General features: G+C 37.8%; 3 protein-coding genes across 4 annotated transcripts; 1 reads left to right on the plus strand and 2 right to left on the minus strand.

The window, feature by feature from the left end:
• Nucleotides 1-35,178: 35,178 nt before the first annotated feature.
• Nucleotides 35,179-39,050, minus strand: LOC131601639 (pentatricopeptide repeat-containing protein At2g06000-like). 2 transcript variants are annotated; one of them, XM_058873505.1, is made up of 2 exons: nt 36,926-39,050; nt 35,179-36,831 (listed from the first exon to the last, which is right to left on the minus strand). In XM_058873505.1, exon 1 carries the CDS (start codon nt 38,917-38,919, stop codon nt 37,354-37,356), a length of 1,566 nt encoding a protein of 521 aa, XP_058729488.1. In that variant the 5' UTR covers nt 38,920-39,050; the 3' UTR covers nt 35,179-36,831; nt 36,926-37,353. The 2 variants fall into 2 exon arrangements, with proteins under 2 accessions (XP_058729488.1, XP_058729489.1); XM_058873506.1 differs by having other exon boundaries at nt 35,180-36,831; nt 37,194-39,050.
• An 876-nt stretch (nt 39,051-39,926) lies between these two features.
• Nucleotides 39,927-43,070, plus strand: LOC131604628 (receptor-like protein EIX2). Its single transcript, XM_058877058.1, has one exon. It carries the CDS (start codon nt 39,927-39,929, stop codon nt 43,068-43,070), a length of 3,144 nt encoding a protein of 1,047 aa, XP_058733041.1.
• A 1,957-nt stretch (nt 43,071-45,027) lies between these two features.
• Nucleotides 45,028-48,330, minus strand: LOC131601640 (uncharacterized). Its single transcript, XM_058873507.1, has 3 exons — nt 47,783-48,330; nt 45,779-45,985; nt 45,028-45,302 (listed from the first exon to the last, which is right to left on the minus strand). Exons 1-3 carry the CDS (start codon nt 48,200-48,202, stop codon nt 45,159-45,161), a joined length of 771 nt encoding a protein of 256 aa, XP_058729490.1. The 5' UTR covers nt 48,203-48,330; the 3' UTR covers nt 45,028-45,158.
• Between the last annotated feature and the right edge of the window lie 23,759 nt (nt 48,331-72,089).

The raw sequence follows: 72,089 nt of genomic DNA on the forward strand, positions 1-72,089 counted from the left end.
AAAAAGAAGTATGAGAGTGAGTTTTTGTTATGGGAGTTGTTATGATATGGACTTTCAAAAGAAGAGGGAGATGAAGTGAAGTTATTGTGAGGAGAGAGGGAACCGGGGAGAGTATGCGAGAGGAGAGAAAGTCAATTGAGAGGATGGAGAGTGTGAAGATCCCTTCTATTACCGTATGAAAAATCCTTTTGTTGTTTTCGCTGCAGCGTGATGTTATGGTTGTTGGAGAAAAAGAGTGATGATTGAGAGTGTCTTTGAGAGAGAAAGAAATCATTATGCTATCTTGAAAAAAAATGGAAAAGTGTAGCCGTCCTTTTTTCAAAGAGAGGTTCTAATATTGTATTGCAAGAGAGAGGAGTTAAATGTGTCTCAAGATGGACTCATGAAATTGATGTTCTGTTGCTGCAGCGTACGTGGAAACAGAAAATGCACATAACTTCATTCTCTTTCTTTTTTCTCATGTGCCCGCAGAGAGAGAAGCAACCATATGCAACATAAAGGAGACTTGGAAAAAGTATGAACTATTTCCTTCTTTTCGTGGAGAGAGCAAGAGAAAGTTTCTGGCATGGCTTTTGTAGTAAAGCATTTTTTAATTGTGCATGGTAGTAAGGAGTTGGTGTGGCTATAATAGGCAACACGTGTCGGTCATGCACATGGTGTAGTTTAATTTCTTGTTGCAACTTTGTATCAATCAAAATAGAAAACAAAATGCACCATGTGATTGTCCATTACCCATGATAATATATTCCTTTAATGGCAACATAGCCTAATCCATTATATGATTTTATTTTGAAATAAAGGCTTCAAGTTTATTGGAAACTTTGCATCCCTCACCAAATACTTAATTCTTTTTATCAAAAGAAGCAAGCAAATAATATAGAGAAAGTTATGGTCCTTGAAAGGTTAGCACATGGACATGACTGTAAGAAAGTCAACATTCCAACTTACATCACTTTCTTGACTTTTCTTGATTCATCATGACATCTCTGGATCAAATCTCATCAAATATTGGGATTATACGTGACAACACCAATTTTGACCAAATTTCTGAAAAATCAACTGTTGACTTTATTGTCCCATATGGGCTCTTTGAACAATAAACCTCAATCTTGACTTTAACCACCGAACAACCAATGAAAACAATGAATTGCATATGATAAACCCCATGACACCTCGTAACATCTCCAAGCTCTTGAGTATAAATCTTCATCAAAAAGTCAACTCATTTAACTTTGATCAAGAAAACCCTAATTTAGGGACCAGATGAATTACAAGTTTGCAACTTCAAATCAGGAACTGTGAGGGTTATGATTGTGAAACCCTAATCCATGGAGAAGCATGGTGAGGGTATTGTGACCCAGTGAGACCTCAGCCTCTTTCTTTCAATCAAGTATCCTCACAAGAACAACTCCTTTCTTGTCAACTTCTTAAGTAACTATGTAATGGATGCATGCATTGAGTTATGACCTATTGGGATATGCATATGAGTATGACTTCAAACCTCTTCTAAGTTAAAAAATGGGAGGGCAAATTTTCGGGTGCAACAGGTGCATCCGGAGATGCATCGTCGGAACCTGGAAGCATTAATGTATTTTTATTCGATGCATTAGAGAAGTGTATGGTGCATTAAGAAGTTCCAGTTATTTTAATAGTTAGATAGTTGATTGGATGTCAATCCAATTTGAAACAGCTCAAATTCCTAGAGAATTTTAATTGTCACCCCCAAACTATACCTGGCACCCCCCTATTTTTCATTATTCAAAAAATACCCTCGGTGAAGTGGTATACCATAAATTTCAAATTTACCACTGAATACCGGAAATTTAGTGGTATATCATAAATTTTTTAATGATCAAGATTTTGCCGACATATTTGGAGGGTTCTGATTGCACCGAAAAATTTGTGTGGTCTAGAATGAACCGCCATTTGTATAAATAGGGGCATATGTTATAGAAAAATACATCTCAAAAAATGTCTCTTCCTCAATTTTTGATTAAGGCAGAAGTGTATTTCAACAGAAACAACCCTCCGATTGAATTCAAGCTTCCAGATGGCGTCACATCTCTTGCCAATTTGACAGACAAGTTGAATGAATTACTACATGATACTGATAATAAAAGGGTGAGGAAGACCGAGTTTCGTGAAAATTTGATTGATAGTAATGGAAGAGTGAAATACAACTTGAGTGAGTTGAAGACTGACGAAGATGTCAAGGCCATGTAGAAATCATTTCACCGTAGAATAACTAAAGGTCTGATCGAGTTGGATGCGCAGATAACAAGATTCTTCGACGACATAATGAAGATGTTGAAACATCCAGAATCATCGAGTAGTACCTAGGTTTTCATGTTTAGTGTTTTTTCTGTTGTACTCTTTTATGTTGCGTTCATCTTTGAATCATGTAATCCCCAAAATATTATGCAATAAATAAGTACGGTGATAAGAAGTTTGTGTCACAAAATATAAATTTACACATGCAAAATATAATACAAGAAAAATTATAATACACCTACATAGGCCTCTCGCGGGCCATGTCGGCTATCCTAGATAAACTGTTAAAACCTCACCATTCAGTTTACCAAATCCATGAGGTTATCTGCAAGAACATCAATCAAATGAAGGCGGCTATCCTGATCCCCTGCGGAAGGTGGTGGTGGTGGTGGCGGTACATCGTCAGCCCGTACCTCAGCATCAGAAACCCTAACACCAGAAGACCCCGGAACATCATAAGACCCTGTAATCGGTGGTATGAGGCGAGGGTGTGATATACTGTTATACCACTCCAAGTAACCATCCTCGTACTATGAAGAATGTTGTACCGAAACGGTGCTAGCTCTAACCTCACGGGTAGAGTTGATGATGTGGCTCTGAAGCCATTTGTCAATTCCACCAACTGGAACCTCAGGTACTGGACGAGAGATGCCCTGGACAAAACCAAATTGTCCTAGACACACTATACCAAATTTGTCTTTTAGCAGCACCCCTACGAAAGCGCTTTTAGGAAAAAGCGCTGGTATAGGCTTCGCTAAAAACAAAATTAAAAAACACGCTAAAAAAGCGCTCTTATAGGGGGGGGGGGGTATGAAAGCGCTTTTAAAAAGCGCTCTGGTAGGGGGTGGTATGAGAGCGCTTTTCAAAAGCGCTCTGGTAGGGGGGGTACGAAAGCGCTTTTCAAAAGCGCTCTGGTAGGGGGGAGGAACGAAAGCGCTTTTCAAAAGCGCTCTGGTATGGGGGTTTAATGAGAGCGCTTTTTAGTCAAAAGCGCTGGTATAGACCAGGCTATGAGAGCGCTTTCCAGAAGCGCTTTAGTAGCCTTTATTAATAAAATTAAAACCAAAAACACGCTTCTACTGTTTCTCACTTTCTCTCTTTCGTTTTCTCTGCACGCGAAACAGAAACCCTCACCGTCTTCTTCATCATCCTCCATCGCCCCTCCGTCCACCACCTTCGGTCCTCCGTCCACCACCATCGGTGCCGTCCACCACCATCGGTCCTCCGTCCACAACCATCGGTGCCGTCCACCACCGCGAATGATGTATATATATAATTTTGGATATTATAATGGTATTATATTAGTATATATATATATATATATATATTGTCTTACTGATGGCTGAAATAATATCGTGGAAAATAAATTACAGGTCGAAAATATTACAGGTTGAAAACATATTACAGGTCGAAAATATTACAGGTCGACTGGGAGGATTAAATTACAGGCTGCACATTAAAATACCTCATTTAGCAACGAAAGCGCTTTTGAAAAGCGCTCTTAAAGGCCCACCTACTAAAGCGCTTCTTTGTAAAAGCGCTGCCAAAGATTAATAAAAAAGCAAAAAAAATAAAAAAAAAAAAGCAACATACTAAAGCGCTTTTGGAAAAGCGCTCTTATAGGGGGGGCTATCAGAGCGCTTTTTCCAGAAAAAGCGCTCTTAAAGCCCACCCTATAAGAGCGCTTTTCCAAAAGCGCTTTAGTATGTTGCGTTTTTTTTTATTTTTTACTCTCACAGGGGGGCCTATCACAGCGCTTTTCTGGAAAAAGCGCACTTAAAGGGGGGCCTACCAGAGCGCTTTTTCCAGAAAAGCGCTCTTAAAGGGGGGCCTACAAGAGCGCTTTTTCCAGAAAAGCGCTCTTATAGGGGGGGCCTACCAGAGCGCTTTCAGAAGCGCTTTTGTTAGCTACGCCAGCGCCACCTTTCACAGCGCTTTTAAGCGCTTTTAAAGGCTATAAAAAGCGCTTTTAAAGCCCTTCCTCGTTGTAGTGACACCTCTCAGGCAGGTGTCTAGCCATGTGGTTCTTCCACCTCATATGCCCTAAATACAATAATGTGTCGTTAAATGGGACGATGCGCCGAGTATGGTGTCCAAACGACATCATCTACTATCAAAAAATCAAGCCTCCTCATGTACTCCATAACACCACCACAAATAGCCTGTCTGCCCTTTCATCTCCTCGTCAGTGGAGTACTCGATGGGACACGATGCAGTCTCATATCATAGATGCGGGAGAAATGCTCATATATCTAATACTGAAGAAATAAAAAATAATTATTGACATCCAACAAATAACTAATAGTCTCAAATAACAAAGTAAAAATTAAAAAAAAATGTTAGTATACTTGTCATAGGCTTAACTAATCGCCTAGCTATCTGGTTTAAGACTGGTAAGCAACTCCAAATGTCGTGTATAAGATAGTCAACGCCCCCACTCCCCATGCCCAATTTGGAGTGTCTAGACTACTGAACAACCAAAGGTAGCTAACATATATATAAAAACCAAACTTGTCTGCAAAGAGGTACATGACATTAGATGTAGGATGTACGTCCTAGTGGCAAGCTCATACCTCTCTGCCGCCACAAGCTCATCGTACATCTCCCTCAGCCAAGACATCTGAAGGTGCAAGCCTATGTTAAAGGCAAACTCCTTAAGCACCACACCCTCATCAAACTTCAGATCTTCTACAACTTGTGACAGCGTCGACCCCTGGTTAATATGAGGACCGATGAAGAATGTACCAGCGATGGGAATATGAAAAAACAATGAGAAATAATCCAATGTGATAATCATCTCCCCAAATGAAAGATGAAAGGATGATGTCTCATAGTGCCATCGCTCAACAAAAGCTGACAGGAGGGGGGCGTCGAGCATGGTAAGTAAGCATTCAGCAAACTCTAGCAGGCTAAAGTCGGTAATAATACGCCTAACCTACTCAGACATCTCCCCCTCTAGGAAGTTCTTCAACTTCGAGCCATGGGATGCGACCTTCGGCGTTCAATGCTTCTGTAAGAAACAAAAATAAAAAATAATCAACAAAATTTCAGATAGTCAATCAAGCCATAATGAATAATTTGCAATAAAAAAATAAACATATATACCTCGCCCTGTCATATACGGAATGTGACATGGTCAACATATGTTGTGAGTACGGACCTGTCAGTAGGTCCTCTTAGAAAGGCTCCATCAATGTGAACTGATGGCTCTATAGAGGCACGTGTTGTGGTGTTTATATTAATAGGAGACACCTCATCAGTCCCCCCAGGAGCCTCCTTAATAACCACCTCCACCGCGGGAACCTGCTCCTCCACATCAGATACATACTCCTCCACAACCTGTACCTTTACAACTGCCTCCTTCCCAGCGGGTACAACCACAACTATCCTCCACAGGTACTTGCCACAGCTGACTTCTCTACAGGTACCTACTCAGCCAAAGACACAGGTACTTGCCACAGCTGACTTCTCCACAGGTACCTACTCAGCCAAAGACACAGGTACAGGTGCCTCTTCCGTAGTAGCAACTCTAGCAGTTCGGCGTCGGGGTGAAAGAAACTGCGCATGCTCAACCAATTGTCAACCTAGTTCAAGAACAAAGTTCCATAAGGACTGGGTCCAACTCAAGGATTGATAGCACCTAACAGAATTTGAACTCAGAACCTTGAGAAAACACACTCTCAAGACCCAAGCCTTCACCACTAGGTGATGTTGTGTAACTCAAAAGAAAGTATTTTTATCGTATCCACAGAGACTGGAGTGATATTACTATTAATCTGAGTATTGAAAATCCTTTAGAAGTTTAAGATTGCAAAAACTTGGTTTAATTTAGTAAGATTCTTCTTTGTAATAGACTATAATTAAGATGCAAATTTTGTAACAGAAGTTATAGAATCTTTATAAAGCTTGCAGGGATTGGTTTCCTCTACTGTTAGTATATATTTTTAACTGATATATCTTTTATACTCATGCTATCATTCATATCTCCATATACTTTTCAAAAGAGACGTGTATGTCTACACAAAGTTTTCTTGTTCCTTCAGTTTATTCAATTGATGATCTCTCACTCGAATTGAATACACTGACGGTGATTTAAGTACGAATATTCACTATGGATCTCAAATATAATTCTATGTCTAGCAATTAATATTTGAGTAATTAAATATCTTTTGTTCAAAGAATTGGAAGCAATTGTCATTAATCAATCCAATTCATGAAATATGGAAATTAAGATCAAGATATAATTGATAATCATAATAGCATGCTTGTATTAAACTGATAATCAGAAGATATACATACTTTTTCAGTAGAGTAATCCAATCCCTGGCAAGATAGAGGGTTAGTTATCCATTGACATGATAACTTGTACAAAAGGGAAGAATTTGGGATGGATGAACATCAATGATGATTCCTCAATCGTTGATGTGAATCCAGATCGATTCTCCAATTCTCTTCTTCCTAAGTAATCTTATAACTTATCAAAAACTATCCTTAGAACAAAAATCTCAGATCCCCCTTCTGCTTCATACTTCTGCTCTTTTTATACCAGTTCCAGCCGCCTGATTTCGCTACGTGAAATAATGTTCGCTACAGCGAATGGTTGCTTAAGGTTTAAGAATTCAAATCTGACCGCCTTCAGTTAACCGCCACATTTCGCTATAGCGAGCTGTTATTTCGCTAGAGCGAACTGTCTTCGCTGCTCCTCGCTACGAGCGAACTGGGAGAGGTTGCTTCTGTTTCCATTCGCTACAGCGAATCGGGGTTTCGCTGTAGCGAATATCCTTTTCGCTTTCCTTCGCTGCAAGCGAACTATGAGAGTTTGTTTCTGTTTGTGTCTGTGTTCTTTCGCTGCAGCGAATCGGGGCTTCGCTGTAGCGAACTCTGCTTGATTGCCCTGCTTCACTGATGTTCGCTATAGCGAATATTCTTTTTCTTCTTTTCTTTGTTTCTGGGTGAATTCGCTACAGCGAATCGAGGCTTCGCGTAGCGAACTATCTTTTGCTGGTGTTTATCAGAGCCTTCTAGATTTTGACTCTTTTTGTCCCTTTCTTTCTCAACCTGCACAAATGTAATAAAAGTCAATGTATTTCTTTTCTTACTTAATTTGTGCTTTTAACTACAGATAATTGAGTTGTTAGTGTCACAATGGTGTTTTTTGTGGATATTATTTTAACAATTTGTGGCTTGTTAACAAATTCTCCCCAACTTGATTTCTTGTTTGTCCTCAAACAAGATCACAGAGGTCTCCTTTTGTATGCCATCATTTGCTTGAGTTATCAAGGTTCAAATGAACTTATGCCCCATGCAATTTGGTCTTCTTGTTTTTGCCGCTTCAATAGAACTCAAGCATGATTATGTCACCATGTGATTGTCTTTCGAGAATCAATTTCTAAGCTTCAATATTTGACAAAATCATGTTTCTTTTTCTTTTGAATCATCCTATCACTCTTCTTCATAATATTGATGAAGATTTCTTTTCAAGAATTTTTGTAATGGTAAATTTCACTCTCAAAACAACTTTGTTAACGTCTTGATCGATTCATATTTCCATCTTTCCAAACCTTCCACGAATTTCTTCATGATCACGCAAGTTTAAAGGTTTTGAGTGTGGTTTTCCTTCTAAGACTCTTTTTTCTTCATTGTGATGAGCCTTTCCCTTTTTTGGTTTTATAACTTTTTGGAGGGACTATGTGTCTTTTTTCTTCTTTTTGATTGGCAGAATCTCTCCCCAACTTGTTTCTTTTTTCTTTTTTGTTTTCTTTCTTTCTCTTTTTATCTTCAACATTTGTCTCTCTCATTTTGATCACAACAACTCTTCTGGTTTTCTTTCTTGTTTTTTTTTTCTTTCATATTTCTTATGTCATCACGAAATGGTTTGGTTTTGTTCTGATAAAACAACCTTTTGGTCACAACAACTCTTCTGGTTTTGGTTTGGTAACATAGCCTTTTCTTGAGTGTCAAAAAGTATTCGCAGGATTTGTAAGATTTCACATGAATCGATCGAGTTTCAATCAAAGTTGTTTTTGTAACTTTTCTCTTTGTGCACAATGGAAGGCTTCTCACTTTTCTAGTGTATTGGCTATATGATTCAGGATAAGATAACATGTGTTTGTAAATTTGAAGCATGAAATTGATTTCAATAAAGAAAATCACAAATTTCAAGATCATGCTATCATTCTACAAAGCTTTAAAAACATGTACCTTTGCTTTGTGCATTTTGTCCAAACTTTTATCATTACCTTCCAATTCTCAAGCTCTTGATGAGAAGAAATTTTTGAAAACCCTTTGATCTTGATGAGGTAACAAGACTTTGCTACACATTTTCATATAAAGTACAGAATTTTGACAACATTACGTACGAGTTCTACGGCATTCATACCGTCAAAAGGTTAACAAAATTTGAGTTTTTTAAACATGAAGACAGAAAATGCAATATTCAAATTAAAGTACAGAACAGAAAATTAAACTATGCTGAAATTAAACTATGCTGAAAGCTTTTAAAGTTTCACTCAGTTTTAGTGTGAGCTTTGCAGCATTCAGCGTTTGTTCTTCTTCCATTCTCACTCTCCTCCTATGTCTTCATCCACATCGTCGCCAGGATTTGCTTCTTCAGCTGCGTTGTCTTCTGCGTTGTCCTCTCCAGCAGTGACAGCTCCTCCCATTTGTTATGGCCTTTCCCCAGGCCACGCGATGTGTGCGGAGAATTCCTCGGGTGTCATGTACTGCTGTCCTGCAGTTGGCTGCCCAGCAATTCCTGCAATGTGCATCCTGTAAAAAGAGTCATGTAAGGCCACCACAGCTCTATGGTTAGAATCATTTTGATCCCAAGTATAAGAAAAAGCTTGCTGAAGACGTGGATCCCAATCGGAAAAGTTTGTAGAGTGTGAGGATTGGCCTTCTTGTTCTTCTTTCTTTTTCTTGTTCTTCTTCTCCTGGCAGTACCTACGGAAATAAGTATCATCCACTTTGGTCTTGATTTAAATAGTGCACAGTACTTGGAATTCGTATGCGTGCTGCCATAAGCAGTCCCATGATCAGCCCCGGAAAGACAAGTGGATGTGCAGCTCGGACTCCTTCGCCGTACTCTTTTCCACTTTCAGCCACTGCTCCCATTTTGTTTGAAATGATGCGTGCGATATCAATTCGTTTCCCTTCGATCATTAAGTAAAGCAGCTATGCGGTATCCATGGTGAAGGTGGATGTGTGGCTTCTTGGACGAACGTTATGCAAGATAAATAGCAACAGAATCTGAGCTTCCGGAAGACAATCTTCTCGGTTGTATCTTAATGCTACTCCACTAGGATTTCTTACAACTTCTCGACCTGGTTTGAGAATTGTGGCAGAAATCTTTTCATCATCCGGTATTGCATTGATGGATTCCTGAAATCTGCATCTTTGGCCTTCCCTTAGTACAAGAGGGTGTCCAAGGAATTCACTGATTGCGTCACGACTGAAGTCAATACTTCGTCCTCCGACTTTGGTTTTGAATGAATATCTCTCCCCCTCTATCGGAAGGGCATTTGCATAGAATTCACGCAGGGCTTCAGTGTTGATCTTTCGGTGTGGATCCAAAAGTTTTTCCCATTTACGGTCGGTCCATACTTGATCCGCTGTCGCACGCAGATCAAAAACGAGTTATTTTGAATAAAACTGTAGATAGCGACAAGTGACTCGAATATCGTCTCACAAGGATTCTTAGTTGTTACTAACCGAATGGAATTCGAATTAAGGGGGGGTTGTTTCGTGTTCAATTATAAAAATGCAGAAAATAAGTTATTATAAAAAAGTGATTATCTGAATAAGCTGAAACGAATCAACCCACTGTATCAACTTCCGACTTATCATTGATCCCTATAAAATTCCAATTCCCTAAACGGGTCTGATCCTATTCGACTACAAAAACTACTGACAAGCGCAATAGCAATTATACGAAGTCTGTCCCTGAATTCCGGATAAAGCAAACGGATTATAAGCTATTGTGAATTAAGCAAACACAATATGATCGAACGCGACAATGCAAAAGCTACACTAATCACGAAATTGATTCAAGAACAGACAACAATCAAATTAAAGAATTCTATCATATAAAAACAATTAAATTAAGCAAGCAATTGTAATTATAGATTGAATTCAAAGGAACAGATTAATGGAAAATTATAAAAGAACCTCAAAGCGGCATCTGATTACAGTGAATTGATCCTCGAGGTTTAGTTCTCCATTACCGTACAGAGCAAAAGAGTGGAAACAAAATTGTGAATAGTAAAACGTGATAAACAGTAACACGGCTGCTAGACCTATTAGGAATCAGCCAAAAAACGTTTATGACCCAACTGGGTCAAATGACAAAACCAGGCCCACTACTAAACGATCCAAAAACTGAAAATTAAATAGTGCTGCAGCTTTAAACGCAATTCTGGGAAATATAGGTTCCGATTCTGACTTTGACTCCAACATAAAAGTTGTAGCTCTTTCTCTTAGCTTTCCGGCGATTATTAGAACGCCTCAATCGGACTCCTGGAACTCCAGATATGATCGTTTCCGTGCAGACTGTTAAAGCTGAAAATTAAATACGAAAATCAAATAACAATAAAAATAAACTAAAATATAAAAACATTATAAAATACAAAAATAAGACAAGCAAACCATGGAAATGTATAAGTACAACCGTAGAGGAATGTGCATCAAAATGCACTGATCAAATTCCCCACACTTGAACTTTTGCACTCCGAGCAAAATGAAAAACAAAACAAAGAAAGCACAAATACATCAACAGTTACTCATCCTAGGCTACCAATCTTCTTCCGGTAAGTTTGCATCGACAGGTACTAATCTTGCACACTAAGGACATCGTAAGAACACTAACCACAGATATGCAGACATAAGCCTCCTAAATACACAAACCAATTCAAATCATATTATTATACCATAGCCTAACTTACTCATCCTTTTTGCTCTTTTTCATTCAGACGCAATCACATTAAGCCCGTTATCTCCACACACTTATAGCAGGACGACCGGTTAGTGACTCTGATCCTTTTGCACGGGGTTCCGGTACTTGCGTGGCATAACCCTTTGCTTACTCAGATGTAGTTGCGGGGGATCGGACCGTAATCCTCCCTACCAAGTTCAGCACCAGAAACCGTTGAACCAACTAACAAAGAGTTTTGAAAACTTTTTTTTTGAAGATTACACAACCGTTGGGTTAAGTGACCGGGTGAGGATCACCAAACTTAGAAGGTGTATTACCTTTTTTTTCTTTTTTTCTTTTCTTTTCGGAACATTCACTTATATTCATCGGCTTCCTGCGTAAAGTGTGTGAGAGATGGTGCCGACTGCTGAAATAAACTACTCAAGAGCTGTCAGAGAATGAGAATTTAAGGCTAAAACATAATAAAAAAATTCAAATCGATTTCCATATGCAGGAGACTTACGGTGTTAGAACGATACCAATCTTGTGAATTTTTCCCACGTCTCCGCAAACTCGACTCAAATCAGACTATAGCCTAAAACTTTCAAGAAGATGCATTTTTTATTGGTTGAAATTAAAACAAAAACAAAAAAAAATTGAAAGAAAACAAAACAAATAAATGATTCTCTCCCCCACACTTAAGACATACATTGTCCTTAATGAAAGAACATTAATATAAAATAAGAGTGAGAGAAAGGAAAGAACACACCCGAGTAGTCAAGGGGGATAAGTGATCACATAAGCTGCCTTTCCCAAAGAGAGGTCTTCTATATTCTCTTCTTCCAAAGTGGAGCTCTCATGGAGTAGCTTTCGGTAATGCTCATCGTCCTTAAAAAGTGGTTTAGCTCCTTCTCCTTTTATTCCAGGATCAAAGAATGTTCTTCTAAAAGTAAAAGTGTCAAATGGGCACGTGAAGGTGCTCTCATCTTTCACAACATCAAGGAACCAAAGGTTATGGGGCTGCCTCACTACTTTTGCTGCATCTTCAAGTGAGATCCTATGCACACACATGGACGAACTAATATCATAAATGTCATCCAAGGTCCATCCAATTCCTTTGGTATGCTTCTTCAAAACCTGCAAAAACTTACTTTCTTGATCAAAATAAAGTTTAGAAGAAATTATAACCGGAAGTTTTTCATTCATCTCTAAATAAGCATATTTAAGATTGTGAGGAATTGGTTTCAGCTCCCGGGAAGGTGGTTGTTCAATGGATGGTTTGATCCGGGCAGCTGGGGTGTCGAGAGCTTCATCTACATGAACAACTTCATTTGCAACCTCATCTGTAGTAAGAATATCAACTTGCAAGGCAACCTCAATTTCAGTACAAACAGAGCAAATTTTAGTGTCAGTACAAACATCACAAGAGTAAACATCATCAAAACCAGACAATGATGGAAAATCATCTGCAAACAAATCAGTACAAGTATCAACAACATTTTCAGAAAGAAACTCTATTTGAAAAACAGAATGCTCTTCCAAGCGTTGTTGGTTTGATCCTTGAGCTTGCTGCATGGCATTCATCAAAGTGGCAAGCTGTCCAATCTGTGTTTGCAAAGTCTGGAGAGTAGAATCTACTTGCTGTTGATACTGAAGATTATTTGCAGCCATTTGTTTGACAATATCCTCTAGTGAAGGTTCGGAAGGTGCAGAGCACACAACCTGAAATTCCTTCAGATGCTTATGCGGATCCTCACCTGCAAAATCATTAAACCTAGGCAACAAATGTGTTAAACCATATTCCAATTCAAAAGATGCATCACCCGCAGGATAGTCAATACATAAACCATTATAGTTCACATTAGGGACAGCCAACTGCGTTAGTGTTCTTTGTTCAGCCATGGGTTCAACAAACACCGAAATACCGATTATGTCCCATACATGCAGAAACGAATAGAAAGAATAAAAACGATTAAACTAAATTCAGAAAAATATAAAAACACAAAATTTAATCTAATTAAGACAAATAAGAATTTTGGGAATTTTTTTGGATTTTTTTGACTCTATGAAAACAGTAAAAAATTCATTAAAAATAGAAAAACGATGAATTTGGATATTTGGGGTCGAATTCCCTTACTCTTCTAGAGTAAGGGAGTATTGATCGCACGATTTTTCTCCTCCCAGTAGGCAAAAACAGATTATCGATCAGACTCAATTTCCAAAAAAAAAACACTTTTTCGATTCAAAATGGCGTTATGGCCGAAACCGCGAGGAACCTATGGCCTAAACGCATAAACACTAAACCTATGACTCTAAAATTAGTTAATAACGATAAGAGTCCCCGGCAACGGCGCCAATTTGATCCGCTGTCGCACGCAGATCAAAAACGAGTTATTTTGAATAAAACTGTAGATAGCGACAAGTGACTCGAATATCGTCTCACAAGGATTCTTAGTTGTTACTAACCGAATGGAATTCGAATTAAGGGGGGGTTGTTTCGTGTTCAATTATAAAAATGCAGAAAATAAGTTATTATAAAAAAGTGATTATCTGAATAAGCTGAAACGAATCAACCCACTGTATCAACTTCCGACTTATCATTGATCCCTATAAAATTCCAATTCCCTAAACGGGTCTGATCCTATTCGACTACAAAAACTACTGACAAGCGCAATAGCAATTATACGAAGTCTGTCCCTGAATTCCGGATAAAGCAAACGGATTATAAGCTATTGTGAATTAAGCAAACACAATATGATCGAACGCGACAATGCAAAAGCTACACTAATCACGAAATTGATTCAAGAACAGACAACAATCAAATTAAAGAATTCTATCATATAAAAACAATTAAATTAAGCAAGCAATTGTAATTATAGATTGAATTCAAAGGAACAGATTAATGGAAAATTATAAAAGAACCTCAAAGCGGCATCTGATTACAGTGAATTGATCCTCGAGGTTTAGTTCTCCATTACCGTACAGAGCAAAAGAGTGGAAACAAAATTGTGAATAGTAAAACGTGATAAACAGTAACACGGCTGCTAGATGTAACGCCCGGAAAAATAAGTATATGCTTAATTTGGATGTTTGTGACGTTTATTGGAATTTTACCGTTTTTGGAGTTGTTTCAGTCGGTATTAGTTCGGGATGGCGGACTAATATTTAATTGAAGGTTTTCATATTTTTGGTACTAGAAATATTATTAAGGTAATATTCGGCGTTTTGGGGTTTTTCTGAGCAATTGAGTTTAGACCGTAAAATAGATATTTTCTTTATAAGAAAAGAGAATAGAAAGAAAGAAAAAGAAAAACAGAAGAAAGAAGAAAAGGAAAAGGAAGAGAGAAAGAGAAGAAGAAGAGGAAAAGAGATTTTGTGGAGATCAAAACAAACCTTGATCCAAGAACAAATCCAAGGTAAGGGGGTGAATCTAATTTATCTTGAATGTATGATTCTTATAGTCTTGTTCTTGTTCTTGTTCATTTTCCATGCTTTGGCCAACAATGGTAGATTATGAGTTTTGTGAGCTTTGAAGTTATGAACATGATTTTGTGGTGTGTATGTGTAGTATGATGATAGATATCTTCATTGATGATGTTTGTTTTCCATTTCCATGGCTTGTTTGAGTTTGGAGATAAAGTTAGGGTTTGAGAAATATTGATGAATCAACCATGAAAAGTTTGATGTTAGGTTGTTTCTATGGTATGTATGTGTTGTATTGTTGTTATAATGATGTTTTGGAGTGGTTTTGGTGGGTATAAGGGGCTTGAGATAGTTCTGTTCGTGCTGGGTTTTTTCTGGTTTTTCTCAGGTCCGCTAAGCGGCCTCAGGCCCGCTGAGCGGAGTTTTCGTTGGTCCGTTTCTGGAATTTCCGCTTAGCGGCCTAAGCGGCCCGCTGAGCGGCCAACAGCATTTTCTGTTTTTCCAAAACTTTGAAACCTTGTAACTTTTGATCCGTAACTCCGTTTTATACGCCGTTCGAAGCGTTAGGAAGCTAGTTGGATGTTCTATATGATAGTATAGGATTGGTTATCTTGTTATTAATTGGTTATGAGGGTTGTTGATGAAAACACTTAAATGTTTATATGCGCGACATGATTGGTAAATAATCATAGTGCTTGGTGGTAATTGTTAATGATGTAGGATGTAGTAGTGGTTGGTTGATTTTCATAAATGGTTTTGTGAACTAGTGCATGATAAATCATGATGATGTGTTGTGTGAATGTTATCGTATTGGTACGAGGTATGTGATTAGTTGTCGATAACATGAGATCATGTTCATATGTGTTATGTATTAATGAATGTTCATTCTTAATATGTGACAATGTTTGGTTGTTTGTTATTAACATGATGTGTGGCCTTATGGCAAGTAATTGTTGTGATGAGAATGATGTATTATCATTGTTGAATTGTTGTTATTACAACTTGTTGATGTGATGCAATTATGCGATCGTTTATGCCGATGTGGCTAGTATGTTTTGACGGTGAATGTGTGTTGTGTGCTTATTAATGCCCGTGCGGTAATTATGGTGTGATGTAATTGATAACGATGTTATTAATTGGTGATGTATCCTTTTGGATAGAATATAAACGGTGTAACGTGGGTATGTGACCGTGTTATATTGTTGATGATGTTGTTGTTGTTAGAACAAGATTTGTTCTTATCAATTATCTTAGTTTTGATGATAACAATAATATGAATTTTGCTTAAGATAATATGGTACTCTAATCCAATGCAATTTCCCTTTCAGGAAATATATAAAGAGTACGCATAATTCAGCGCTCAGAAGTTGTGTCTCAAATGGTTCAGCATGCAACATCAGAACATGGTCTGGCAAGACATCAGAAGATGGTCGAAGCAGAATCAGAACATGGCATCAGAAGAACATGAGATCAGAAGCACTGAAGATCAGAAGATGGTATCACGCAACAGAAGCACTTCAAGATCAGAAGATCAGAAGATGCTATGCACCAAGCTGTTTTGACTCTGATGATATTCAAACGTCGTATTCACAAACATCAGATCAGAAGGAAGTACAGGTGGCAGACTACGCTGACTGACAAAAGGAACGTTAAAGCTACTAAAGGCAACGTCAGTAGACACAGCGTGAACAAGGCTCGAGGTAGTTGACAAAAGCGTATAACATTAAATGCAATGCTGTACGGAACACGCAAAGCATTAAATGCACTCAACGGTCATCTTCTCAACGCCTATAAATATGAAGTTCTGATGAGAAGCAAGGTTACCCATTCTTAACAACTCTGAACGAAAATAAACTTGCTGAAACGCTATTCAATCAAAGCTCAGAATCTTCATCAACTCACTACATTGCTGTTGTAATATCTTAGTGAGGTTAAGCTTAAACGTTAAGAGAAATATCACAGTTGTGATTATCGCTTTTAAGAAGCATTTGTAATACTCTTAGAATTACATTAAGTTGTAAGGAACTAGAGTGATCGTGTGATCAGTATACTCTAGGAAGTCTTAGCAGTTGGCTGAGCAGTTTGTAACTAGAGTGATCAGGTTGATCAGTAGACTCTAGAAAAGTCTTAGAAGTTGTCTAAGCAGTTGTTCCTGGAGTGATCAAGTTGTGATCAGAATACTCTAGAAGACTTAGTCGTGGACTAAGTGGAAAACCATTGTAATCCGTGCGATTAGTGGATTAAATCCTCAGGTTGAGGTAAATCATCTCTGCGGGGGTGGACTGGAGTAGCTTCGTTAACAGCGAACCAGGATAAAAATAATTGTGCAATTTATTTTTATCGTCCAGGATTTAAAGTCACACTTATTCAATCCCCCCCTTTCTAAGTGTTTTTCTATCCTTCAATTGGCATCAGAGCGCCGGTTCTAAGGTGCAAGCACTTAACCGTGTTTAGAAAAGATTCAGGAAGAGAAAAACGCTTCAGTAAAAGATGGTTGATGAAAGTGAAAAGACTACACCTACACCTGCATCTACATCTGGCTCTGCTGAGCATTACAACGGTAACAATGGTTATACTAGACCGCCGATATTTGATGGTGAAAACTTTGAATACTGGAAAGATAAACTGGAAAGTTACTTTCTGGGTCTAGATGGTGATCTATGGGATCTTCTGATGGATGGTTACAAACATCCTGTAAATGCCAGAGGCGTAAAGCTAACAAGGCAAGAAATGGATGATGATCAGAAAAAGCTTTTCAGGAATCATCATAAATGCAGAACTGTTTTGCTGAATGCTATCTCTCATGCTGAGTATGAGAAGATATCTAACAGGGAAACGGCCTATGACATATATGAGTCCTTGAAAATGACTCATGAAGGAAATGCTCAAGTCAAGGAGACTAAAGCTCTAGCTTTAATCCAGAAGTATGAAGCCTTCAAGATGGAGGATGATGAAGACATTGAAAAGATGTTTTCAAGATTTCAAACTCTTACTGCTGGATTGAGAGTTCTTGACAAGGGATACACCAAGGCTGATCACGTAAAGAAGATCATCAGAAGCTTACCCAGAAGATGGGGTCCTATGGTGACTGCATTCAAGATTGCAAAGAATCTGAATGAAGTTTCTCTGGAAGAGCTCATCAGTGCCTTGAGAAGTCATGAAATAGAGCTGGACGCAAATGAGCCTCAAAAGAAAGGTAAGTCTATTGCATTAAAATCTAATATCAAAAAATGCACTAACGCTTTTCAGGCCAGAGAAGAAGATCCTGAAGAATCAGAATCTGAAGAAGAAGATGAACTGTCCATGATTTCCAGAAGGGTAAATCAACTCTGGAAGAGCAAGCAAAGGAAGTTCAGAGGCTTCAGAAGTTCAAAGAGATTTGAACATGGAGAATCTTCTGATGACAGAAGATCTGACAAGAAGAAGGTCATGTGCTATGAATGCAATGAACCAGGACACTTCAGGAATGAATGTCCAAATCTTCAGAAGGAGAATCCCAAGAAGAAGTTTCATAAGAAGAAAGGTCTTATGGCAACCTGGGATGAGTCAGAAGATGATTCAGAAGATGAGCAGGCTAACTGTGCGCTGATGGCGACAGAAGATGACGGATCAGAATCTACATCAGAATCAGACTCTGAAGAGGTATTTTCTGAACTTACTAGAGATGAGTTAGTTTCCGGTCTAACTGAACTTCTGGAACTCAAGTCTCAGATTAGTCTCAAATACAAAAAGCTGAAAAAGCAATTTGAATTTGAAACAAAGAAGCTTGAGTTGGAGAATTCTGAATTGAAAGATAAACTTTTAAAATTATCCAATGATGTTGGATCTCCTTCTAATTCAGAAAAATCCACTCCTAGTCTAAACCATATTCTGAAAGAATATGATTCAAGTTTCAGGAAGTTCTTATCTAGAAGTATTGGCAGAAGTCAGCTAGCTTCTATGATATATGCCGTATCCGGAAACAAAAGAATTGGCATTGGTTATGAGGGTGAAACCCCATACAAACTTGAACCTGTTGATGAAATGAAACTCACATACAAGCCATTGTATGATCAGTTCAAGTATGGCCACTCTCATGATATTAGGCACACTTCACATGCACAAAGTTTTCACATAACACACACCAAGAAGCATGTGACACAACCCAGGAAATATCATGAAACTCATATTAAAAATTATCATGCTGTTCCTCTTATTGCTTATAATGTCAAACCCAAGTTCAATCAGAACTTGAGAAAATCTAACAAGAAAGGACCCAAGAAGATGTGGGTACCAAAGAAAAAGATTATTTCTTTTGCAGATTCTCTTGATAACAAAGAAGACAACATTCAACATGACATGACACCTGGACTCAAGTTGCTCTCAACACTTGAAGGGAAGAAAGATTGTCTTCCAAGTTCTGGTTCTTAAATCTGTTGAAGAAACTATGTTTGTAGGAATTCAGAAAAGAAGCTTATTAGTCTTGGAACCATCTATGATGTTTGCCTCTAAGGCTTTGATGTTTCTTTCTTGAGTATTCTGAATGCTCTAAATGCTACAGAATATACAACATTGAAACATTGATTGTGGACAAATCAATAAACATCTGTTTTGATGATAAACTTGTTTCTGATGAAACAAAGAGCTTAAGAATTTCTGCAGATACAGTTTTGTCTTATCAGAAGCTGCAGAACAAAGAAGTGAACCTCCAGAAGCTGTGTACATCAGAAGAAATGGATCAGAAGATCATTCAGACTTATATCAGCACACTTCAGAAGGAGTATTTCCAGAAGAGAAATTAGATCAATTCAGAAGCAGTAATCAGAATTTGAAGGCGTAAAATCTCTCTGATATTTACAGCTGTCATCTATTATCTGATGATGAACACGTATCTGTACGGTTAGTACAAAGCGTGCAGTTGAAAAGACGCCGACCTAGGTAACTGTTTTAAATCATTTCATTTACCACGTTCTCTCTCCTCACGTCACTCATCATTTAATAAAATTGATTTCCTTTGATTCTGGAACTGTTCAATTTATATTTCTTATTTTTTTCTTTTCAAATCCGTCTCTATATATGCTTTTCAAATCATATCATACATCTTTTTCGCTCCTTGGTCTCTCTCTCTCTCCTTGCATTCTCTCGTTTGAAAAGTTCTTAGCCGTTTTCTAAAAACCCTAATCGAAAACCCAGTTCGCTTCTCTTGCTCGTTTTCGTTCATTCTGCATCAATGGCTGCCTTCTCATTCCAAAATGCTGAGTCATCTGTTCCTCATCATCTCCAAGAAGAAACGTTGCAACTTACTCCTGTTGTTGCATGCTCTATTCCCAAGAACAAATTAGAAGTTCTGTGTGAACTTATTGTTGACTTTGACAACCTTGAAGAACATGGATTTAATCTTAAAGAATACATCATTTTTCAAGGATGGACCTCGTTGTTTGCTGAGTTCGTTGGCCCAGTTTATCCAGATCTTGTCAAGGAGTTCTGGGCACATGCTGTGGTTGCTCCAAAATCAATACTTTCCTTCGTCCATGGAAAGTTTGTTGTTATTACTGAAAACATCCTAAGAGTGATGTTTGATTTGAAGAACGCAGAAGGAGCTTTTGAAATCGATAAAAGGGAAGATTGGGAAGATGTTCTATCCACTCTCTATTCAAATATCAAGAAAACAAAACACGTCAAGGAGTTGAGAGATATCTACAAAATCTGGACAAAGATCATTCTTGGGTGCTTCTACCATAGGAAAGCGACACATGCCGCTGACTTCATAAACAATGAGCAAAAATATATTCTTTATTGCATTGCCACTCAGAAGAAGGTTGATGTGGTTTACATTATCTTCAACCATATGTGGAAAGCAGTAAAGGATTCCAGAAACGCTTTCAGAAAAGAAAATGGTGGAACAATCATTCCTTTTGGTAGAATTATTACAAACCTTCTGGTGCATTCCAAGATTGTTGAGAGTCTGGAATCTGAAGGTATTGTGAAAGACCTTGCTGTCACATCTGGGGCTTGTCTGAACGCATTCACTTTAAAGAGGATGAACGTGATTAAGGCTATCATTAAGACTCCTCAACCTCTTGCTGGAACAACAATCAGAAGAGAGCCAGTTCTAGCTGAATTCAAAACCTTCTTCAATAGTGAGGTACCACAAGTCAGAACTAAGTATCTGAAATCACAAAAAGAGGATAAGAGTCTTAAAGATCAAGACAAAGGTGCTCCTATTAAAGTGAATCGTAAGAAGGAGGAAAGGACCAAAAGAAAGTTTGATCATCCTGCTGCTACCACCAAGAAAGAAGTGGTCCCAGAAGAAGTGATTGCAAAGGCTGTTAAGGCTGTCTCTGCTGATTTTGAGAAGAAAAAGAAGGAAGTTGAGAAAAAGAAGAAGAAGTCAAATAACAATGCTGAAGTTGTTGAAGTTGTTGAGAAAAAGAAAATCAGAAAAAGGAAGATGATTATTCAAAGCTCAGATGAAGAAAATGCTGCTCAAGAGGCTGAGAATCAACCAGAAGTTCTGGCTTATGTCAGAAGGAAAGAAATCGCTAGCGGCAACAATGGTTATTGAAGAGCCGAAGAGTAAGAAGCAGAAAAAGACTGAGGATGTGGCCAAAGCTTTTCTGAGAGGTTCCAAAGGTATATGCATTTCTGAACCAAATTCTGTTCCTGCTGTTTGTTCAGAAGCTGCACCAATAGAGATTGTCCCTACACCTGAACCAGAAAAAGCCACATCAGAATCACCTGTTTATGTCCATGTTCTTACACCTCCATCTTCTCCTTTAACCATTCCTTCCTCTCCACCTACCATAAATCCTGTTCTGGATATACCACCCCTTCAAACTCTCTTTCCATCTCAACCTTCTCTCAATACCACTCTTGAACATACTCCCTCCACCTCTCAAAACAATCCTTGTGATTCTCCTTTTCCAACCTCTGCATCACATGAGCAGCTGCTCCGTGATTGCAACTACACTCCCAAGCCTCGTCCTGAAGCTGAAGTGGTAGTGTTAGATTCTGATACTGAAGCAGAATCTTCTTATAGGTTGGATAGAGAACCTCTTCCATACTTCACCTCCAACCCTGCCTTTTCAAAAATCCAAATAAAATCCCGCCCTGTATATCCTATTGGTGTAGTTTTTGAAAACATAAAGAAGAATCTCAGAAGTACCTTTGATACTCTCAGAATTGCTGAAAGTTCTGGATTGAATGATGTTGCTATGCGGAACTTCTGGAGGATCTTTCGCAGAAAATCAGATGCTCTGTTTTTAGAACTTCAGGAAGCCTGTGTAGCTGCTGCCCCACGGCCTCGTGGAATTCTGAGGAATTATGAAGACTTCTGGTTTGCTCGCCTCAAAGGAAGATATCTTTTGGAAGAGAAGCCCTTTGTGGATGAATTGGAAGTATTAAGACTGGCTGCTGTAATGGAAGCAAATCCATGCAGGGATATGGTTATCTTTGTTCCTGAGTATCCTGTTCTGCTAGGAGATTTCAAGACTCTCTTTGACTATCTGAGGGAAAACCCGTCTGAGAAAGATCCAAACTTGGTCATTCCAGAAGTTGTTGACCCACCAGAAGTTGAAGGTCCTTCTGCTCCAAGGAATCTAGCTGCCATTCTTCAGGCACTTGAGAATGGAGACTCGGAAATTCCTGCTGCAGAATATGGAGATGCTTCTATGCAAGAAGCAGATGCTGAAGATCATGTTGCTAAAACTGTCCCTGTTGAGGAAATTCCTGCAAATGATCTATCTATGGAAGCTGCAGATCAACATGCCATTCCTGTGGTTGAAAGCGGTGAAGCTTCTTCTGGTGAATCTTCTCGTCTTGCAAGGACTCTAGAAGAAATTCAGAAGAGACAGGATGAGCAAAGCTCACTCAATGATCAGTATAGCGCTTTCATGGTGAGGCAAGAAGGACACAACAATATGGTTCAAGAGATGCTGACCAAGATCTTGTCAAGACTAGGGCCATCTTAGATTGAGTCTGTGTTGTTTCTTTCTTCTCGTTGCATCTGTCTTTGTGCATCTGATCTTTCTTATCTTCATGTACTTCTGTACCTGCTGGTTGAACTTCAATGAAATCATCTTCTTCCTTCGTGTGTTTCGTTTTGTTTGTCTCTGAATCTTTTTTGCTTTTTGATGATATGACAAAAAGGGGGAGAAGATAAATGATAAATGATTTGATTTAATCAGTTGCTTTTACTAACAAGAACTGCAAGTTCTATATGGTTTAAGTGTTTTGCAGGTACAGAGAAGTGAAGTGAATCTTCAGAAGCAAACACTAGAAGCAAAACCATAAGAAGCGTTATTCTGTAAAAGGAATAAGCTCTTGGAAACTGAAGCAAGCTGAGTGCTGCCAAGCTTCAGAGATCAGAAGCAAGAAAGAAGAATGAATCAGAAGCACTGATAATAGAATTTGAATATCATTGTCTATCCTGTTCTGACAAAATTCTATTTGCTCTAATACATATAATGTTATGGCTCTGATACATTATTTGCTCTGATACATTATTTCAGCCTATATGGCTCTGATACATATAATGTGTTCAAACATACATTTTATGTTCTAACTCGTTCATGCTGACTTTTGTCATTTAGTTTTTGTTCTGTAACATTTCAGGATGTAGAGATGCTCTGATGATGCTCTGGTACATTCAACAATGTTCTGATACAAATCTAGCATGAAGTGATGATTGGTAGACATTCAAAGTTCTGAAGCTATCCGAGGGAAGCAGAAATCAGAAGATGTGAATGTTCTAAAAGATCCAGAAAACTCAAGTTCTGAAGCTGTCCTGAATGGAAGCAGAAATCAGAAGCTGTGAATGTTCTGAAGATCAAAGAAATTCAAGTTCTGAAGCTGTCCTGAATGGAAGCAGAAGTCAGAAGCTGTGAATGTTCTGAAGATCAAAGAAATTCAAGTTCTGAAGCTGTCCACGATGGAAGCAGGAATCAGAAGCTGTGAGTGTTCTAAGGATCTAAAGAAATTCAAGTTCTGAAGCTGTCCAATGGAAGCAGAAGTCAGAAGCTATGAATTCTCTGAAGGCAGAAGCTTATATGATCGTCTCTACCGAAATAATCAGGGAAGTCTTTTATTAAAGTTCTTCGAGTATTTATTTCAGGGGGAGATTATTTATCTCAGGGGGAGATTGTTAATCTCAGGGGGAGACATATTCATATGCTTATGCTATAGCTGTGTAATTTGTCTTTTGCCGTCTACTCTTTCTGATCGCAAATTCATATCATTTATATATGTTTTTGTCATCATCAAAAAGGGGGAGATTGTTAGAACAAGATTTGTTCTTATCAATTATCTTAGTTTTGATGATAACAATAATATGAATTTTGCTTAAGATAATATGGTACTCTAATCCAATGCAATTTCCCTTTCAGGAAATATATAAAGAGTACGCATAATTCAGCGCTCAGAAGTTGTGTCTCAAATGGTTCAGCATGCAACATCAGAACATGGTCTGGCAAGACATCAGAAGATGGTCGAAGCAGAATCAGAACATGGCATCAGAAGAACATGAGATCAGAAGCACTGAAGATCAGAAGATGGTATCACGCAACAGAAGCACTTCAAGATCAGAAGATCAGAAGATGCTATGCACCAAGCTGTTTTGACTCTGATGATATTCAAACGTCGTATTCACAAACATCAGATCAGAAGGAAGTACAGGTGGCAGACTACGCTGACTGACAAAAGGAACGTTAAAGCTACTAAAGGCAACGTCAGTAGACACAGCGTGAACAAGGCTCGAGGTAGTTGACAAAAGCGTATAACATTAAATGCAATGCTGTACGGAACACGCAAAGCATTAAATGCACTCAACGGTCATCTTCTCAACGCCTATAAATATGAAGTTCTGATGAGAAGCAAGGTTACCCATTCTTAACAACTCTGAACGAAAATAAACTTGCTGAAACGCTATTCAATCAAAGCTCAGAATCTTCATCAACTCACTACATTGCTGTTGTAATATCTTAGTGAGGTTAAGCTTAAACGTTAAGAGAAATATCACAGTTGTGATTATCGCTTTTAAGAAGCATTTGTAATACTCTTAGAATTACATTAAGTTGTAAGGAACTAGAGTGATCGTGTGATCAGTATACTCTAGGAAGTCTTAGCAGTTGGCTGAGCAGTTTGTAACTAGAGTGATCAGGTTGATCAGTAGACTCTAGAAAAGTCTTAGAAGTTGTCTAAGCAGTTGTTCCTGGAGTGATCAAGTTGTGATCAGAATACTCTAGAAGACTTAGTCGTGGACTAAGTGGAAAACCATTGTAATCCGTGCGATTAGTGGATTAAATCCTCAGGTTGAGGTAAATCATCTCTGCGGGGGTGGACTGGAGTAGCTTCGTTAACAGCGAACCAGGATAAAAATAATTGTGCAATTTATTTTTATCGTCCAGGATTTAAAGTCACACTTATTCAATCCCCCCCTTTCTAAGTGTTTTTCTATCCTTCAGTTGTCGTGTAATAGAGTCATATATTTGCACAGCATAACATTTCATTACGTTAATGGCGGAATGCTATTAACAGGTGGCCTGAATTGGCAATTATTACCAGTGGGGGCTTAATGCTCGGTAAAAAGGTGTATTTGCCCGAGTGGCAAGAGGTCATCAGTGGGGGCTAAATGCTCGATGACATTTAGTCGTAGCTTATTGCTCGACAAAGGTGTATTTTCCTGAGGGAAAGAAGTCCCAGCATAATGCTCGGCAAAGGTGTATTTGTCATAATGACAAGGAGGAGCTTTACTCCGGATTTGGTACCACATGCATATGCATAGTTGAGTCTCATTCATCATTGTCTGTCTTTATATTTATGTTATCATTCATGTGTCACATTACTTATATATTGATTGTGGTTGAATGAGTGGATTACTTTGTTGTATGATTATTGATGATACTTGTTGGCATTACTATAATTGTCATGCTTTCATTATGAATTATATTCTCACCCTTCTGCTGATTTGATGCTTGAGTGGCATCCTGCAGATTAGCCGCTTTGGGAGTCTTTTGGATGAGGTAGTTCTCCAGTTGGTCTTGTCGGTCGCTCTGATACGTAACACCGGGTAGTCGGGAGTCTGTTGTTAATTATTTGTATATGACTCTTTGGAACATGTATATGTGTTAACGTGCCATTGTGTATTGTAAACACTTTATTTTGGAAAACTCCTCTTTGAGAGTGAGAGCTATATGTATATATATATGTTCACATCTTCCGTGTGTTATGTATCATTTTATTGGCAGGTGTGTATGCTTTTGGCATCGCTGATGTCCGTTTGTTTTCTAGGTGTTTGTTTGGTTACTTAGTGTAACATCCTAAATGTGTTGTATGAAATTTTAATACTCTGATATTTTCTTGCCTGAATGCTTTGGGTAGATTTGGGGTGTTACACTAGACCTATTAGGAATCAGCCAAAAAACGTTTATGACCCAACTGGGTCAAATGACAAAACCAGGCCCACTACTAAACGATCCAAAAACTGAAAATTAAATAGTGCTGCAGCTTTAAACGCAATTCTGGGAAATATAGGTTCCGATTCTGACTTTGACTCCAACATAAAAGTTGTAGCTCTTTCTCTTAGCTTTCCGGCGATTATTAGAACGCCTCAATCGGACTCCTGGAACTCCAGATATGATCGTTTCCGTGCAGACTGTTAAAGCTGAAAATTAAATACGAAAATCAAATAACAATAAAAATAAACTAAAATATAAAAACATTATAAAATACAAAAATAAGACAAGCAAACCATGGAAATGTATAAGTACAACCGTAGAGGAATGTGCATCAAAATGCACTGATCAATACTTCAGTCAAAGCACCACAATCTCCTTGAGGGTTGAGGTCAGAAATCCTCTCGTACCAAATGGTTCTGTCAGCAAGTTCGTGATACCTTTCCTTATTCTCTTGACCAAGAAACCTTGTTTGATCATAGGATTGTTGGGTTCTTGAGGTTCCAGCAGTAGTTTTCTGTTTCTTGGATGCCACAGTACGTTTTGATGCCATGCCTGCAACAAGTAAACCAGATCATGCAATTAATAAACAAGAAAATTTTCTGGTTTAAGGTTCAGTTCGCTATGCGAAACCTGAGCTCGCTACAGCGAAATTTCTGGGAACTTTCGCTACAGCGAATGTTTTGTTCGCTGCAGCGAACTCTGCGTTTTTTCTGAAAAAGTTTTCTTCTGCAGACATAATGTTTGTCAACCTAACCCTAAGGTTCTTGATGCTAATAAATCTGATTAAAGGTTCTACTTCTTACTACAATCACCCTAGCCCTAATTTTTCCATGTTTTTCTTTCTCTAGAGAAGTCGTTACTTTTAATAATCTTAGGGAAGGAAAAGAGAAGAAAGGAAAAATTTAAACAGTAACACATACCTGATGGATGCAGATCTGGAAGTTTTCAGAGAAGAAGTGTGTAGTGTGAAGATGTGAGGGGAGAGTGGAGGTGAAGTTGTGAAGTGTGAAGAGTGAAGAGAGAGGGGTTTTTTCTTCTTTAGGGTTTGAGAATAATAAACAAAAATTTAAAATAATAAAATATATTAGATAAAAGGGGAGTGCAATAAAGTGTGGCAGAGATTAGGTTTGTGGTCATAAAGTTTTGTTTGACCACCGCACGTTCGCTACAGCGAACCATCCTTTCGCTACAGCGAAGTTTCTGGGCACGTTCGCTACAGCGAAGGTTTTATTCGCTGCAGCGAAATATGCAATTCTCCAACTTTCTGCTGTTTTGTGATACTTCTCCCCACTCAAAACTTAGTAAATACTTACAGTCAGGTTGCCTCCTGAAAAGCGCTTGTTTATCGTCATTAGCTTGACACTTCGTCATGGTTATGGTTCGTTTAACGGAATTGTGGTAGTGATGCGATCGATTTCACCACCTAGGTACTTTTTTAGCCTTTGACCGTTAACTATCCATGTTGCATTAGTGTTAGGATCTTCTAACTCAATGGCTCCATACGGCTTGACTTCTTTAATTCGGAATGGTCCGGACCACTTTGATTTGAGCTTCCCGGGAAACAACCTTAGTCTTGAATTGAATAGTAACACCATTTGGCCCGCCTTGAAATCTTTAGGCAATATCTTGCTGTCATGGTACTTTTTTACTTTTTCTTTGTACAGCTTGGATGATTCATATGCTTGTAATCTTAACTCATCAAGTTCATGCAACTGTAACTTTCTCCTTTCACCGGCTTGTTCCGTATCAAAATTAAGAGCTTTCAACGCCTAAAAGGCCTTGTGTTCTAACTCAACCGGCAAGTGGCAAGACTTTCCGTATACCATTTGAAATGGAGTAAGGCCAATTGGTGCTTTGTATGCGGTACGATATGCCCAAAGAGCTTCATCGAGTTTGATGGACCAATCCTTGGTGATGAGGACACGGTCTTTTCTAAGATTCTCTTCACTTCGCGATTAGAAACCTCTGCTTGTCCATTTGTTTGTGGATGGTAGGGTGAAGCTACTTTGTGCTTGACACCATAGTGTTCGAGAGCCTTTGTGAGTTGTGCGTTACAAAAATGAGAGCCTCCATCACTTATCAAAATCCTTGAAGTTCCAAACCTTGTGAAGATATTCTTCTTTAAGAATTTAACAACTGTTTTGCCGTCAGCTTTAGGGGAAGCTATTGCCTCCACCCACTTTGATACGTAATCGACTGCCACCAAAATATATTCATTGCTAAAGGAAGATGGAAAGGGTCCTACGAAATCGATTCCCCAACAGTCGAAGACTTCTACTTCCAGCATGCTTTGTAACGGCATTTCATTCCTTTTCGAGATTCCTCCGGATCTTTGACAGTTGTCACAGTTCTTGGCATGTTCATGAGTATCTTTAAATAAAGTGGGCCAATAAAATCCTGATTGTAATACCTTGGCAGCTGTTCGTTCTCCACTGTAGTGACCGGCATATGGTGAATTATGGCAATGCCACGTAATGCTCCTTGCTTCTTCCTTGGTTACACATCTTCTTAACAGACCGTCTGCCCCTATTTTGAATAAATACGGATCATCCCATACGAAATGAGTGGCATCACGTAGAAATTTCTTCTTTTGTTGCCAAGTAAGATCTTCGGGGACAAGTCCGGATGCCTTAAAATTTGCTAGATCAGCAAACCATGGCCTTTCCTCAATCATGAGTAGCTTTTTGTCAGGAAATTCTTCAAGAACTTCTCTCTCTTCCTTTGTAATTTCTGGATTTACCAAACGGGACAGGTGATCCGCAACCATGTTTTCGGTGCCCTTTTTATCACGGATTTCTAAATCGAATTCTTGCAAGAGGAGCATCCAACGGATGATCCTTGGTTTGGAATCCGCTTTATTGATTAGATACTTGATGGCTGCATGGTCAGTGTAGTATACTATTTTGGATCCTATGAGATATGACCGAAATTTTTCCAATGCATAAACTATTGCGAGTAATTCTTTTTCCGTGGTTGCATAGTTAACTTGTGCATCATTTAGCACTTTACTCGTATAGTGTATGGCATGAAAAACTTTGGTTTTTCGCTGTCCCAACACAGCTCCAACCGCGTAATCACTTGCATCGCACATGAGTTCAAAATTTATTTTCCAGTCGGGTGCAGTGATTACGGGTGCCGTGACTAGTTTTTCTTTCAAACTTTCAAAAGCAGTAAGGCAATCGTTATCAAATTTAAATAACCTGTCTTTGTTTAGGAGATTGCTTAACGGCTTTGCTATTTTTGAGAAGTCTTTGATGAATCTTCGGTAGAAACCGGCATGACCAAGGAAGCTTCGAATCCCTTTCACGTTTGTTGGTGGTGGTAGCTTCTTGATAACATCAATTTTGGCTTTATCTACTTCAATTCCTTTTGCTGAGATTTTATGGCCAAGCATTATTCCTTCAGTCACCATGAAATGGCACTTTTCCCAATTTAGTACTAGATTCGTTTCCACACACCGTTTCAGTACGGTGTCCAAATTTTCCAGGCACAAATCAAATGATTCTCTAAAGACCGAGAAATCATCCATGAATACCTCGATGCTTTTCTCAATTAAGTCGGAAAAAATTGCTTGCATACATCGTTGAAATGTTGCGGGCACATTGCACAATCCGAAAGGCATTCTTCGGTATGCAAAGACACCGAATGGACAAGTGAAGGCTGTTTTCTCATGGTCTTCTGGATTGACGGTGATTTGATTATATCCGGAATATCCATCAAGAAAACAGTAGAATTGTTGTCCGGACAATCTCTCTAACATTTGATCCATGAAGGGAAGCGGAAAATGATCTTTTCTTGTTGCTTGATTGAGCCTTCGGTAATCAATGCACATCCGCCATCCCGTCACTGTTCTTGTTGGAATTAATTCATTTTTCTCATTTGTGATCATTGTTATACCGCCCTTCTTTGGTACGACTTGTACAGGACTTACCCAAGCACTATCAGAAATAGGATAAATCATACCTGCCTCGAGAAGCTTTACCACCTCCTTTCGTACTACTTCCTTCATTGTTGGATTCAAACGCCTTTGGGGTTGGGCGATTGGTTTGAAATTTTCTTCCATCATAATGCTATGCATGCAATACGAGGGACAAATTCCTTTTAAGTCGGACAACACCCAGCCAATTGCGTTTTGATTTTCTTTTAACACTTGAATCAGTTTCGTTTCTTCAGAATTGGTTAGAAACTTGCTGATAATGACTGGTTTGGACCCTTCCTCGTCGAGAAATACATACTTTAAATGATCTGGCAGCATTTTTAGTTCCAACTTGGTATCTTTTCTTGCGATATCGTTGTCTAACTTTTCAATCCTTGTTTCTTTTGGTGGTATTTCTTTGGCTGAATCCAAATTGGTTAAGTATTGTTGGACGTCCTTTTCTTCGTCAATACTAAGAACTTCACAAGCATTCATGAGGGCTCTTTCTAAGGGAGTTGTTAAATGTGCTTGTTCTTGTACCTTGGTAATTTCCTTTTCAAGGGTGTCTACCTTGAAACAGACTCCTTTTTCTTTTGGATATTTCATTGCGTCAAAGAGGTTAAAACTGACCTCTTCGTCTTGAACCCGTACTTTCATCAATCCATCATCAATATCAATCATCATACGAGCGGTTTTCATGAAAGGACGCCCCAAGATCAGTGGTACATCATCATCCTCTTCGATGTCCATAACAACAAAATCGATTGGAAAGAGGAATTTATCTACCTTGACCAAAACATCTTCAGCTATGCCAGATGGTCTTGTGACTGATTTGTCTGCCTGCTGCAACGTCATTCTTGTATGCTTCATATCCATATCACCTATTCTTTTTATCACGGAGAGTGGAATAAGGTTGATGCTTGATCCAAGATCGATCAATGCCTTTCCAACATTTACGTTTCCGATGGTTACTGGTAAGGTAACTCGTCCAGGATCTTTTTCTTTTTGGGGAAGGGTCCTTTGTATGATTGCACTGCAGCTTGCGTCAAGATGGATTGTTTCTTCATCAGTAATACGCCTCTTCTTTGTGAGGATTTCTTTCATGAATTTTGCATATGTTGGCATTTGTTCGAGTGCTTCGGCGAATGGAATGTTGATTTGTAAGCGCTTGAAGATGTCTAAAAACCGAGCATATTGCCGTTCTTTATCCTTTTTTGTTGGAGCATGTGGATATGGTAGATTTTGTACCGGTGGACTGATCAGCTTTCCTTTTTCTTCTCTTGTTCGTTGATTCTTCCTTGTACCGTTTGTTTCTATTGTATTTTCTTCTTTCTGTCTGTCTTCAATAATCTCATCATGACTTTCATGTAATTTTTCTTTTTCCTCGTTAACTTGCTCTCTCTCTTTTTCTTCCAAAATTTTCTCTTCGTTTTTCTCATTACTTCCCGATCCAAGCACTTGACCACTTCGTGTTGTAATAGACTTACAATGTTCCTTTGGATTCGTTTGTGCTGTAGCTGTGAAAGTACCTTTTTGTTGGTCTGCCAATTGTTTTGCAATTTGTCCAACTTGGGTTTCGAGATTTTTGATGGAAGCATCGGTATTTTTCTGATTCGCAATTGAGAGTTGCATGAATTGTTATAGTGTATCTTCAAGTTTGGTTGTTCTGTCGGGTTGATTTGGATTCTGTGGTTGTTGATAACTTTGATATTGATGTGGTCTGTTTGCAGTTCCGGTGTCTTGTCTCCACCCCTGACCATAATTGGCGTTGTTTCCTCGTTGGAAATTCTGATTGTTTTGATACGGTGTTGTCCTTTGCTGATTTCCCATATAATTAACTTCCTCATTGGGTGGAGGGCAAAAACCAGTCTGATGATCTCCAGTGCATAATTCGCAATAAGCCACTTGATGTGAAGAGCTTGCCGGAGCATGCATTTCTTTGAGTTGTTGAGGAAGTTTGGACAGCTGTTTTGTTAGTTCCTCAACGGTTTGAGTGAGGAGTTTGTTTTGTGCTAAAATTGCATCGCTCGTTCCTAATTCCAGTACTCCTGGTTTCCTTTGGATAGCACCTCGATTATGTTGAACTTGATGATCCGTGAGGGCCATTCTATCAATAATTGCGACTGCTTCCTCTGCACTTTTTGCGAGTAAAGATCGCCGGCTGTTGCATCGAGTAGAAGTTTCGGTTGAGGTAGTAGTCCATTACGGAAAATATGGACTTGTGATAAGCTATCGAAGCTGTGATTTGGACACTTTCGTAACATGGATTTATAACGCTCCCAAGCCTCGCACAAGGTTTCATTTGTCGCTTGAGTGAATGTTGCTATTGCTGTCTTTGCGTCCATAAATCGATTGTGAGAGAAGAACCTGTTGAGAAAGTGCTTTTCCAAGACATTCCAGTTGGTCATTGTCTCTATTGATTGGTCAAGATACCAATCTTTCACTTTTCCGATCAATGAATGTGGAAAGAGTCTCATAAACACGGCTTCCTCTTCCGCCTCAGGAGCACCTAACGTACCAGCGATCTCATAAAACTTTGTGAGGTGTGTGTATGGATCCTCATGGTCAAGACCTGCAAAAGGGTTAGCATAAATGATTTGCAGCAGTCCTGTTTTCATTTCAGCGCGTCGTGCGGTTGGATTGTTGGTGAGACGGGCGAACCGTCTTGGGCTGCTTTCGCAGGGAGGTTCCACCTGATGTTCTTCTGCCATTTTTGTGACTGGTGCAGCTGATGTGGTTTCTTTTTTTCTGTTTTTGTTAGCTTGTTTTAGTTTCCTTGCACGTCTTTTGTTCTTTCGCACAGTTCTCTCGATCTCGGGATCGAAAGGTACTAATTCCGTTGAGTTTGTACCTCGCATACAAAAGCCTTGCAATTCTAAAAAGAGATGTTAGGATAAGTTAAGTATATGTACAATTGTATATGCAGTATTTTAAACAAATATACATGCTTCTAAAAGAGAACAATAATCATTTTTGGTTCATAATATCTAAACGCCAGTCCCCCGGCAACGGCGCCATTTTGATGTTGTGTAACTCAAAAGAAAGTATTTTTATCGTATCCACATAGACTGGAGTGATATTACTATTAATCCGAATATTGAAAATCCTTTAGAAGTTTAAGATTGCAAAAACTTGGTTTAATTTAGTAAGATTCTTCTTTGTAATAGACTATAATTAAGATGCAAATTTTGTAACAGAAGTTATAGAATCTTTATAAAGCTTGCAGGGATTGGTTTCCTCTACTGTTAGTATATATTTTTAACTGATATATCTTTTATACTCATGCTATCATTCATATCTCCATATACTTTTCAAAAGCGACGTGTATGTCTACACGAAGTTTTCTTGTTCCTTCAGTTTATTCAATTGATGATCTCTCACTCGAATTGAATACACTGACGGTGATTTAAGTACGAATATTCACTATGGATCTCAAATATAATTCTATGTCTAGCAATTAATATTTGAGTAATTAAATATCTTTTGTTCAAAGAATTGGAAGCAATTGTCATTAATCAATCCAATTCATGAAATATGGAAATTAAGATCAAGATATAATTGATAATCATAATAGCATGCTTGTATTAAACTGATAATCAGAAGATATACATACTTTTTCAGTAGAGTAATCCAATCCCTAGCAAGATAGAGGGTTAGTTATCCATTGACATGATAACTTGTACAAAAGGGAAGAATTTGGGATGGATGAACATCAATGATGATTCCTCAATCGTTGATGTGAATCCAGCTCGATTCTCCAATTCTCTTCTTCCTAAGTAATCTTATAACTTATCAAAAACTATCCTTAGAACAAAAATCTCAGATCCCCCTTCTGCTTCATACTTCTGCTCTTTTTATACCAGTTCCAGCCGCCTGATTTCGCTACGCGAAATAATGTTCGCTACAGCGAATGGTTGCTTAAGGTTTAAGAATTCAAATCTGACCGCCTTCAGTTAACCGCCACATTTCGCTATAGCGAGCTGTTATTTCGCTAGAGCGAACTGTCTTCGCTGCTCCTCGCTACGAGCGAACTGGGAGAGGTTGCTTCTGTTTCCATTCGCTACAGCGAATCGGGGTTTCGCTGTAGCGAATATCCTTTTCGCTTTCCTTCGCTGCAAGCGAACTATGAGAGTTTGTTTCTGTTTGTGCCTGTGTTCTTTCGCTGCAGCGAATCGGGGCTTCGCTGTAGCGAACTCTGCTTGATTGCCCTGCTTCGCTGATGTTCGCTATAGCGAATATTCTTTTTCTTCTTTTCTTTGTTTCTGGGTGAATTCGCTACAGCGAATCGAGGCTTCGCGTAGCAAACTATCTTTTGCTGGTGTTTATCAGAGCCTTCTAGATTTTGACTCTTTTTGTCCCTTTCTTTCTCAACCTGCACAAATGTAATAAAAGTCAATGTATTTCTTTTCTTACTTAATTTGTGCTTTTAACTACAAATAATTGAGTTGTTAGTGTCACAATGGTGTTTTTTGTGGATATTATTTTAACAATTTGTGGCTTGTTAACACTAGGCCAACCTTAGGGTTGTGGATGTTTAAAGTTAATACAAACATCGTCAATTTATAATTTATACACTTTAAAACTAATGAAAAACCATGTTCATCTGAAAGAATGAAATTAAAAGTTTGTCTCTTGATAAGTTGTAAATGAGAATGAAATCTTATTCCAAGTGACAAACCAAACATCTTTCACTCTAATCTCTAAATGACATCCAGCATGCATCAAGCTTGATATCAACCAAGTTTATTCCCCACATGAGTGTTGTGTTATTTCGAGCATTGTAGAGCACAGCGTCTGTCATAAACCTGGTAACTTTTCTTATAGAAAGTTCATTCCAAGTACTACCAAAACCAAATAGACATGCATTGTCCGTGAGCCTGAAATACAAAAAATATGGGAGCATCCCCGAGTTTACAATTCATGGTTGCATTCAAGAATCAAGATATCAATGTTTCTACAAATACTTGAATAATCAAATTTTGATGCTTTTATGTCAAGAGACTTGAACCCTGTTTAGAACTGCAGCTGCGGCTGATTTCTCGCATCCCAAAGTGACACTTCCGAGAATTCTATGAAGATCCAATTTGCGAAGCCTAAACTATCTAAATCGTGAGTAGAATCCTAATTCAGAGCAAAATCTCAATAAAATCGCACAAAATCGCTAAATCTCAGCAAAATCCACGATCTCATATAGATTCCATCGATTTTGGTTTTTTTAAAGGTAATTTTAGATTTAAGATTTGAGACTTGGTTGTTTTATGATTTTAATCTTTGAGTACTTGCACTTTATAATATATATTTACTATTATGAGTTGAATCCATCGATTTTGGTCACGATTTTTGATTATGCAATATTGATTTCCCCTTTCGATTCAACAAAATGATGCGAGTAGAATCCACCGATTTTGGTTGCAATTTACGATTTTTCGATCTTACTATCCTCTTTCGATTCAAAGTAAACTCTCTATTCTGACAACCTTGCTTAAGATCATAGACATTTGCATATAACACATAGACCTCTCACATAACCTAAGTCTTGCAAGGAAGGAGGATGATTTCATAGATCAAATAATATTCCAAGTTTTTATATCAGAAAAAAAGAGAAATTGAAGAAAATTTTGAAAATACTGTTTCTTGCTGCTAAGACAAAACTGTACATTATTTGATCAAAATGTGAGCTCAATAGCTCTACAATGGAGAAACGGATAACACCCCAGAGTCTAAGACTCCGACCAGGGAGATATTCCCTCTTAACCAATTTCTTAACAAACTTCTCAATGACCTCTACTACTCTCTCCTCTTCTTATTTTATGTGTTTCCCTTCTAACAGAAAGATGTCGCACCAGCATGATATTGATTAGGTGGTGTTAAGCCCATTCGAGGTTCTAACATTGCCACCCCCTTGAAAACAGACTTTCCCTCTAGTCTGAGCTTGGAACATTAACTCCTAATATTGACTTTTTTCTCCAAAGTGGCTCTTTGCTTCTTCCCTTTCCAAGGAACTACTATTCTCTTGGTGCAATTGTCATTGAACCTCAAGTCACTTCCTCCTAGATCCCGCTGTCGGTAATGTGTAAAGCTAGCTTCATGAGATTGAAACATTCATAAAGTTGACTCCCAATTCCCGGGGTTGGAAACCTATCGTCACTTTCTTCCAAATTCAGAGAGGTTAATTCATCACCAACCACCCACAACTTGAAAAGGGTAAGTTCACTTGAAGCATCCAATAGTTCCTTTCTTACCGTGGTAAAGTTAGCAAATTGAGAATCCTCCATTTTCCATTCCGCCATCCACCATATTTTTATGGCGGATTGGACTCACCGCTATTTCCCGACATCCGCCATAGACAACACTAGTGGGATCCTAGCAGGATCTCCAATAAATAAATAAACAACGGTCTGATAGTTGTGGCTCAGACAAAGCCGCTGCAGGTCGGCGGAAATCTGGTGGTTCCGGGCGGTGGTGACAAAAACCAACCATCTGCTTGTTTCTTTGCACCTCACTCGTCCAGTCCCACTTTTGTACCCCCTTGCCAACAAATTTTTCGAATTCAGTTTCTATTTCCTTGTGTTAAGCTTCATCTCCACCATTGACAGTCACCTCTAGCACCGTCTCGTTGCTTTTTCTGGTACCTTTCTGTAATGACCTTGCTTTTCAACTGTTTTCATCTCCAACAGTGACCAGTTGCTGGAGAACAATTGACCAATGACACTGAGATCCTCATTTGTGGAAGCACCCCCAATATAACTCAATATACCTCTCCATCTCTGCCTTCAACAATTGAAGAAACTCCGCCACAAGTGATTTCAATTATTCTTCCAAACTCACCATTCTTGCTTCTAGAGCATCAACCCTTGCTTCCAACATTTCCTCTGTTACATCTGATTCAATTAACGCGAAAAATGTATAATAGTTGAAAAAAAATTTGATCTCTACAATGGAGAAACAGATAACACCCGAGTCTAATACTCCTACCAGATAGGCATTCCCTCCTAACCAGTTCCATAACAAACTTCTCAATGACCTCTACTACTCTCTCCTCTTCCTATTATATGTGTTTCTTCTCTAACAAAAAGCTACCATGCCAGCATGATAATGATAAGTTGGTGTGTTGAGATCAACAAGACTGTTAACTAAAACTTCATAGTAAAAGTGAGGAGAAAAGTGACAAGAAACAATAATTCAAATTTAATCGGGAAAACTAAATCCAAAAAAAAAAATCAACAATTTGCAGCATGCTTACCTGCATGCTCCAACGACATCAGCATAATCTTGGGGAAATTGCCAATTCTGACTCCATTGTTGATAATCTAGAGAAAATATTGGCATGCTGCTTGATGAGTATATTCTCTCAAGGGAAAACAGTGGAAGGCAATGCCTAACCACTGATTTTCAGTAGCACTTTAATAAAGAGACTGCTGCATATATGAGTTTGTACTTTGATTCTTAAATAGAGCTTCCTTAACGCGGGCAGCTTCACTAGGCATTCCAGACTTCAAAACACATGAACTTAAAGTTCTAATAGTAACATCATCAGGTGAACAACCGGTCGCCAACATCTTGTAAAAGATACCAATGGCTTCAGGTGCTCTTCCTTTCATACAATGACCGATAATAAGAATAGTAAATGTTAGCTTATCCGGTTTACATTTGTTCTCCATATCTACCACAATTGCATTAGCTTCATCAACATTACCGGATTTACAATATCCATCAATGACAGGATTGTAGATAAATGGTTGTGGAACAATGTCACTTTGATTCAATAGTATTAGAAGCTCACGAGCTTCTTCTAGTCTATTGCTCCTGCACATAGCACTAATAAGAATCGAGAAAGTATACAAATTTGCAGAAACATTTCTCGCTTTCATTTCATTCCAAACGTCCAAACCATAGTTCAACTGCCCAACTCGGCAATATCCATCAATTAACAAAGTGAAAGTAACAACATCAGGAGAACAACCATGAAACAGCATCCTCTTATGTATTCCTAGCGCAGAAGCCATGTCACCTGCCTTAACAAATCCATAGATGAGTGCATTAAAAGTAGCTACACTAGGCTTAGCTCCAGACGAAACCATTTCATCAAAAACACCAGAAGCCTCCTTCATCTTACTCAATTTGCAATAACCCGATATCACTATCGTATAACTCAAAACATTAGGACCAAACTCACTTCTCAAACAAATCTCTCTAACTAAATCTCTTGCTCTATCAACCTCGTTTATTCTACATAAACCATGTATAAGAGTATTATAACTAACAACATCCGGGTAACAACCAAAACTTCTCATATTATTCAAAAACCTAAACGCCTCATCGATTTCTCCAATAACGCAGAAACCTCGAATCAAGATATTGAATGTGAATATATCTATATTCAAATTAAATCTAACAAGCTCCCTAAACAAACTAACAGCATCGTGTAACCTATTAGATTTAACCAAAATGTTAAGAAAGTTATTATAAACAGCAACATTTACATCAACCTTATTACACAAAGCATCATTAATAAACTCCTTGGAAACATCAAACCTATCAACAAACGCAAAAGAAGAAACCAAGAATCCCAACAACCTACTATCAGGCAACAACCCATCAGCCCTCATAGAATGATAAACAAGTTTTGCTAAACTGTGTTGATTTTCTTGACAAAGGGACCTTAAGAGAAAGTTGTAAGTCCAAAATGAATAAGAAAGGTTCAATTTTTGTTTGGTGAATTGGAAAAAGGTGAAACCTAATTGAGGGTTGTTTAGTTTTTTGATAATTTGTAATGTAAGTGAAGGGGTTAAGTGGTTACGAACGTAGCGCGAAAATGTAACGTCGAGTGGGTTTGTGAAGCGGAGAAAGAGGGTGGAAACGATTTTGACGAACCATGCTTCGGATTTGTTGGGTTTGAGAGTATGGTAATGGGTGACGAGGGTAGTATTGGAAATTCGGAAAGTGGTGAAGATGAGAGAAAGTGTCATCGGCTTGTGAAGAGTGTACCGTGTTTGGGATGAAAACGGTGTCGTTTCATGAGGAAGGGTTTTAGCGATGATTGATTGTGGAGGCGGAGGATGGGTTCACAACTTCACATAGGTGGCACGTTAATGCTCTTGTATTTTAAATACTTCCGTTCCATAGTTGACCCATTTAGAATAATGTAGTGTCTCAAAATGAATGACCCATTTCAATTTTCAATAAATTTTTTTCTATTCTACCCTCTAATATTAGGGGTACTATGGTAAAAATATTATTCTCTCTTACTTTTCTATACTTTTCTTAATATGTATGAAATGGTGGGTTGGGTCACTCATTGTGTGACAGGGGGAGAAGAAGTATATGGTAAAATAAATATTCATATCATAAAATAGTTATGTATTAATTTTTTATGTTAAATTGTTATTATAGGTTTTCTGTGTAGATTATTTGACTAAATGTGGATTAAAAAGTGTTATATTAATTTATACAATATATTTATTTAAATGTGTAGTTTCTTGAAACAGAATTGATAGATAATGCTTCCAAACGAATATCCTAAAATTTGATATCAATATACAGTATTCAAATCTCTATTTGATGTCAATGCATAGTACTCAAAAAAAAAATATTTTGGAACTGAAAATAAAAGAATGCATATTTCCGAATGAATAAACTAACAAACAAAAGCTAAACAACAATAATTTAATTCTATTATTTAATATTTTGGTCTCTATATAGTTACTTTTAATATAAGCATTTTGTAGTTTCTGTGAGAACGTTTAGTTTAGTTTAGTTCTGAATATGACACCTTTTGCATTCCTGTGTTAGGATGGATAAGAAATAGTCAAATGCTTGCTTGTTTTTTCTTATTTATATAGTATAATTTGCCTATCAAGATAATAATAATAATAATAACGCATGAAAGACAGTGATTTGATTGTGACTGAAATTTTCACAACTGATATGATTATCAGTTTATAGCCAGAGTATGAGAACTAGTTCAATCAAAAATATGTCTCAATTTGGATTGTTCACGTTATTAGTTTATGGTTCGTTACTTGCTATTTCATTTAGCAGCATTGCTCTAGCTGTTGAATGCCTAGCTTCTGATCATGAAGCTCTTCTAGACTTCAAAAATGGGCTTGAGGATCCTCAGAACAGGCTCTCTTCATGGAGAAACGCCGACTGTTGTCAATGGCACGGAATATATTGCAATAACATCACAGGTGCTGTTGTTGCAATCGATCTCCATAACCCGCCTTCGGTGCAAGTTGATTCATCTCCAAAGTATGGAAAATGGAACCTAAGCGGTGAGGTAAAACCATCATTGATGAAACTCAAGTCATTAAGCTATTTAGACTTGAGCTTCAACACATTCAAGGGAATACCAATTCCTGAGTTCTTTGGATCACTGATGAATTTGCAATATCTGAATCTGTCAAATGCTGGTTTCGCTGGCTTAATTCCACCTCGTTTTGGAAACCTTTCTCAGTTGCAATCTCTTGATCTCAAATCTTTTAGCCTACATGTTGAAAATCTACATTGGTTGGCTGGCCTTGTCTCTTTGAAACATCTTGCAATGGATGGAGTCGACCTTTCATCGGTAGCGACAACAGATTGGGTTAGTGCATTAAACCAGCTACCTTCTTTAACGAAATTGCATCTATCTTATTGTGAACTTTTTGGCCATATTCCATCTCCTCCATCTCCCAATTTTACTTCACTTTCTGTCTTAGATCTTAGTTCTAATAAATTTGTTTCAAAAATACCTGATTGGCTTGTTAATATTAGCACCTTACAACATATTGACATAAGCAATAATAATTTGCATGGAAAAATTCCACTTGGTTTAAGAGACCTACCAAACTTACAGTATTTGAATTTAGGGAACAATGTAAATCTCAAAGCAAGCTGTTCTCAACTCTTGATGAAAGGATGGGGAAATATACAAAAGCTTGATTTGTCAATTAATAAGTTACACGGGAGACTTCCTTCATCCTTTGGTAACTTGACTTCTCTCACTTACCTTGACCTCAGTGACAATGCTATTGAGGGCGGTATTCCTAGTTCCATTGGTAAACTCTGCATGTTGAAATTTCTTATATTATCAGGAAACAATATGACAGGAACTCTACCTGAGTTTCTTCAAGGAATAAATGAATACCCTTCTAGAAAACCTCTTCCTAATTTGGCGTATTTTATCATGGACGACAACAAGTTGCACGGTAAAATCCCAGATTGGTTAGTTCAGCTAGACAGTCTAGTCGGTATTACTCTTGCGCGTAATTTGCTTGAAGGTCCTATTCCTGTTTCCATCGGGTCGCTGCAAAATCTCACTGTCTTGATGCTTGAAGAGAATAAATTAAATGGTACTCTACCAGATAGTTTAGGACAACTTTCTAAGCTGTCATACTTAGATGTTTCTTTCAATCAGTTGACAGGCACGGTAACTGAGGACCATTTTTCAAGGCTGGCAAAGTTGAAGATTGTAGTGTTGTCTTCCAATTCACTCACTGTGAATATCAGTGCCAATTGGATACCGCCATTCCAAATATCTTTTCTTGTTATGAGTTCATGTGTTTTGGGGCCTTCTTTTCCACCTTGGCTTAAATCACAAAATAAGATAGACTATTTAGACGTTTCAAATGCTAGCATTTTTGGTTTTATACCAAACTGGTTTTGGGATATATCATCCCGCTTAACGTTTTTAAACATGTCACATAATGAGTTGCAGGGTTGGCTTCCAAATCCAATGCATGTGGCATTATCTTCTGATGCAGTTGATCTAAGCTTTAATCTTCTTGAAGGATCGGTTCCTGTTATAAAACCTGGCGTCGAGCTGCTAGATCTCTCACACAATCACTTTTCGGGTGCAATCCCATTAAACATATGTGAAAAAATGAATCATGTGGGATTTCTATCTCTTTCTCATAATCAACTCCATGGAGAAATACCATTGTCTTTAGGAGAAATGTCGCGTGTTACTGTCATTAATCTTTCAAACAACAACTTAACTGGAAGGATCCCTCCAAGCCTTGCAAATTGCTCTATTCTGGATGTACTAGACCTTGGGAATAATAGTCTGTTTGGGACAATTCCAGATTCCTTGGGCCAGTTTCAACTACTCAGATCATTACACCTTAGTGACAATCACTTTTCGGGGGATTTGCCATCATCTTTAAGAAATTTGTCAGTGTTAGAAACTATGGATCTTGGAAACAATGAATTGTCTAGTATTATTCCAACATGGTTTGGGGAAGGTTTCACATTTCTAAGAATTCTTATTTTGAGGTCTAATGCATTTTCTGGCGAATTGCCACCTGAACTTTCAAAACTAGGCACGTTGCAAGTCCCCGACCTTTCCAGAAATGACTTGACTGGAAGCATTCCAGCAAGGTTGGGTGATCTGAAAGCTATAGTCCAAGCCAAGAAGAAAAATAAATACTTACTATATGGAGATTATGAAGGTCACTACTATGAAGAAAGTTTGAATGTGTATATAAAAGACCAAAGACTAAAGTATACCAAGACACTTTCCCTTGTTACTGGCATAGACCTTTCTGATAATAACTTGACAGGAAATTTTCCCAATGAAATTACAAAACTATCTGGTTTGATGGTTCTCAACTTGTCAAGAAACCATATAACCGGCCAAATTCCAGAAACCATATCAAATTTGCATCAACTATCATATCTTGATCTGTCGAGCAATCAACTTTCTGGCACAATTCCTTTAAGTTTGCCTTCATTGACATTTTTGGGGAGCCTAAACTTGTCCAACAACAACCTCATGGGTGCTATTCCTTACACAGGTCAAGTGACAACCTTTGATACATCAGCTTTTACAGGGAACCCTAATCTTTGTGGCCCTCCACTTCCTTGGAAGTGCTCAGGTGATGATGATCTCAGTGATGATGGCTCTGAAAGTGGACTGAGAAATGAGGTGGAAAATGATAACTGGTTTTTATTGAGTGTTGGTTTGGGGTTTGCAACAGGCGTTTTGGCTCCTTACTTAATTTTAGTAATGAAGAGATCCTGGAGTGATGCCTGTTTTAACTTTCTGGATCAAGTTATTAACAAGTTCTTATTGAGGCTCCCACAACCACAAGGAATAAATAATGGCCAAAGAAGAAGGAAGAGTCATCATAGGCAGTAATTATATATGCATTATTGCATATCCATCTCTGGTTTTACATACTACCTTTGTCTTTTCTATAAACTTCTTTCACATATATAATCATATATGAAGAAAGCTATGTAATATATGTTGTGATACAGTTTATAAGTGTGAGTTAAAAGTTTCACATTTATTTAAAAAGTGGAGGTTGAGCAATATATAAATGAATGGACCGATACACCTAATACCTTAATGTTTTTGGTGAATATGCAGTGTCTCTCTCATTTGTGTGGTTGTTCTTGACATAATGCAGATGTTTCCTTCACGACACATCATTATATTTAATAATGTATCCATTTTGTTTTTGAAAATGTCTAAAATGGTCTTTTATATATGTGTTCAACCATGGCTTATCATCTCCTAAGGCATTTAGTAGTATTAATTGGGGATGTATTTCTTAAAAATGATACACCAGGAAGAGCTAGCAAAATCGTGGACATGAATGTCGCCAAAGATGATTGATAGAAGCAGGTGAAATCATGAACATTGATAGGCGCCAGCAAAACCGTGTTAATGCGTTGGAGATTAGAATGTCGACAATGGAAGATTCGATGCAACAAGCAGTGCAAAAATGGTGTCACAACATGTTGGTGGAATTTGCAAAACTAACTGAATCGTTCAATGTCGGAGGTTCATCTCCTAATGATAGAGTCGGTGTCAGAATTTAAGATTCCACTACTGTTGTTATTGGAAGGGTGAGACTGTGAAGCTGCATGGTCAAATCCCCAAGAACTGGAAAATTAAACAAGGAAAAAAAAACTAGATTTGCTTCCATAAAAGCACTGCAACAGCCAATATAAATCACAGGGCTAGCAGATTCTTTCTCTAGTGTAAAAGCACTCTGCTCTGGTTAGGAGTTCTAGCAACTCTGGTTTATCATTTTCTTTCTGCATTTCAACAATTGTAGAGCTCTTGAGCATATTATTTTAAGTCAAATAATACAATTACGTTATTCATTTAGTGAGTTCTATCACCTATTGTATCATGAACAACATTAAGATGTTTACTAAAAGTGGTTTTGAGTTTCTCAAAATTTCTAAAGGCTAACAAATTGTATTTAGAACTTCTATATCTTTGAAGGAGTTGTGAGTAAACTAGAGAGAATATTATTAGAACAAAGGGGAACACCCGACCCAATTTTGATGCTTAGCCTTTTCCCTTGGTGGCTCAAACAACATTGCACTATCATCACCTCTTGTATTTGGAGAAAAGAATTACAAAATTTGGTCTGTGAAGATGACACTCAGACAGAGACAACTATTAAACCACTGCCTTTGCAAGAAAAACCAACTATTACTCAAATGAGATACCATAGTGAACAAATGATGTTTCAATGAGAATCTCATACTTGGAGATCACAAAGCAAGTTCGAGGGAAGGGATGACAATCAGTGCTGTCGATGACAGATGATGGTTCATGGCGGATGGTGGAGAGCCAAATTCCCGCCATACCAACCGCTTTGCGGCGTTGATATAGCGAATTATGACGGGAAACCCGCAACATCGCCATGTATATCTGAAGCCATGGCACCTATTTGATAACATCAATGACAATCGGACTAATAACATTAGATATCCGCAAAAACTACCTACACCAGATAGGGTAAAAATACATATTATCAGACAGTATGGGTACTATGGGGTATACACCTTCCCCACACCCACATAATAGATAAACGTTTTTATTTATTTAACTATATTATAATATGAAAATATATGCTTGGCATCCTTCTAGTTTATTTAATTATAATATAAAAAATGTTATGTAAACATCTAATGATATGTCACAATTTCCTAAAATACCAACATGAAAATTTCTGATTGGATGTCTGAGTGAATTGTTTTTACAGTATCATACCATAAATAATAAATGTAAAATCATGTAAACCATGTCAAGATATTTATGCTACGCTCAAACCTTTATTTCCAGGTGAAACTTCTGAAAAAACAATTTAAAATCATAAAAATATACAGAACAAAATGTTTATACACGAGTCCAAAAAAAGAAGTACCGCATACAGATAGGTATTGCCTATTCAGATGTGTAAATTGAGAAACTGAGTGTTGGTCAGGAGATATTTGCATTCTGCAAAGACTGGCATGCCACTGCGCCTACAGATGTACGCATTACATGCTCACCTAGCATCGCCGTACAAGAAGCATCTGTCTTAAGATGAGGCTGTACTAATTCCCATATCTTTTTCTTTTGTATCTGCATGTTGTTACACGAGAATGTTATGGCAATACACAAGAATAAACCACACAAAATATCAAAGAGAGGAAGAACAAGATTAAAATATTTACAGGCAGTCGGAGGGTACTCTCCTATTTAGTTAGGAAGAACATGTATCAAGTTCACTACCAAACAATGAGCAGTCCTATTACTCTCTAACATAAAACTAGTTCTGTAGTTACTGACTAGAAGATGCGAGACTCTTGAAATGAATTATTGTGATAGAGAAAAAATGAAATGCTAGCTAGAGATGGTGCTTGTTTAGAAATAATGAAAACAACTCTTTTGGCATTTTCATTGTTTCAAAATGCACACAACTGTTGACTTCAAGAGTTTTAAAATTTATGTAAATTTGTAAAGTTGATCTACTTAACAAGAATTTATAATTTGATGGTTGGATTATTAGGCGGAGTATTCAACTTTTGGATGTAATACTATTAAAGTTGAGCTATTGCCTGATTCGGTTTGGCAGCTTCAGGTTGATTGTCCTTTTCATCTTCAGATCCAAACCAGATTCTTTCACCGGGATTTGCTTCCTCGGGAGGGAACAGAAGTTCAACATTCTCATGCTTTGAATCAGAAGCAGCCATCAACATTCCACTTGACTTGACACCACGCATATTCCTTGGCTTCAGATTCGAAAGAACAATAACTTTTTTTCCCTGCATTTGTACCTTACCATCAGTTGTAATTTTCAGAAAAACACAAATATGTTTGATTCCAATAAAACAACCTCAGAAAATTCATTAACTGCATAACATAAGTGTCTTCCTCAGAAAACTCACATTTTATTAAGCAACGACATACATAGGTTGAGCAATTGAGTTAAAGGCCTAGATAAATTTTATTTTTTTTTTAACACACAAATATGTCTATAAAAACCATATGATTGGCCTTAAACAAAATTTCTTGTTAATTCTTTTTTTATTTTGATCGCAATATTGTCAGACACCAAAACCCTATTCTTCCTTAGGGGAGAGATGCACCCTACAAAGCATACAATAAAATAGAGAAGCATATGGCATAAATTAATCATAAATTTAGGAATGAGGTCGAAATGGAAGACTTCTAGTAAATAAGATGTTGATTGTCAATTTTTAAAATTCATAAATTGAAGCTTTTAGGTATGTAAGGGTGCAGTTCAAAATTTGATAATACATTTCATCAAGAACTAACACTACAAGAATTACGCAAATTAATATACTTTAAGAATTTAGATTTTAAGCTATAGACTTGAAGACTAGTGCAACAACTATTTTGAAGTGTTCGAGCTTCTTTGCCTCTCACACATGCAAGAAGGCTCTTCGAGTAATATGCAAGACTTTCAGCTAATTATTGGAATGATGACTGATATATAGAATCAGCTACCATATGTTTTAATCTTCGACTTATTTGAAATTTAGTTTTGCGGTGCTTTATATTATATGTGCTCAGATTGAACTTGGACGATTATTATGGACAGTGTGAAGTTAAGCTCAAGGTAGTCAAATTCAAGAGTCTATATAAACTCCTGAGACCATACCACAGACGCAATCCCTAGTTCGAGAGTTAGATTAGGCTAAGTAGAGTGAGGTTTCAATTCATCAAAGTCGGGTTCATTCACGTAGTTGTCCTGTTGGGTTCATTGCAACTTGCAAACATGCAATGATGAGTTTGTTCATGTTTTCTGGTTCATGACTTTGTTTATGTTGGAGCTATGAGGTGGAGGCTAACATCGTTTACCTCTACCTATGGGTTTGCACTGAAAAGTTAGATGCTTATGTGGAGTAGTGTGCTACAAATGTTGAGGTGAGGTTGATATTTTGCTCATCGCAAATTCTTATTGTTCAGTTGCTGTATTTAGGTTTTTAACAAAATCGCTAAACCACTGTAATTCAATATTCATCAAACTCTTGATTCTATTAGAGCCTACGAGTCTACCAAAGTTTACCCATATCTACCCTTTAACCAAGTTAACTCATTTTGAGACCAAGCGTCATAAACTCGTAAAATTCTGAGTTAACCCAAGAGATTAACAATTATGGTTGTCATTATAAAAACTGTTATAAAACCGCATATTTCTTTCTTGAAACCAGCACAAATGCTAAAGTCACAGTTCATTATATTATGGATAACACAGTACAAATTGTCCTAAATACAGTATCTCTTTCGCACACTCTAATCCACTTCATTTCCAACCTTTATTCTACCTAAACTGATCAGATACAATACAAGAACTACAGCAGAGTTTCATGAGATGATATTCATGCATCAACTACTATGTACACCACAAGACCAGGTTCCAAGATGAAAAGGCACAACTATCCCTCCTTAAATATAAATAACTGAATGAATAGAACATCAAATAGCCAAAGCAGAAAGCACAACACTTTAGTATAAACCGTCACCGCAACTGTGAACTAGGAAGCCAAACACAAGACATGATATTGGGGAAATTGAAATGAAAGAGAGATAGAAACCTGAAGGTGTTCAAGAGGGATATAATTGACAAGGCCACTGCAAATGATTCTAGGTTCAGGCTCACCAATATCAACTTCCTCGACATAAAGAGTTTCAGCTTCATCATGTTTCCATGCCCTGAGAATGCAACCGACTCTTATGTCAAGCAACCCGGCAGAATCTCTAACACTCTTATCATTTTCATTATTGCTATTGGTTTCAGCGGCTACGGCTTCCGGGACTGGCTCGGAGGCAACAGTGCAAAAGGAAGGAAATCCAGTTAGGGGTCTAGGGCGTGAGGTAGAAGAGAGTGAGAGAAAAGGGAACTTGGAACGAAATGAGCAATGGGTTGTTGTTGTTGTTGATGGTCGGGAGAGTGTGGTGGTTCGTGAAGAGAAGAATGAGAGGATAACAGTGCCACCCTTCAAAATGTTTGCCATTTTATTGATTGATTGATTGAATGGTATGAGATGAGAAAGAGAGAAACACGGATTTCAATTTTTCAATCCTTTGGAGAAAGCTTCATCCTTTCGGACAGGTGTTTTAAGATACAGACGGGTGGCCATTGGCCAGCTTGTTAAAGTGCTGATTTAATGACTATTACTCATCAATGGGTCGGGTTGAATTACTGAACGGGTAAATATTAAAAAAAAAAAATTACAACAACAAAGTTAACTCATATCCAGTGTTTTACGGATCGGAAGAGTGATGGTACTGGGCCACAAGTTTATTGGTTGAACCGTTGGGTCATTGGTGGAATCGCATGACTAAATCGGATTAAATCAGATAACTCAGTTGAATAAACCGGTCTATATTGCAATACTATATATTTATTAAATCGGTCGAACCAGACGACTTAGTCTCTAAAAAAAAAAACACAACACCTACAAAATTTTAGAATTTTAAAATATCATAATTTCACATGTTTATTTTTTACATTCAAATTCTAAATATAATCATCACTCACACGTCACAACAAAATAATACAAAATATAAATTTTAAACAAAGTCTAATTCCAAATAGGGGAAAAGTTGTTCTAAATAAGGTTCGAATAAAATTTAGAGTTAAGTCTCATTTTAGTCTCTCGCAAAAACTGTAGAGGTCAGATTAGTCCCTGAGAAAAAAAGTCTCTATTAAATCCCTTGCAAAATTTAACCGAGACATGTTAGTCCCTCAACTAACATTTTTTAAAAATCGATTTTTTTTCTTACTTTTGAACTGTGACTGTACTGCTAATAAAGACTCATTTTAGTCCCTCACAAAAAAGGAAGAGTCCAAATTAGTCCCTAAAATAAAAAGTCTATATTTAATCCCTTACAAAATTTAATCAAGCCATGTTAGTTCCTCTTTTAGTATTTTTTTTTCAAATCAATTTTTTTTAAATTGTGACCGGACTCCTATTTTACGACTGTTGAATTGAAATTATTTATGAAGGGATTGTAGATAAATCATCGTGATACCACGATGTTCTTTTCTTTGTTTGGTTTATTATCAGGCTTATGGGTGGATGACTATGGTTTTTGTTGTTATGTATTCTTGTGTATTAGGTGTCGTTATTGTTTTAATTGTTAATGATCTTTTAGGAAGGTTTTGTTTTGTTACTAAGGTTAACTTAGGATAATTTCTTTCTTTTGTAAATAATACTTGTGGCAAAAATAATACACATGGTATGTTGGAAGAAAACTGGTTTATACCATATCACTTAGGTTTTGATGATAACAAAGTATTTAATGAACAATTAGGTACACTAACATATGTTCAAATGTGCAGGATTATTAGTCAAAGAATTTACTGGACTCTGACTCTGATAGGAACATATGAAGAGAAGCTTGAGACTCAAATTATGAAAGATCAGAATATGATTACTCAAATTCTGAATGATAAGATTTTAATGTCTCACATCTAGGGAACCCAGCTTCTGGTGGAAACTTAAACTCTGAAGACCATGTGCAAAGGAACTCAACCTCTGACCCGTACTCAATTTCTGAAAGTAGGTCTATCTTGTCAAGTCTAGTCATAGTTTAAAAATACAAAAAAAAACGTTTGAAAAAAATATTAAAAGAGGGACTAACATGGCTCAGTTAAATTTTGTAATGGATTAAATAGAGATCTTTTTTTTCTTAGGGACTAATTTGGGCTCTCCCTTTTTTGCGAGGGACTAAAATGGGTCTTCACTGGTGGTCCAGTTACGGTTCAAAAGTTAAAAAAAATCGGTTTGAAAAAAATATTAGTAGAGGGACTAACATGACTCGGTTAAATTTTGTAAGGGATTTAATAGGGACTTTTTATTTCTCAGTGACTAATCTGACCTCTACAGTTTTTGTGAGGGACTAAAATGAGACTTCACTCTAAAATTTAATTATATTTTTTATAAAAAAATCATGAAAACAGCGTCATTTTATGCAAAAAAAAAAGTAGCTCAGAGTTACCAAGTAGCTCTAGAGTGGATGGCTTGAACTACCACTTGAGAGTCGCTTTCGAACTTCACACAATTCAAACTCATCTCCAGAGTCGTCTCAAGTTTTTAGAGGTCCTGTTGTCATACCCTAAAATTTACCCAACCAGACCTACGTCTTTTAATTCATCGAGGGTTGAAATTAAGAGTCATGGGGTTTGACGTTCCTATTGTCCAACCCACTCTCTTATAAAGTGTCCTAAGTTAAAATGGAGTTAAAATAGAAGGTGTTTTGGGCCCAGTCATCTGGCCCGTCTATTCCATTTTTGAGTTTTTTTTGTCCATTCTTACAATTTATGCATATGGTTTATTATTTACTTATATTTTCTATTGGGTTTCAGTTAGGTAATAATTATATAACAGATATATTTAATGTACTACTAATGATGGAAAATTGTTGTTAATTATTGTTTAGCATATATCCTAATTTTGTCAATTTGGGACTATTCATTTAATGGGCTGTATACAATATGGTTTTTGATTGAATTTTTTGTTTAATGTATTATGGTTTTTAAATGTCATTAGTATATTATTATTATTAGCTATTATGGTTATTATTATTTGGATTATTGTTATTATTGTGTCTAAATTAGTTAACTAATGGGTTAGTGCGTTTTGGGCCAAAATGAATTAGGCAAGTTTGGGCCCAAGTGGATTCAAGGAACGGACCGGGTCAAACCCAACTCGGATCCTGTTCACCTTCTCCCAGCTTCCTCTCTACGCAGCCCCAACGAAGAAACCCTAGCGTTGCAATCTCCAACCCTAATCTAACAAGCAAGTAAATCCAGGCCCATAGATCAAATCAAGGACTAAACAAAATCAAATCTTCAATAAAACGCAAATGAATCAAACATATAACAAATCAAATCAAATTTTATTAAATCGGAATGAGATTACAACTGAGATTACAATCGAATCAGAATCAAATCCCTAATTGAATCTAATCAATCTAACAATTCCTAACTAAGATTAATCTTAACTACTATATAACCTAAAAACGAAAACAGAAGAAGGGGACGAAAATTTGAGAGCTTGGACTTCTGGAGAACACGAACCCTAAGAGCTTCGAGTTCTTCTTCAAGCTTCGATCGAACCTGCAAGGAAGAAGAAAGAGAGGGATCAGGGAGGGAGCATACACGTTCCTGAAACATAAGACAAAAGGTACCACAAATCGATCCACGTAGCTTAATTTTCTTGATTTGCATGCTTGATTCGTTGTTTATTATCTGAATCTGGGTTTTAATTAAGAGTTAGGGTTCGTCGTTGGGGTTAGGGTTCATGTGTTGTTAGGTCTAGGGTTCATAGGGTTGGGGTTTGGAGGTTGGTTGAAGATGAAGATCAAGAGGATCTTCATCTGGTTTTGATGTTTTCTGGAAATCTGGGTTGGGGTTTGAAGGTTAACTGGGTTGGGGATGAATGTTCCGATGAACATTCATCGTGAAACTGGGTAGTGTGGCGGTGTAATGGGTGGTTCATGGTGGGGGCTGAGGGTGGTTAGGTGGTGATTTTTGGTTTTTCTGGGTTTTGGTTCGAAGAGAGAGAAAGGGTTAGAGAGAGAAAGAAGAAGTAGAAATGAGAGGAAGAGTGGAGAGAATAGAGGGATAACATCCCTTGGACCACCGGATTAACAACACGTGGCCCCCTGACGGCCGCCTGTTGGAACCTGAACGTTGATCCAGTGCTCATCCTTAACCATGCACCCTCAAAACCAAACACATGCAGACTGTCCATTCACCACTAGATTCAGATCAATGGCCATGATCTTGCAGCACGCCCTAATACCATAATCCCTTCCACACTTTGTCCAAACGAATCCAAAACCCTTTGGGCCTCCCCTGTTACTAACTACATACCCCAAATTTATTAGCAAGAGCAATATACACCCCCTGCGAAAAATAAAAACTAATCAATTTATTTGTTAGACTTTAATTTGGTTATAATTTCTCTTCGATTCGATTATATAATCGCGTTGATGGAAAAATCATATTTTTTATAAAAAATACAATAACAAGATTAATACCCTATTTTAATTAATTATTTCAAGAGTTCACTCGTTAATCGTTTCAATCGAATCAATCGATTGCAATGATTAGCGACAAAATTAATTTTGTCAAGCAAGTCAAAGGTCAATTTGTTAACCGTTTTAATCGAACTAATCAATTGCGATGGTTAATAATAAAATTATTTATTTAAAAAATTTAAATAATTCATACAAATCAAAATTCAATTTGCTGTTTGTTTTAACCAAATCAACTGGTTATGATAATTAGCAATAAAATTAACCTCATTTTAATTTGTTATTTATGTTGATCAAAGTTATTGATCAAAGTGATTAACAATACTAAGGTTTAAAATATTAATTAGGGTTGTACGCCACGTCAAAATACTTCTTTTTCACAAACTGCGAATTTCAAAACTGCGGCGATTGCCAAACTGCGTACGGTAATTCAAAACACACTCATACTAAATTCTAAGGCGTACAACTCTGCCCCGAACTACGTAGACTCTGATCCTCCATAAGGAGGAACATAGGCACTTGGTAACAAGGCGAGTCCCCTTCCCCAAAATCCCAATCAGTTTCGAATCTTACTGTTAACCCTAATTGGCTTTTATATCATTATCCTCGTTGAAATACAAACATTACCATAGTACTCTTACAAACCTTAGGAAAGGGTTAAGGGTGCCTAACACCTTCCCTTAACCTGATTATAATAACTTACCCATATTCTCTAAAACTTCGTAGGGTTTCCTATTTGCCCTGGCAGAATAGGTGGCGACTCTAAAATTCTAATTTTTTAGGGCAGGTTGCTACACCTGTGTAGGCTAGCCACAATTTAGCAAGAATAAAACAAATAGAGGTCCTATATAATCAAGATTTAACTTGACAAATATTTTATGAGGCCCCAATTTAACCAAAAATTAACCTTGAAAACTTTAGGCCCTGTGCGATAGGCCGCCTTGCACGCCCTCAAAGACGGCCCTGCTCATCTCAATAGCGCTAAGTATAGCCTCTTTTAAAGCCATATATTCCACCTCTATAATGGAATGAAAACCAAAATCCCATGCTACACCAGCAGTAACAAAGCCACCCATATTATTTCTAAAACACCATCCCATATTTGTGGTTCTAAGATGATTGTTGAACCCCTGCGTGGATGTTGCATTTCACATACCCTTCACATGGAGGATTCCAACATGTCAAATTGGGATGGACATTATCAATCTCTGAAGTTTCATGAGCCAAGAACCAATCTGTCCAATTGTAGTACGCTTGTAATCCTTGTGAATACAAGATCACACTCACAAAGGTGTTTTTGATCCATGGCAAACTCCACAAGCAAACAAGCAACAAGGCACAAGCAGAAGAACTCAAAGAAAAGCAAGCATTCGTCACTCAAGACAGAGCAGGTCGACCCACTATACATATAGGTCAACTCAATACAAGTAAAACAAGAAGAACTCAGAAAAACAGCAGTCAGGTCGACCTACTCCCAATCCAGGTCGACCTAAAGTGGAGAAATTTACACATCCTTCTGATAGGTCGACCTACACAACAACTAGGTCGACCTAAACTGAAGAAAAGTCCCCAAAACGTATCTGAAGAGGATTCTGGTCGACCTACTTCCTTAACAGGTCGACCTAACTGGGAACAAATGTTATTCAAAGCAAATGCAGCTCTGTTAGGTCGACCTAAGCACTACAAGAGGTCGACCTATTTGATCAAAAATGCCAAAATTTCTGGTTTTCTCTGCTCCAACTGATTAGCTCTCATATATATTGTCCAAGGTTCATTATTGCAATTTCTTAACACCAACAACTGAAAGATACACAAAGGCTTCTCATCTTCGATCATCGACACAACTCCAACACAACTACACACAATCATTTTTGCGTTGAGGGTTTGCGTTCAAGATCGATAACGTCCATGGAACGGAATTGAAGATTCCTAGTGGGTGAAGATTTGTGGGGTTTTTGGTGAATAAAATCTGAGGGTTTTGTCCTCCAAGATTGGTGAATTTTGGGGGTTTTTATCAAGAGGCTTCATCAAGGATCCAGCTGAGTGCGAAGATTGAAGAACAAGTGTTCAAGCAATTCAAGACACTGCAGAAAGGGATCAAAGTGAAGCTCTTGGAAGACCTTGATCTGGCTCAAGATTAAGGGGGGAGAAGATTCAAAGGATCGACAAATTTGGTTTATTGTTTATCGCTTCGTTATCTTCTTTGTATAAATTGCTTTCAACATTAATGGAAGATTTCCCAATTTCAGTTTGGAACTGGGGGAAGACGTAGTCGTAGCAAGGACGATCGACGAACTGCCTAAACAAATATCGTGTTCTTGTCGTTTTTATCTTTTCATTTACGTTCTGTTCATATTTGGTTATAATTGCAAATTGATCAACGATTCGAGTGTTAAAATTGTGAATTAAGAACTTGTTTAAACATCACAATTCATCACACATTGAATCACCATCAATTTGATCATTATCACCAAGTGTTTGTGTTTTTGCTTCTTTCATTATTACTACATTGCAAATCAAAGTTTATCAAATCAGAAGTTAATCGATTTTCTATAGTGAAACATATTGATTCGATAACATATCATTTCATCGTTAATCTCAATTATCTTGTGGTTTTGTCACATATACGACCCTTGCAATAACGGTCCGGAATAGACGCAAGTCAATTCAGAACCGCTTTCGCCTTAGTTTGAAATAATTCCGAAAAACTCTGTGAGATCTATTCACCCCCCTCTAGATCCTTAGGCCAGCGTCTAACAAGTGGTATCAGAGCTCTGGTTTATTCCGTGCCACGTGAAACACTTTTTGGAAAGATGGCTTCCGGACCTAAAGGGGCTCACAATAGAGCTCCAGTTTTCAACGGTGAATACTATGGCTATTGGAAGAATTGTATGTGTGTCCACATCAATACAATTGATAGGAACATCTGGACAGCTATTGTCAATGGTCCCTTTCAGATCACCATGACAAATGCAGCTGGTGCAGTTGTTCCAAAACCAGAAAATACTTGGGATGCTGAAGATGAAAAGAGATATGGATACGATTGGAAAGCGAGAAACATTTTAATCTCAGCTCTAGGACTTGATGAATAATATCGCGTTTCCCATTGTAGATCCGCTAAAGCTATGTGGGACGCATTGCAAGTTGCCCACGAGGGAACGAATGATGTCAAACTAGCTAGAATCAATACGTTAACTCAAGAGTTCGAACTTTTCCACATGGAAGATGGTGAATCCATCGAAAACATGCAGAAGAGATTCGTTCACCTGAAAAATCGTTTAAATTCTCTTGATAGACCTGTTTCCAATGCAGTTGCTACTAACAAAATCTTAAGATGTTTGAACAGGGAATGGCAACCCAAGGTTACAGCAATAAAGGAAGCAAATGATCTAAACACCTTAGACATTACCACTCTTTTTGGTAAACTAGAGGAACATGAACAACATCTTAAATGCCTTGACATGCATGAGAAAAGAGCAAAGAAAGAGAAGAACATGGAGAAAGAGGTAGAGAAGAAGTCAATAGCTCTAAAAGCTTCAAGCTCCAAGACCTCAAGACAAGAGCTAGAGGATAGTGATACAAGTGATGATGAAGACTCCGATGATGAGGAAATGGGACTGTTTGTGCGAAGATACAACAAATACCTAAAGAAAATTGGAGCAAAACATTCCGACAAAGGCTTGATCAACTATAGAAAGCAATCAAACAAGCTCAAACAAGATGACAACAACAAAGGAAAAATCAAAGGGTCTTGCTTTAATTGTGGCAAAGTCGGTCACTACAAACCGGATTGTCCATACCTTAAGAAGGAAAAAGAGAAGAACCAAAGAAAAGGTCATAACAAATCTAGAAGAGCCTACATAGCATGGGAAAGTGATTCATCTAGTGAAAGCTCATCAAGCGATGAAGAAGAATCGGCAAACTTATGCCTTATGGCTCATCAACACAAGAAAAAGAAACTTGTAAGTCATCTTAAACCTGAACTCATAGACAAGGTATCTCATTCTCAACTAAAACTTGCTTTTGAAGAATTACATAGAGATGCAATTGAAGCTTTCAAACTTTTGGCCTCAAATAAGAAAATCTTTTCATATCTTGAATCAAAAGTTGAGAAAACCGAAAAGGATATGGAAGCTTTAAAACAATCTATGCTAGACATTCAAAAGGATAAAGTTGAGATAGATCCTACATCATGGTTTGGTTGTGAGACATGTCATATTTGGCAAAAAGAAGTAAGAGATCTAAAAGCCAAATTAGACAAGGCTCTACAACCAAAAGTGACTTTTGCGGTTGATCCAAATAAGTTCAAAAGGTCGTATACTCCTTTATATATCAAATATACTTTTGTACCAAAAGTATCAACTAGCAAAACAACATATTCTCATCATATTACCTGTCACTATTGTTGCAAAAAGGGTCATACCATTTGTAAATACAAGCTTCTCAAGTATAGTTTGTTTTGATGAAGACAATATGGACATCAAGCTTTCATAAAAGGATGTGCAAAAAGTATTTCAAGTTTTAAGCAAGAAACACATCATTTCAAAGTCTTGAAGAAACAATAGTGCTATACAAACTTCATCTAAATCTCTTGTAAAAATTCAAAGAAAATTATTTCCTTACTATCCAGGATTGTTGGAAGTAAGTGGTGTGTTTGAAGAGGATTGTTCTTCATCCACATTAGTGTTGATTGATTTTAAAGGTGTTAAGAACCTTTGATCACCCTATAGGTTAGATAGTAGGCATAGGCTTGTACAATAATTCTAACTATAGTGAAATCTCTTTCGTGTTTGAAAGGGGAACCAGTATATATCGTTGTGTTCTTTATCTTTTCGCTTTTACCGCTTTCATCACCATTACCAAGAAAAAGATAAAAACCATCAAAAGCCTTCAAACACTTAACCAAAAATCAGAAAAGACTTTCTCATAAAACCGATTAATTTTTGAAAACCTAATTCACCCCCCCCCCCCCCCTCTTAGGCATATCTGATACTTACACCATTGAAAAATGCAAATTTAGGAGGATTTTGGTTCCTAAAGGAGTATTTCAATGGTTGCCTAAGTGCAACAAATTATGTACTCACTACCAAGGACCCAATGAAAATTGGGGACCTCCCTCTCTAAATTAATTTTGCAGGAAAAGTGTCTTGACATTGCCGAAAGGTTGTGGTTCCTTGATAGCGGATGTTCAAGACACATGACTGGAGACATATCTCTTTTCGTTGAGTTTCACGCAAAGAAAAAGGGGTATGTCACCTACGGAGATAACAATCGGGGAGCCATACTTGGTAAAGGAAGTGTAGGTCACCCTTCTACCACAACTATAACTGATATACTGCTAGTAGAAGGTCTTAAGCATAATCTCTTAAGTATAAGTCAATTGTGCGACAAAGATTTTAAAGTAACATTTACAAATTCTGGCTGCACAATAGAACATACTAAGAAAAGAGACATTATGTTTAATGGCTTAAGAGTAAACAACATCTATATGCTAAACTTGGATGAAGTATCTAAGTCTAGTACCAAGTGTCTAATTGCTCTAGGCGAAGACTCATGGCTTTGGCATAGACGTCTCGCCCACATAAATTTTGACTTACTTAACAAGGTTGTCACAAAAGACTTAGTAATCGGCTTACCTAAAATGAAGTTTTCAAAAGATCATCTATGTGATGCTTGTCAAAAGGGAAAGCAAACAAAAATCTCTTTTAAATCAAAGAACGTGGTTTCAACATCACGCCCTCTTGAACTCCTTCACATGGATCTCTTTGGCCCTTCAAGGACTAAAAGCATAGGTGGAAACATATATGGTTTTGTCATTATTGATGATTACTCTAGATTTTGTTGGACAATCTTTCTACCTAGTAAGGATCAAACTTTTCCAGCTTTCACGCAATTCGCAAGATTATGTCAGAACAAAATGAACACCAAAATAGTTGCAATTCGAAGTGATCACGGTGGAGAGTTTGAAAACTATCTTTTTGAAAAATACTGTGATAAACATGGAATTGAGCATAACTTTTCAGCTCCTAGAACACCACAACAAAACGGAGTGGTTGAACGTAAAAATCGTGTTCTAGAGGAGTTGGCAAGAACAATGCTGAATGAGGGTAGTCTACCTAAGTATTTCTGGGCTGAAGCGATTAGCACCGCGTGTTATGTTTTGAATAGGATAACAATACGTCCTATACTAAACAAAACTCCATATGAATTACTAAAGGGTAGAAAACCAAATGTATCTCATCTCCATGTATTCGGTTGTAAGTGTTTTGTATTGAACAATGGTAAGGATAATCTTGGTAAATTCGATGCTAAAGCTGACGAGGGCATCTTCCTTGGTTACTCACAATCTAGCAAAGCATATCGGATATATAATAAAAGATTACTTATAGTAGAAGAGTCAGTACACGTGTCTTTTGATGAATCTTATACAAAATATGTCGAGAAAGGTCTTTCGTTTAATGGTGCAGGTCCATCCACTGAAGATATTGTCAAAGATAAGGAAGACGAGAATGAAAATATTGTAAAGAAAGATGCTGAAAAAGAGAAAGATGAGTCTCATGATGAAAATGAAAAAGAGAGCATCTCAAACAATGAAGAACTTCCTAAGGCCTGGACAAATGTGAAAGACCATCCAATTGACAACATAATAGGAGACATCTCAAAGGGCGTTATAACACGCTCAAAGATAAGTAACTTCTGTCATCATTTTGCTTTCGTTTCACAAGTTGAGCCGAAAAACGCTAAGGACACATTACTTGATGAGCATTGGCTAATGGCCATGTAAGAAGAATTAAACCAATTTAAACGGAATGATGTTTGGGACTTAGTCCCTCATCTGGGAAATCATCAAGTAATCGGCACTAGATGGGTTTTTCGTAACAAACTTGATGAAAACGGCGTTATTACTAGAAACAAAGCTAGATTAGTTGCCCAAGGTTACAATCAAGAGGAAGGTATTGATTATGAAGAGACATACACTCCTGTAGCACGTCTCGAAGCTATTCGCCTCTTACTTGCCTATGCTTGTTCAAAATACTTCAAACTATTCCAAATGGATGTTAAAAGTGCCTTTCTAAATGGCTATATAAATGAAGAAGTCTATGTTGCTCAGCCACCCGGCTTTGAGAATTACATGCATCCAACTCATGTTTATAAGCTGAAACGTGCTCTATACGGTCTTAAACAAGCCCCTCGGGCTTGGTACGAACGTTTGAGCAAATTTCTTTTTAGCCAAGGGTACTCTAGGGGTAAAGTTGATACTACTCTTTTTATTAAAAGAAAAGATAAAGATGTACTCTTAGTCCAAGTTTATGTAGATGATATTATATTTGGGTCGACTAATGCAAAACTTGTCAAAGAATTTTCTAAGCTTATGCAGAGTGAATTTGAGATGAGTCTCATGGGTGAGCTAAATTTCTTCCTTGGCCTACAAATCAAGCAACTCAATCATGGAACGTTTGTAAGTCAAACTAAATACTGCACAGAGCTACTCAAAAGATTTGGAATGAGTGAAGCGAAGGAGATTGACACACCTATGGCAACAAATACTAACCTAGACAAAGATGAGAAAGGTAAAGAGGTTGATGTGAAATTGTACCGAGGTATGATAGGTTCACTATTGTACCTTACTGCCTCAAGACCAGATATCATGTTTAGTGTGTGTATGTGTGCAAGATATCAATCTTGTCCAAAGGAATCTCACTTAAAAGCTGTCAAAAGAATTCTGCGATATCTACGTGGTACTCCTACATATGGCCTATGGTATCCGAAGGGAAATGAGTGTTATTTGGTAGGATTCTCCGACTCAGATTTTGCTGGCTGCAAATCCGATAGAAAGAGCACCAGTGGAACATGTCATCTATTCTCAAATTCATTGATAAGTTGGCATAGCAAGAAACAAGTATCGGTTGCATTATCTACTGCTGAGGCAGAATATGTAGCTGCCGGAAGCTGCTGTGCGCAGATATTATGGCTCAAGCAACAACTTATTGACTTTGGTATTAAGCTTGATCGTATACCTATCATGTGCGACAACACAAGTGCCATAAACTTGAGTAAGAATCCTGTCTTACACTCACGAACCAAGCATATTGAAATAAGGCATCACTTCCTAAGAGATCATGTAGAGAAAGGAGACGTCATATTTGAACATGTAGAGAGCAAGAAGCAACTAGCTGACATCTTCACCAAACCTCTAGCAACGGAGCAATACTTCAACATTCGTAGGGAATTAGGGATACTCGATATCTCTAATTTGGGCTAATTACATTTGTTTCACTTAAGATTATTCCTTTACTTTATATATATATATATATATATATATATATATATATATATATATATATATATATATATACATATATATATATATATATATATATATATATATATTTATTATTCTCAAGCTAACATTTCTCTTAGTGTAAAGGTAGTTCTTCATCAAACCAGGAATCATTCCACATTGCCTAAAGGCTTCCACTAAACGGTGACACCTACATATTGAGAAGGCGGTAACATGGTTGTTGTTCACTTCCAAAAATATCATTGATGCTATAATATGCTATCAATTAACATGCTTATAGTGACTTCATACATATATCTTTCTTACTCATGTATGTGTTTCATCTTTAATCATAGCATATCATATTCTAAACATACAAGCAAATAACTAGGCATAAACACATCATATATAGAGCATTTTCACAAATATTTGGAATTTAGGTCGACCTAATCTGCCTCTGAGTCGACCTACACAGGTCATTGCATTTCATTTCTTTATCATTATGTTCAAATTGCTATATGTTGTCGTACTTTGTTTTTTTTATCTCTTGGATTATTATGTATGTTAAAGTGTACCTTTAAATATGCTTGGTTCTTATGCTATTTCTACCTATCTTTATATATTATATTATGCCATGCTAGCGTTATATCTATTTTATCTCGCTACTCGCTTCTACTGTCCCGTTGTTGTATTTCTTTTGATGTTGTCAAAGGGGGAGATAGGTGCTGAGAGTACGGGGGAGCTTGAGCTCAGTATGAAGAAGCTTCAGCTTACACATACAAGTCCGGGGGAGCTATCACTACTTGTTGACGAAGCTTTTGCAACCGGTTTGCCATCATAAAAAAGGGGGAGTATGTGAATACAAGATCACACTCACAAAGGTGTTTTTAATCCATGGCAAACTCCACAAGCAAACAAGCAACAAGGCACAAGCAGAAGAACTCAAAGAAAAGCAAGCATTGGTCACTCAAGACAGAGCGGGTCGACCCACTATACATATAGGTCGACTCAATACAAGTAAAACAAGAAGAACTCAGAAAAATAGCAGTCAGGTCGACCTACTCCCAACCCAGGTCGACCTAAAGTGGAGAAATTTACACATCCTTCTGATAGGTCGACCTACACAACAAATAGGTCGACCTAAACTGAAGAAAAGTCCCCAAAACGTATCTGAAGAGGATTCTGGTCGACCTACTTCCTTAACAGGTCGACCTAACTGGGAACAAATGTTATTCAAAGCAAATGCAGCTCTGTTAGGTCGACCTAAGCACTACAAGAGGTCAACCTATTTGATCAAAAATGCCAAAATTTCTGGTTTTCTCTGCTCCAACTGATTAGCTCTCATATATATTGTCCAAGGTTCATTATTGCAGTTTCTTAACACCAACAACTGAAAGATACACAAAGGCTTCTCATCTTCGATCATCGACACAACTCCAACACAACTACACACAATCATTTTTGCGTTGAGGGTTTGCGTTCAAGATCGATAACGTCCATGGAACGGAATTGAAGATTCCTAGTGGGTGAATATTTGTGGGGTTTTTGGTGAATAAAATCTGAGGGTTTTGTCCTCCAAGATTGATGAATTTTGGGGGTTTTTATCAAGAGGCTTCATCAAGGATCCAGCTGAGTGTGAAGATTGAAGAACAAGTGTTCAAGCAATTCAAGACACTGCAGAAAGGGATCAAAGTGAAGCTCTTGGAAGACCTTGATCTGGCTCAAGATTAAGGGGGAAGAAGATTCAAAGGATCGACAAATTTGGTTTATTGTTTATCGCTTTGTTATCTTCTTTGTATAAATTGCTTTCAACATTAATGGAAGATTTCCCAATTTCAGTTTGGAATTGGGGGCAGACGTAGTCGTAGCGAAGACGATCGACGAACTGCCTAAACAAATATCGTGTTCTTGTCGCTTTTATCTTTTCATTTACGTTCTGTTCATATTTGGTTATAATTGCAAATTGATCAACAATTCGAGTGTTAAAATTGTGAATTAAGAACTTGTATAAACATCACAATTCATCACACATTGAATCACCATCAATTTGATCATTATCACCAAGTGTTTGTGTTTTTGCTTCTTTCATTATTACTGCATTGCAAATCAAAGTTTATCAAATCAGAAGTTAATCGATTTTCTATAGTGAAACATATTGATTCGATAACATATCATTTCATCGTTAATCTCAATTATCTTGTGGTTTTGTCACATATACGACCCTTGCAATAACGGTCCGGAATAGACGCAAGTCGATTCAGAACCGCTTTCGCCTTAGTTCGAAATAATTCCGAAAAACTGTGAGATCTATTCACCCCCCCTCTAGATCCTTAGGCCATCGTCTAACAATCCTAGTTTCGTAACTTCCATGCGCTCATCATTCCACGCGACATTATTCCCATTCCTCCAAAGCATCTCTATAGATGCTTTTTATATTGGCTGCATTTTATGGTAAAACATTTATGTATGTGTGATGTCTTGGCTAATGTCATGATATGCTATGTGTAGTGTTATGCAGGATTTGACTGCTTGAGCTAATACAGGTTTTGGTTGGATGTCATGCTCGATGTCATGACATCAGTATTTGACAGCAGTGACTGTTATGTTTAGCTATTATATTTAGCTGTTATGTTTCCTTATTTATCTCAGGCTACAATTTAGGAAACTATATATTTAGTGTTGTATGGTTCTCACTAAAAGATCTCGTCTACAACATATGAATTAACACCCTGATGATGTGGAAATTAGGTTAACTTGGTTAACCCTAATTTATGTTTGGAATGCCCAAGGCCCAAGTTCTGCCTATAAGAAGATTGTTAATCCTACTTTCAGAGGCATAGATTTTGGCGTGAAGTTCTGTGCATTCTGGTTTAGTTTCACGTGTGTTTGTGTTAGTGTTTGCTTGTAATCCAAGCAATTGTCACTTTGATGATTGTATTGGAATATGGTGTTTTGAGTTGTAATTTGTTGTGACACTCTAAGCTTTTAAGCATGAGTAATGTGTCTCTTGATTGAAGCTTTTACGCAAGATCAAGATTTGTTTGGAGTGTGTCTTCAATTTGCTTTTCATAGTTTTCTGTTTGTTATCACTGCTGTGATTGAGGAGGAGTGAGTAGGGACTCAAGTCTAGCACTAGATTGAAATTCCATTGGGTAGGTCTTAAGTGAGGGGTTTAAACTGGTAGTTATGGCTATGAATTAATAATGCTTATAGTGGATTTCCTCCCTAGCTTGGTAGCCCCCAGAGTAGGTATTGTTTCACACCGAACTAGGTAAACAATCTCTCGTGTTTCTTACTATTTTTGTTTACTCTTTGCAAAATTTTACTATCAGTTCTGAAGTGGATGTCATAACATCCGTTACGACATTCATCATGCGCTTCTAGAATTTTCAATTGGCATCAGAGTAGACACCCTGCTTGTTTATTTCTGGACGAGATCTAGGGACAATAAATTCTGGTACTATGGACAAGGATGTAGTAGTATTTGGGAATAGACCACCCATTCTAGATGGGTCTAACTACGACTACTAGAAACCTCGTATGGTAGCCATTTTGAAGTCCGTGGACAGCAAGGCTTGGAGAGCTGTGAACAAAGAATGGGAACACCCTACGAAGAAAGAAAAAGATGGAACAACTGTTTGATACCCGAAGAAGAATGGAGCAGAGAAGAGGAAGAGCTGGCTTTGGGCAACTCCAAGGCTCTAAATGCATTGTTCAATGGAATAGATAAGAATATATTCAGACTTGTGCAGCACTGTGAACTGGCCAAAGATGTTTGGGATACTCTCAAAACAACTCATGAAGGCACATCAAAGGTGAAGATGTCTAGACTTCAGATGTTAACAACTAAGTTTGAAAATCTCAAGATGAAAGAGGATGAGACCATTCATGATTTTTACATGAATATTCTTGAAATTGCCAATGCCTCAGGAGTCTTAGGAGAAAAAATGTCTGAAGAAAAGCTGGTGAGAAAGATCCTCATATCACTGCCTAAGAGATTTGCTATGAAGGTTACTGCTATAGAAGAAGCTCGGGATATCAGCAAAATGAGGGTAGATGAACTCATTGGTTCCCTCCAAACATTTGAGATGAGTATATGTGACAACGGTGAAAAGAAGAACAAGAGCATAGCGTTTGTATCTAACACTAAAGAGGACTCAAAAGAAAGCAATGGTGGAAGTGATGAAAATTTATCAGAAGCCATAGCCATGCTTGGAAGACAATTCAACAAGTTTATTAAAAGAATAGATCAGAAGATCAGACCAAATGTCAAGAACACTCCCTCTAATAACAACAAGTCTTATGACTTTAGTAGAAGATCTAAATCTGAAAAGAAGACCAACAAAGGCAAAGGGAGTCAAGGCCATGGATGTGAAGGCTATGGACACATTAGAGTTGAATGCCCCACCTACTTCGAGGAGCAAAAGAAAGGGCTATCTGTCACTTGGTCTGATAGAGATTCTGAGAGTGAGTCTGAAGAGGAAACTGCAAAACGCATCATAACACTAACGAGTGTATATGCATTTGATGATGATTCCAATGAAGATGAACTGACCTTTGATGAGCTTGCAGCCTCATATAAAGAGCTATGTGTCAGGAGTGCTGAAGTTTGTAAACAAGTGGAGTGGCAAAAGAAACTCATAAAGGAGTTGGAAACTGAGAAGAAAGAGCATATTGCAACCATAGACTCAATCAATGGTGAAATTATCATGTTGAACTCCAAGCTTGATTAGATGTCAAAATCTGTCAGAATGCTGAACACTGGAACTGACACCCTGGAAGAAATTCTGCAGGTTGGACAGAGAACAGGAGACATGTTTGGAAAAGGATTTGTAGGTAAATCAGACTCCATTTTAAGGTCAAATCCTAAAGCTCACATGTCAAACCAGATGTCAAGACCAATGTGTCGCACGCTCGCGAAAAATGAACAGAGTCGCCACCAATATATTTATCCCATAAGGGAAAGGAATATCAGAAAACCTAACAAAGGAAGGAACAGGGTCTTGCGACCAGAGAATCTAGGTACGGGAGTCGGTCACGCAAGGGGAAGGTATTAGCACCCCTCGCGCCCATCGTACTCGATGGTATCCACCTATGTTTGTTTCTATCTAAAGGGTGTGTCTAATGTCTATGTCTACATGCTAATGAATGCAAAAGAAATACGGGGAAAAGAAGGAAGTATTTACAAGTGTGCTCGTTCAAGCCCCGCGACTTGATGCCTACGTATCCTTTTCAGGAATCAGAGTGCCGTAGTTCGGCTCCATAGTTTTGTTTGTTTTTGTGTTTTTTAGTTGGGCGGCGTTAACGTTTGCGCTCTTGCATAAGGGGACAGCCTAGGATGCAATGGAGCGGAGATAACAATGCCCTTAAGAAAGGAGAGAAGAGAGAGATTTTGAGTGTTTCGAGGAAATCCCTAAAGCAAGGGAAACTCGAGTTACTCTTTGGTTTGTGTCTTTTAGAATTTGGGAACTTACGCCCGAATGGAACCCTAAAGCAAGGGAGATCCAAGCACTCGAATGATTCCCTAAAGCAAGGGAGATCCAAGCTTCCATTCCCTTTTTAATGATTTTCACTTTTTTATTAATGTTTTTTTAAGTATTTTCTTTGTATTTTTTATAGGGATTTTATTTGAATATTTGTTAGATGTTTTATGTTGTAAAAGAAAAAGGAAACTAGCCTAAATGAAAGCTAGCCTAATATGAAGGGAATTTCTACCTAATGTTGTCATGGTTTCTACCTAAGGTTAGGAGTAAAAGAAACATGAAAAATAAAGCACTAAGTAGAATATTGAAAATAGCATAAAAGCATGGAAAAGAACAAATCAAAATATAGCACAAAAGTGAATTAAGAGTACTATTATTTTTATGAGTTTTATACGAAAGAATTCAATCAACTAATGTCAACATTAAACTAGCCTAAACTCTAATTAAGGAATTAGTATTTATGACCTTTTAATGAAAGTTTTTTACGTCAACAATTACTAAAAAAACTAACAAAATGTTAAAAGGTTTTATTGATTTTTATTGCTATTTTTCTATTACCTAAAGAGTGGAAAATGAAAACTAAAAGAAAGTGAACTCAGGGGTGTAAACCGAATTAAGGGGACATGATGAGCAATCTGGATGCTGGGCTCAACAGGGAGGCCCCAAGGTGGTTTTTTGTTACAGTTTGCTTTATACCAAAAAGGACGGATGGGCCATGGCAGGGGTGCAGCGCCAGATTCAGTCATAAGGCCCAAACATACTGTTTTTGTTCAGATTTGCTTGCAAAAAACGGTGCAATGCGCCTTCAGGGGGTGTGGGTACGAACTTGTTGCAGGCCCAAGGTATCATGGATCAGGATTCAAGTTTTATTCAATTAATCACCAATTATTCAGACTAATGACAGTTAGTATTTGATTTTATCTAATTGATCCTAATTAAATCTAATAAAATGTCTATTAACAAATCTTATGCTAATTAATTAAACATTAAATTGAAGAAAATAAAAGGGGATTAGGGTTGAGTTTTATGACCTTTCGCCTTCCACAGATTCAACTCCCTCACTCTCGTTCTCTTTCTCTCGCTCCCTCCGACGGCGGCGCGGTGGTGATACGGCGAAGAAGTTCGTCTTCTCCGACCAAAATCTTGGTTTCTCATCTCCGATTCAACTTCGTTCGATCCTCACGGTTAGAGATACTCCGGCGTTGCTTCACCGGCGCAAATGGAGAGAAAATCAAAGAGATGGAGCTCCGGCTAGCTTGGCGAAATAAACGCGCATTCTTTAGGTAAATTTCAACCGCTTCAATCTTCGCTCGTGTTCTTCCTTCCTCTTCTTCTTTGAATTTTCTGTTACTGTGAGCGTTGAAGCGATGATGATGACGTTGATTGTTTGTTGTTGAAAATGCAGAGGCGATGAATGTTGATGGAGAATTCGTTCAGAGATGAGTTGTTGCGTTTCTGCAGAGAAAGCGTAGAAGATTGAAGGAATGGAACGTGAGGATACATTTGCTGGAGACCGTTGCGATGAAGATGATGAAATCGTCGTGACGAATTTCTCAGGTTGCGCAGGTTCTCTTTTGCTGATCTTTTCCTCTCTATTTTCTTCTTCTTCTTCCTCTATTCTTCTTCTGAACCTCTCTTTTTTTGGTTTCTGTTAGATTCAATCGGAGAAGAAGCAAGGACATGGAGTGTTGAAGGATGGGAAGTCATCAATGGTAGAAGAAGATGAAGGTAAGTGAAGGAGCGTTGAGGTTTGATGAATGATGAAGGTTTGAGAGTGTGAGAAGTGAGGTGAAGATGGTGAGTGTGGTGGAGGAGACGTAAAATGAAGTAGATGCGTGAGGTTGTTATATAGAGGATCAAAGTCAGATGAATTCAGTTAGAAGAGAAGAGTGTGACATGTGAGCAATTGGATCGAGAGAAGCGGTTATGAGCAATGGAGGGCCGAGATTGACTCTGAAAAAATGAGGTTAGTTACTTCTGTTCTTTCTGTTATATGCTGTTAGGACTCTTAGGTAGTTAGTTACGGATGCTTTTTCTGTTACTGATGGTTATGAGAGTTAGGTTAGTTATAGGAGTTGCTGTTGGAAAGTTTGTTAGGATTTAGTTAAATCAGTTAGAAGTCTGTTGAGACAGTTAGGAAATGGTAACAAGTTGGGAGTTGGTTGAATCAGTTTGAAAAGGGTTAAGTGTTTAGTTATTTTCTGTTTGAATTCTGTTGATAGCAAACTGTTAGAACTTAGTTAGCCTTTTCTATTACAAAACTGTTAGCACTCTGTTATGTTAGTTAATAGTCAGTTGGAGTGAATTTGGACAATGAGTAATTGTAAGTGGGCTGAATAACTAGAAAGAATCTGAAAGTTTTTTTTTTAAAAAACTAGGAAGGTGGCTAGATGTTGGTTTTGGAACTGGTTACTGAGTGTCATGAATGATGTATCATGTATGTTGGCTCTGTTGGTGCAGCACTGCTTGTGGAAAACTTCTGATGTGGTCGCGGTTCGATGTATGATGCAGGTGGTTTTGAAGAAATGTGTTAGAGGTATTAGTTACCGATTAAAGGCTGAGACCGAAATTGTTACGAGGTAAACGAGATTCTCTTTTTCCTTTCCGGATTCTCTGTTACAACTATTCCGTTATCTCAATTCTGAACTGATGCACATTTGTTTGGTGTTGTTGTGTGCTACTGTTTGATATGTAGGTTGCAACAGACTTGGAAGATTGTGGGTTTTTGTTACTGCACCAGGATGAACAACTAATGGGTAAATGGGGTGAGTTAGAATGTATGGTAAAGATTCAGTTTTGCAACAGTTAGGATATAACTATTAGTGGTTAATTTGAACATGGTTTTGGAAGGTTTAGAAATAATTGGAAATGATTTAGTAGTGGTTTTGTATGGTTTAGTTTGTGGAACTGTTTTGAATGAAACTAGTTGTGTGATATGGTTTGTATGTGAATTTTGGTGGGTAAGTTTGGACTGTTTGAAATGCAGGGCTGCCTCTGTGTTATTTTTAGTGGCTGTTTGGCAGCAGCAAGTTTATGTGATGTAGTTTTTTTTGTTTTGTCTAATGGTGCAGGTTCGGTATGCAGGTTATGGGATTTGAAGAAGGGCATGGCCTGGGGTGTTGGATTCAAAGCTTGTAAGTTTGGTACACATTAGAGTTTGAAGTAAAGTGAAAGCTTAAGGAGGAATTTGGAGATTAAGTCAAGGATTGTAGAATAGGCTTAGGATGTAGTAAACAGAAAGTCAAATGATCAGTAGTTACAAATTTGTATTTTTCTTGTAATTTCTAGTAACCCTTTTCCTTGTAATTCCGCTTTTGATTTTGTAATGACCTTGGTAATGTAACATAACATTGTTTGTAATGACCTTGGTAATGTAACATAACATTGTTTGTAATGGAACACTTCGAACCTTTAAAGAGAATTCTCTTTATAACTTGAATTCGAAGTCCTCATCTTCTTTGGTAGATGTTTTGCATAGAATCTCATGATCATGGTGTGAATTTACCAAGATAATTGTCAAAACAAAAACTTTGGACACTTTTTATATATTGACTTTTGTACTGCTTCTTGAATTAGCCAACTGAATCAATTCCTCTTTGACACTTGAATAACAAACCCAACGATGATGATCCAAAAATATGGTCAAAAAGTCAACCTTCTTTGGTTGAATTTGACCAAAGATCCAAGTAGGGAAATAAACCCTAATTCTTATCCCGGATGAAGAATGGCCTTTGTAATCTGAATGAGGATGAGAGTCTCAAAGCAATAGCGAAACCTTACCACATCAAGATCATTGATCCCGTTCTTTTAGATGTTTTAGTTAGTGAATGAATGCATGACATGTTAATGACCTAATAGGAGGTATGTACATGATTATGAGATGCATAAGCCTGGACCATTTAGAAATTAAGGGGGTAGGACAAATTTTGGGTATGACAGCTGCCCCTATTTAATCGTCTTAAACCTGATGTGAGATTGACGCCAGCCTTTCGAACATTCGAGGTAGAAGAAGATTAAATATCAAAGTACCAGAAATTTGTCCTAAAGAGAAGATGGTGTAAGTGTTATCCTTATTTTTTGTTTTGTTTTGATATCTGTTGGGGAAAGAGAATTTATTTTGTTTTTCTGGTGGAGAAATATACAGTGAATAATGGATTTGAATGGTGGTAGTATGTAACATAGCCGAGGTGCCAATACATGTTTTCAAAGAGAATGGTTGTATGAAACAATGACTGAAAAGATAAGATCTCGTACGATCTATGACTCAACATCGGGAGAAGATCTCGTACGAACTTCAGGACTGAAAGAAAAAAAGATCTCGTACGATCTATGACTCAACATCGGGAGAAGATCTCGTACGATCTTCAGGACTGAACGAATAAAGATCCCGTGCGACCTATGACTCAACATCGACTCGACAACAGGAGAGGATCTCGTACGATCTTCAGGACAGAAAGGAAAAGATCTCGTGCGATCTATGACTCAACATCGGGAGAAGACCTCGTACGATCTTCAGGACTGAAAGGGAAAAGATCTCGTGCGATCTATGACTCAACATCGGGAGAAGACCTCGTACGATCTTCAGGACTGAAAGGAAAAAGATCTCGTGCGATCTATGACTCAACATCGACTCGACAATAGGAGAGGATCTCGTACGATCTTCAGGACAGAAAGGAAAAGATCTCGTGCGATCTATGACTCAACATCGGGAGAAGACCTCGTACGATCTTCAGGACTGAAAGGGAAAAGATCTCGTGCGATCTATGACTCAACATCGGGAGAAGATCTCGTACGATCTTCAAGACTGAAAGGAAAAGATCTCGTGCGATCTATGACTCAACATCGACTCGACAACAGGAGAGGATCTCGTACGATCTTCAGGACAGAAAGGAAAAAGATCTCATGCGATCTATGACTCGACATTGACTCGACAACAGGAGAGGATCTCGTACGATCTTCAGGACAGAAAGGAAATAGACCTCTTGCGATCTACGACAACATCGACTCGACATCAGGAGAGGATCTCGTACGATCTTCAGGACAGAAAGGAAATAGAGCTCTTGCGATCTACGACTCAACATCGACTCGACATCAGGAGAGGATCTCGTACGATCTTCAGGACAGAAAGGAAATAGACCTCTTGCGATCTACGACTCAACATCGACTCGACATCAGGAGAGGATCTCGTACGATCCTCAGGACAGAAAGGAAATAGACCTCTTGTGATCTACGACTCAACATCGGGGTTTGGTTTTGAAATGGTTTGCCAAGTTGAAAATTGGGCTTTGAAATGGTTTGCCAGGTTGGAACTGGGCTTTAAAAGGGTTTTCCAGGTTGGAAACTGGGCTTTGAAAGGGTTTGCCAGGTTAGGAACTGGGCTTTAAAAGGGTTCGAAGGTCGGAAGGAAAGGGATTCACAACACGGGGGGTTGGACCTGAAAAGTTGTCCCATACGGGGGAAGGGACCACTGAGACTAGTGACGACTAGACTCGATCAAAAGACATAATCACAAAGATGTTGATGCTTGCGAAGCATAAGAATTACATTAATCCCTCAGGCCAAAGGCGGGGTGTAACTCTTCAAGAGTGGCAATCGTTCGAATTGCCACACACCAAGTATGGTTATCCAAACGATTGAAAAATGAGATGGGTTGAATGCCCACCCTCATTCGCACTCTAATTTGCACGCAGCACACGGGAAATAACCACGACAAGACTAGTGACGACTAGACTTGGCAAGAAGATGGAAGTAACCACTGGGAATTACGGAGATATTGAGGCTTGCGAAGCATAAGAATTACATTAATCCCTCAGGCCAAAGGCGGGGTGTAGCTCTTCAAGAGTGGCAATCGTTCGAATTGCCACACACCAAGTATGGTTATTCAAACGGTTGAAAAATGAGATGGGTTGAATGCCCACCCTCATTCACGCTCTAATCTGCACGCAGCATACGGGAAATAACCTCGGAGACAACGATTTTGACGAAGAAAGACATTGCATCCGATCCTTGTTGGAGAGAGAAAATGAGATTTCTTTTGGGGATTAAGGATACCAGGTATCGGCACCGTGGCTTGAGGAGATTTGTAATGTA

This window comes from Vicia villosa, linkage group LG5, assembly GCF_029867415.1.
Source record: "Vicia villosa cultivar HV-30 ecotype Madison, WI linkage group LG5, Vvil1.0, whole genome shotgun sequence".
In the NCBI taxonomy this organism is placed as follows: domain Eukaryota; kingdom Viridiplantae; phylum Streptophyta; class Magnoliopsida; order Fabales; family Fabaceae; genus Vicia; species Vicia villosa.

Coding starts and splice junctions, on each gene's coding strand:
- LOC131601639 (XM_058873505.1), bottom strand. CDS start 38,919: ATGACACTTTCTCTCATCTTCACCACTTTCCGAATTTCCAATACTACC.
- LOC131601640 (XM_058873507.1), bottom strand. CDS start 48,202: ATGGCAAACATTTTGAAGGGTGGCACTGTTATCCTCTCATTCTTCTCT. Junction 45,986..47,782: donor TCCCTCTTGAACACCTTCAG/GTTTCTATCTCT, acceptor GTACAAATGCAG/GGAAAAAAAGTTATTGTTCT. Junction 45,303..45,778: donor AAGCTGCCAAACCGAATCAG/GCAATAGCTCAA, acceptor AACAACATGCAG/ATACAAAAGAAAAAGATATG.
- LOC131604628 (XM_058877058.1), top strand. CDS start 39,927: ATGTCTCAATTTGGATTGTTCACGTTATTAGTTTATGGTTCGTTACTT.